The sequence below is a fragment of the Neoarius graeffei genome, chromosome 17, assembly GCF_027579695.1.
Source record: "Neoarius graeffei isolate fNeoGra1 chromosome 17, fNeoGra1.pri, whole genome shotgun sequence".
In the NCBI taxonomy this organism is placed as follows: Eukaryota; Metazoa; Chordata; class Actinopteri; order Siluriformes; family Ariidae; genus Neoarius; species Neoarius graeffei.
The window spans coordinates 11417400-11489488 of NC_083585.1; the positions used below are offsets into that span (position 1 = coordinate 11417400).

A 72089-nucleotide genomic window follows, 5' to 3' on the forward strand; every position below is an offset into this window, starting at 1 on the left:
CAAAAAACGTATCTGCGCCCCTGATCATAATGTTTCCTTTCCATAGTAAAACCGACAATAGGCTGGTTATATTCCAAAAATAGTGGATGGCATTGCTAATGTTGAAGTAGCAACCTGTTGGTACTGTAACATAACGGTAACTAGTCTGTTATTCGGTTGGCTAATCATGCAAGCAAGTTAGCTCGCCAACCTGACATGATCAGTCCTCCTACCATTCTACATCCAACAGGCCAGAAAGGAATACTAAGCAAAACAAATAATGTTTGAATTGAATTGTTCAATAACACACAGTGCACACAGGCAAGCTACGAGATTTCGGTGCAACATTTCACTTTCATATTCCGTGTACAATGCTTTGTGTGTGGTCAGGGCGATGTAAACGCCATGACTGTGTGTATTGACCTTTTTTGTTTGTCTCAGTTTTAATGCAGCATTATCCTAAGCATTCAATTTGATACACTTCCTTTAAATAAAACATCTGGGTTGAGATGTACATATATCCTTGTTTCCTCTTCTTTTTCATTTTTGCACAACACAATGGAGGCAGAAAACACCCATTGTTAAAAGTAACATTTTACTTTTACTCAAAGTACATTTTAAATGATCTACTTTTTACTTTTACTTGAGTAGATTTTTTGTCTGGTAACTTTACTTGTACTTAAGTAAAATTTCATCAGAGTAACAGTACTTGTACTTGAGTATAATATTTTAGTACTCTTTCCACCTCTGGAAACAGGAGGCAAAGTTGGAGGTGGCAGAGTTGAGGATGTTAAGGTTTGCGATGGGAGTGACAAGGTTGGACAGGATAAGGAATGAGCACATCAGAGGGACAGCACATGTGGGGAGCTTGGGAATTAAGTTAAGAGAGATGAGACTGAGATGGTATGGGCACGTTCTTAGAAGAGGTGCAGAGCATGTTGGAAGGAGAATGTTGAGGATGGAGCTGCCAGGCAAACGAAAATGAGGAAGGCCAAAGAGGAGATACATGGATTTGGTGAGAGAGGACATGAAGGTGTGGTAAAGAAAGATGCAGAAGACAGGGAGCAATGGAGATGAAAGAGCCACTGTGGCGACCCCTAATCGGGAGCAGCCAAAAGAAGAATAAGAAAGAAGACTGATAGCGATCAGTCAAATAAGAGCTGAGCCAGGAGAGGGATGTTCCTTTAACTCCCACAACATTTTCTAGTCTATCCAAAAGAATGGAATGATCAATGGTATCAAATGCTGCACTAAGGTCAAGCAACACAAGCAGCAAGACACAGCATTGATCAGACACCAACAGTAGGTTATTTATTACTTTAACCAGTGCTGTCTTAGTGCTATGATGAGGTCTAAATCCTGACTGATACATTTTATGGATGTTATTCCTGTGTAAATATGAGCATAACTGCTGTGCAGCAGCTTTTTCTAGGATCTTGAAGATAAAGGGGAGGTTTGATATTGGCCAATAATTGGACAGCTGACAGGGATCAAGGCCAGGTTTTTTAATCAGGGGTTTGATAGCTGCAAGTTTAAAGGATTTGAGTACATAGCCAATCCTAAGAGATAAATGTATTATTTTTAGAAGCGGTTCAATTACTTCAAGTATTATCTGTTTGAATAGACGTGTAGGTAAGGGATCTAGTACACATGTTGTGGATTTTGATGCAGAGATTAATGAAAGTAATTCAATTTCCCTAAGGGGAGTAGAATATTCTAATTGCTGATCTGATAGTTTTATTGTTAACTACAGGGTTACTTAAATTGTCACGTAAGTTGTCTGACCTTAAATGTTTTAATGTTTTGTCAGATATTTTCAATTTTGTCATTGAAAAAAATTCATGAAGTCGTTGCTACTACATACTGCAGGCGTGCATGTGTCAGGTGTGCATGCATGGTTTTTTCCCCCTGGTTAATTTTGCAACAGTATTAAATAGGAATCTAGGATTATTTTTGTTATCTTCTATTAGGGAGGACAGATATGTTGATCTAGCAGCACTAAAAGTTTTCCATACTTCAGGAAGCTCTCCTTCCAAGCTAATTTGAACGCTAACAAATTTTGTTTGATGCCATTTATGTTCCAATTTTCGAGTGGTCTGTTTTGAAGTGCAAGTGTCATCGTTATACAGGCCTAGAAATTCAGATATTTTTTCACCAGCCAGCTGGACTAGTTACCTTCCAAAGTAACTAGCCAAACAGAAAATCAACTAGCCAAAATTTGTTCATGTATGAATTTTACTTCTGTCAAAAATAATGTAAAAGAGAGTAGTTACCATTGTTCATGACTACTGTGCATTTATTTCAAGACCCGAGTATTTTGATACTGTTGTTAAATACATAAATGAGAACAACACAGAGCACCATAATACAATATCAACAAATAATAATATATTGGAAAACTTGGCAACTTGGTGTATGAATACTGAAAACAAATATACTTACTATCATGACTATAGCACCCAAAATATGTCCAACATGCTTTCTGTATTTAACCATTTATGAGAAAGAAAGCATTAGGAGCTTCATATTGACTAGGAATCAACTTGAAAAAAATTAATTATTCCATAAAAATCGTATCGCAGCCAAGGCCTACCCTGCTCCCACGTTTGCTTATAAGTCCTTTGACGTTTCTCCTTCTCATACGCTTTATCAGTGGCCTTTTTCTCCTCTTCAGATCGAGGTTGCTTTGTCCCCGTCTCTGGTGGTTTCTGTACACCTTTCAGAAAATTCCACATCGCAACATAGCTTTGGCAGATGTAGATGTAAACAACAAAAAAACACATGTGTTTAAATGGGCGATAATGTGGCCACATCTAATGAATTTGATAATATGATGTGGCAGCAGGGGCGTGGCCAAGCATCGGTCTGTGAATGGAGGGCGGAGTCAGGGAAGGTAAGTGGTGGAATCATTGCACCTGATGGGGATTAACCTGTGTTTGTGTGTCTTCCCCAGTGACCGTGCCCTTTAAAAGGAGAGGAGAGCAGAGAAAGGGAGCTCTCCCCAACCAGAACGTGTGTGTGTGTGTATACGCGCAGCTGGGAAGTGATAAAAGACTGAAAAGCTAGCAATAAATAGTTCATTGAGAACTCAGTTCTGGCCTGCCTGCTTTTGTGCTCCACCCACCTGGTCCAATACTACATGTGATTACCTCGATATTCAATGAGATGCGTTATATGCATGCACAGTAGTGAAAAAACCGACAGCCTGACTCGTACACAATATGATTCGGAATTCTTCGGTAGTTTCTGTCCTGCCGATAAACACATTGATTAACACAGACACGGCACTCGCTTAATATTAGTTGACAGTGTATCTGAATCTTCGCTTCATATATATTTTTTATTTTCAACTAGCCAGCCGGGCTGGCTAGTGACAGGAATTACCCGTCAAATGACAAATTAAGTCGCCTCGGGCGACCGGACCACCGCAAATTTCGAGCCCTGTTATACCAGGGTGCTAATTTTTTCTCTTTGCTGATTTTCCTTTTAAGTGCAGCTACATTATCTAAAGTATAGCGGAACATTAACTCTAAGCATTCAGTTGCCTGATTAAGTTCTGCAGGGCTGACAGTGACCCAATCAAAGTTGATAACTCTGGGAGATCATTTATAAAACTCTGTGCAGTAGTTGACGTGAATGTACGTTTGATACATAGCGTGGTGAGGTTCATATATTATTACTCAGACATATTTTGCATAAGAAGAGATAATGATCTGAGATAACTTCAGACTGTTGAAGTGTAACTACAACCCCGATTCCAAAAAAGTTGGGTCAAGTACAAATTGTAAATAAAAATGGAATGCAATAATTTACAAATCTCAAAAACTGATATTGTATTCACAATAGAACATAGACAACATATAAAATGTCAAAAGTGAGACATTTTGAAATTTCATGCCAAATATTGGCTCATTTGACATTTCATGACAGCAACACATCTCAAAAAAGTTGGGACAGGGGCAATAAGAGGCTGGAAAAGTTAAAGGTGCAAAAAAGGAACAGCTGGAGGACTAAATTGCAACTCATTAGGTCAATTGGCAATAGGTCATTAACATGACTGGGTATAAAAAGAGCATCTTGGAGTGGTAGCGGCTCTCAGAAATAAAGATGGGAAGAGGATCACCAATCCCCCTAATTCTGCACCGACAAATAGTGGAGCAATATCAGAAAGGAGTTTGACAGTGGGGCGGCATGGTGGTGTAGTGGTTAGCGCTGTCGCCTCACAGCAAGAAGGTCCGGGTTTGAGCCCCGTGGCCAGCGAGGGCCTTTCTGTGCGGAGTTTGCATGTTCTCCCCATGTCCGCGTGGGTTTCCTCCGGGTGCTCCGGTTTCCCCCACAGTCCAAAGACATGCAGGTTAGGTTAACTGGTGACTCTAAATTGACCGTAGGTGTGAATGTGAGTGTGAATGGTTGTCTGTGTCTGTGTCAGCCCTGTGATGACCTGGCGACTTGTCCAGGGTGTACCCCGCCTTTCGCCCGTAGTCAGCTGGGATAGGCTCCAGCTTGCCTGCGACCCTGTAGAAGGATAAAGCAGCTAGAGATAATGAGATGAGATGAGATGAGTTTGACAGTGTAAAATTGCAAAGAGTTTGAGCATATCATCATCTGCAGTGCATAATATCATCAAAAGATTCAGAGAATCTGGAAGAATCTCTGTGCGTAAGGGTCAAGGCCAGAAAACCATACTGGGTGCCCGTGATCTTCGGGCCCTTAGACGGCACTGCATCACACACAGGCATGCTTCTGTATTGGAAATCACAAAATGGGCTCAGGAATATTTCCAGAGAACATTATCTGTGAACACAATTCACCGTGCCATCCACCTTTGCCAGCTAAAACTCTATAGTTCAAAGAAGAAGCCGTATCTAAACATGATCCAGAAGCGCAGACGTCTTCTCTGGGCCAAGGCTCATTTAAAATGGACTGTGGCAAAGTGGAAAACTGTTCTGTGGTCAGACGAATCAAAATTTGAAGTTCTTTATGGAAATCAGGGATGCTGTGTCATTCGGACTAAAGAGGAGAAGGATGACCCAAGTTGTTATCAGCGCTCAGTTCAGAAGCCTGCATCTCTGATGGTATGGGGTTGCATTAGTGCATGTGGCATGGGCAGCTTACACATCTGGAAAGACACCATCAATGCTGAAAGGTATATCCAGGTTCTAGAGCAACATATGCTCCCATCCAGATGACATCTCTTTCAGGGAAGACCTTGCATTTTCCAACATGACAATGCCAAACCACATACTGCATCAATTACAGCATCATGGCTGCGTAGAAGAAGGGTCCGGGTACTGAACTGGCCAGCCTGCAGTCCAGATCTTTCACCCATAGAAAACATTTGGCGCATCATAAAACGGAAGATACGACAAAAAAGACCTAAGACAGTTGAGCAACTAGAATCCTACATTAGACAAGAATGGGTTAACATTCCTATCCCTAAACTTGAGCAACTTGTCTCCTCAGTCCCCAGACGTTTACAGACTGTTGTAAAGAGAAAAGGGGATGTCTCACAGTGGTAAACATGGCCTTGTCCCAACTTTTTTGAGATGTGTTGTTGTCATGAAATTTAAAATCACCTAATTTTTCCCTTTAAATGATATATTTTCTCAGTTTAAACATTTGATATGTCATCTATGTTCTATTCTGAATAAAATATGGAATTTTGAAACTTCCACATCATTGCATTCCATTTTTATTTACAATTTGTACTTTGTCCCAACTTTTTTGGAATCGGGGTTGTATATTTTCTATGTTTAACGTGAATGTTAATATTAGATCAAGAGTGTGACCACCATTATGGGTCAGTCCTATGACATTCTGGTTAACCCCTATTGAATCTAAAATGGACACGAACTCTGTTTTCAAAGGGTCTTCTGAAGTATTGAAGTGAATATTAAAATCTCCGACAACTAAAGTTTTGTCTAAGGAAATACCCAGGTCTGAGATAAAATTTGCAAATTCAGAAAAAAACTCAAAATATGGCCCAGGGGGCTTGCAAATAATAAGTAATGGAATTAACTGGGTAGACTTATTTTTCGAGGCTACATACATTATATTAGTATGAAGAACTTCAAATGTATTAAATTTATAACCAGGTTTTTGTGTTACACCTAGATAATCATTATAAATAACCGCGACACCTCCTCCTCTGCCAGTTAGATGCTGCTGGTGTATATAACTGTATCCAGGAGGATTAGCCTCATTTAATGCTATTTTTTCATTTGGCTTAATCCATGTTTCTGTTAAAGACAGTACATTAAACTCCTGATCAGTAATAAGTTCATTAACAATTCATGCTTTTGATGTAAGACATTTTTTAGTTTTTTTAGTTTAATTTAGTTTAATTTATTTGTCACATAAAATATAGATTACACATAAAGTATAAATTACAACAAAAAAATAAATATATACATATGTATAGCAAAAATAGGAAAAAAAAAAGAAATAGATACAAACATGACAGGAGAAGAAAACAGGGCGTAAGCCCCAATTGACATTCAACCCCCACAGATTACAAAAATATAAAAACTTATGATGCATTTAGAATAGTAAAAAAAAAAAAAAGGGGGGGGAAAGGGGGGAAATATACGTTACGGAGGATGGTACAAAGCGAGTTTCTCAAAGAAGTGAACAGATATTTGTCTTTTGAAGGAGATTGGCGTGGGGGAGAATTTTATAGCAGATGGAAGGCTGTTCCATAATTTAACAGTTCTTGGAAAGTAAGAGTTCCGATAGTAGTTTTGCTTGTGATTGAAGAAGAAGCGGAGATCAGCTGGATGGAAGTTTCTGGTGCAATATCTAGATGTAGTTGGAATGAGCAAACTAGCTAAACTATCACTAACAGTACTGTTTTTAATTTTGTAAAGCAAGACAGCGTCACTGATTTCTCGGCGATACTCTAAAGGGAGAAGACTGAGCGACTTAAGGCGATCGGTATAGGACACATCAGGGGGGTAGTTCAGGATAAACTTTGTGGCGCGGCGCTGAATGTTCTCTAAAAGAGCCTTGTGCTTAGCAGTTGAAGGTGACCATATGCTTGAGGCGTACTCCAGGCAAGGTCTAACTAAAGTGCAATAAAGCAATTTCCTTGTACTTTGGTCATAGATGTCGTGACAGACCCGCCTCACCAGCCCAAGCATCCTGTTAGCTTTTGCACACATGAGCTCTATATGTGGACCCCAGGACAGATCATTTGTTACAGTGACTCCGAGGTCTATTACTTGCGCTGCTGCATCCAGAGTGCGGCCACACAGCTGGTAACAATGTGGTGGACGCTTTGTCGAACGCTTCTTGGACATATGTATAACCCTACACTTAGATGCGCTGAACTCCATACCGTGCTCTATACTCCAATTGTACAGTGAGTCAAGGTCACCCTGCAAGGAGAGAGACGAACTTGCAGACTCTATAGAGCGGTAGAGCTTGGAATCATCAGCATAAAGGGCAATATCCGAACCATGCTGCACGTAGTTTGGCATGTCGTTTGCGTAAATCAAAAACAGCAGGGGCCCGAGGATAGATCCCTGCGGGACCCCTGATGTCACCGGCAGCCAAGAGGAGGTAACACCCTCAAGGACAACGCGTTGTCGTCTTCCACCCAGGTAGGACTCAAACCATTTCAACAAAGGACCTGCAATCCCATACCGCTGTAGTTTGAACAAGAGCAGATGGTGAGGGACCTTATCAAAAGCCTTTGAGAGATCTAGATGAATAACATCAATGTCATCCCCTGCTGCTAACCTGTTCACAATGTCATGATAGACTTCGACAAGTTGCGTTACAGTAGACTTTCCCTTAAGGAATCCGTGTTGTAGATGGTAGATGAAAAGTGAAATGTAGCTGAAGCAGTGATTGTAGACGCAGCGCTCAAGGACTTTTGATACAATACAATACATCTAATATTTAATAGCCCTACCTTTAGATCAAAGGTGTTGGCTATACAGGCTGTACAGTCAGTCTGATGTAATTTTATATTGATTAGGTTACTGGAACAAACTCTAAGTATTTCTACTTTTTTTCTTTAGCTCGGGGAACAGACACTGCCTCGATGTAGTGGACACTGAGTGATGACTCTGTGCAGCTAACAGACAGTTGGTTTAGCCTGTTCGTCTGCTCTCTGGCCTTGGCTCTGGATTGTCAGAAGTTAACTAGACCTGTTCTGAGACTATGAGCTGTGCTGCAAGAAATGAGAGCAGCACCTTCCCGAGTGGGATGGATACTGTCCCGCCCTAACAGGCCAGCAGTGCCCTCAAAGTTAGCCCAATTATCTATAAAGCCCACACTGTTTTCAGAGCACCACCTGGACAACCAGCAGTTCAGCGACCATAACCTGCTGTAAGCTATATTGCAAAGGCAACGTCCGATGCTTTTAGTATGCTCTGGCCCCATCCCAATGTGTGGTGATATTAAATTAGTGAAGGCTAATTTAAATACCTCTACGAAGTTACTCTTAGTAACCTCAGACTGACGAAGGTGTATATCATTATGTAAGGCCCTTTTCAAATAGCAATGATTTGGCCTTTACTATGTTAATAATTTTATGTAAATTAATTACACTATGTTTATGGAAAAGGACTGCAATTACTACTATGCATTGGTTTGTTTTATTTTGACATGATGCATGTTTCCTGCTGAAATGTCTAAAAAAAACCCTTGATGATGTAACCAATCCTGTGTTGGTTTAGAAGTAGTGATGTGTATTGGGCCAATTAGAATTTAGGGATGATTAATCTCGAATCTGCTGCTACCTACGACACAGAGGTGAAGGAGAGAATACGTTTGGGCTACGAAGTTCACGGATGTAAAGCTGGAGCAGTTAAGTTTGTAAAAAGAGGCTTATTTAACATTTTTGGAGACTGACTACAGCTAATGGGCTACTGGCCTAAAGGTTAATGAGTGTCTGTAGTGATAGGCTCCAATGTGTTTGCTTTCATCTGTTAAGTTTAAAAGTGTACTACCAAGCTAATCATTTTCTCGGTTCTTTTCCTGTATTCGCGGATATATTGAATGCTGTAGCGTATGTTGTAATGGCAAGAAAAGTGTCAAGTTTTGAACCTTCATTGCAACAAGACATCAAACTAAGTGAACACAAACTCTGATAAAGCTAGTGAAGCCACATTTGGAAGAAGAGCTTGCTCGTCAAAGGCTTATTGTTATTGGGACTGCCTGCTGCTACAGGGAGCTAGCCTCCATTGCCACCATCTTGTTTGCCACATATCCTGGACTGCTGAGTTTGTGAGTAGTTTGTTTGAACTGCCGTTTCATCCACCAAGCATGATAATCGCATGAGTGAACTTTATTTTGTGTCAGTCGGATTTCATCTGCCATTGGAACTTGCATTGTGGATTTTTTTTTTTTCTCATGTGCACCAATGTTTAATGGGCTCCTACTTTTTTTGCAAGCTTGCTATTATAATTTCATAGAGACATATTAAACTGATTATGGCTGAGTATTATTGACTGTTAGCATTGAAAACAGTGTTTAATTGTCACTTCACCACTTAACCTTTTGTTAAGGGTATTTTTCTTTTCTTCTTTTCCATTAGGGGGATTAATAGCGCCACTCAGCATAGTGGTTGAATAGGGGTACTGTCAGGATTTGTGATATGTTTCTGTTCCTTATACAGTTGTGTACAAAGGTGACCCAGATAGCAAATGATGTTATTTCAATGTTGATATTTGGTCAAGATGGTTGATTTACAGTTATAGTTGAACACTGATGGTGGATCAACCATTAATCAACCACTGATAAAATAAAAAGTTGAAAAAATGTGTTCGAATCAATGTAATGGTTGAAGGAAACATTTGATCAATGTTGAATATATGTTTTTGTTGTCATCATACACTGCACCACTGGACGGGAGCCTGGGGTGCACTCTGGGTGAGACCATTTTGTGGGAGGGGGGTTTCCTATATTTCATTGAATTTCATTTATTTAATTTAGAATTTTAATAGAGCACAAGGAACTATGAAGAATAGATTATTATTTATGGTTATGTGCAAATCTTGTGTGTGCAACATGTAAGGAAAAAACGAACAGAAAATTCTGCTGTACCGGCCGCTATTTGGAATGGTCCAAATAACCGTCTCTCAGAAGAACTTTCAGAAGAGCTCGAGCTCCGTTGACGACGAGACTTGCGACCATAGACTGTCTGTGCTTGCGACTGAAGAAATTTGCTTCAACAACACTGGCCAGTTCTCCTCTTTGTGGTAGTGTGGTTAAAAATAGTGGTTAAGTGAACATGTGCTTGTACACATGGTACTCTGATGGACAAGAACCCCATCCCACCTCACGCCCAGTGTTCCTGGCATAGGCTCCAGATTCACCACCATACTGAGTAGGATAAAACAGTGACTGAGGATTACTATACAGACTTATTATGACATGTATTCTCATCTCATTATCTCTAGCCACTTTATCCTTCTACAGGATTGCAGGCAAGCTGGAGCCTATCCCAGCTGACTATGGGCGAAAGGCGGGGTATCTACACCCTGGACAAGTCGCCAGGTCATCACAGGGCTGACACATAGACACAGACAACCATTCACACTCACATTCACACCTATGGTCAATTTAGAGTCACCAGTTAACCTAACCTGCATGTCTTTGGACTGTGGGGGAAACCGGAGCAAATATTCAAATATTTTGTTAGTCAGGCAGTTATTTGAATTGTACAGTAAGTTTAACTGCTAGTACTGTATTTAGGCAATATTTTATTGTCCAGGTAAAGACTGTGTAATCCTTTCTGGTTCATATCATATCTGGTTCATGTCCACAGACAGGCCTTTCCATCATTGTGTACGGTGAAACATCAACATCAACCCAATTTCTCATGGTGGTGCAGTGGTTAGCACAGTCGCCTCACAGCAAGAAGGTTCCAGGTTCGAACCCAGCAGCCGGCAAGGGCCTTTCTGTGTGGAGTTTGCACATTCTCCCCGTGTCTGTGTGGGTTTCCTCCACAGTCCAAAGATGTGCAGTTAGGTTGACGTGGGGCGGCCTTGGGCTGAGGTGCCCTTGAGCAATTCCCAGATAGCAAAAATCAATTGAATCAACATTGAAATAGCGTTTGGCAGAAAACATTGAAATAATGTTGAAATGATATTGAAAGTGTCCCCTTGAATTTGGGTTGAATCAACGTTGAATTTTCAACCCTATCAGCATTGAATCAATAGTGATTCAACCATCATCATTCCTGGTAATAAGAATGACTCTTTACATTTACTGGGTTTTTTTTAATTGTACATAAATTCTGAAGAGTTACATGGTTTCTGCCAGGGACCACTGGTAAAGTATTTCTTCAGTGGAGGCACTGCGCTAGTTACTTACTAAATTCATACAGTACTTACCTATTCTAATTTTGAGACTAAATCTTCAAACTTTAATGGTAGACAGGAAATCCAAGCAATTCACCATCACCAGCTGGAAACTCAGGATCCTATTTGTCTTAAATGAGTGTGACCTCAGTGTAGATTAAAACACTAGGGAAAAAGGGGTTACATTTAGCTCCTACATGGAGAACTATCTTTGAGAACCTGTGCTTGCCTAGGACCTGAAGATTACCTGCTATGTCTGGTGCCCTGGCTCCCGGTATACACCTGACTAAAGCTACTGGTGCCCCTAAAGACCTAGCTAATTTCACCTGCCAGAGCTGGCAACAAGGAGGAGGTGCGAGGAGTACAGCGTGAACTGACAGCAATGATCAGGGAGACCAAGGAAAATTACAGGAGGACGTTGGAGTGGAAACTCCAACAGAACAACATGAGAGAGGTGTGGAGTGGAATGAAGACCATCACTGGTTACAAGCCAACCAACAGTGAAGAAGTGGATGGCAATGTGGAAAGGGCGAATGAGCTGAATCTTTACTTCAACAGATTCGATGGCGCGACCCCAACCCACCACCACCACTCTTCTGCAGGATGGCTACAACCACACACTTCACATTCTCTCCCCTCCCCCACCGTTTCTTGCCCAACCTCATCCCCATTTCAGGATCTGGCTTGCACCTCCTCAACAGACGCCCTGGCTGAGCACACCCCCCCAAGAAACACCTTCATCCCTCCCCCACCCGTCACCTCCACACCGATCATCAGCGAGGAGCAAGTGAGAAGACAGCTGAAGAGACTCCATGCAGGAAAATCAGCAGGCCCAGATGGTGTTAGCCCCAGGGCCCTGAAGACCTGTGCCCTCCAGCTAAGTGGAGTACTTCAGCATGCCTTCAACATGAGCCTGGGTCTTCAGAGGATCCCAGTGCTGTGGAAGACGTCATGCTTCATCCCTGTACTGAAGAAACCACGTCCCAGTGACCTCAAAGACTGCAGGCCCGTGGCGTTGACGTCACACATCATGAAGACCCTTGAGAGACTCATCCTGGAGCAGATCCGGCCTATGGTCCAACCACTTCTTGACCCCCTTCAGTTTGCCTACCAGCCCCGTCTTGAAGTAGAGGACGCAATCATCTACCTGCTCAACAAAGTTTACGGCCACCTGGACAAGCCAGCCAGCACTGTGAGGATCATGTTTTTTGATTTCTCCAGTGCTTTTGACACCATCCGGCTGGCTCTGCTGGGTGAGAAGTTGACAGCGATGCAGGTGGATGCCCCACTGGTGTCCTGGATTGTGGATTATTTGACTGGCAGACCACAGTACGTGCGCTTGCATTGCTGTGTGTTTGACACAGTGATCAGCAACACCGGGGTTCTGCAAGGGACTGTCCTTTCTCCTTTCCTTTTCACTCTCTACACCACTGATTTCAACTACTGCACGGAGACCTATCACCTCCAGAAATTTTCTGATGACTCTGCAGTGGTTGGATGTATTACTGGTGGTGATGAGAGCAAGTACAGGACGGTGGTGGACAACTTTATCACGTGGAGCAGGAAGAACCACCTACAGCTCAATGTGTTGAAGACGAAAGAACTGGTGGTTGATCTGAAGAGAATCAGGGCTTTGGTGAACCCTGTTAACATCCAAGGGGTCAGTGTGGATGTGGTGGAGGGATATAAGTACCTGGGGGTGTACTTGGATAATAAACTGGACTAGTTCAAAAACGTGGACACTGTATACAAAAGGGGCCAGAGCCGTCTCTATTTTCTGAGATGGCTGAGGTCCTTCAACATCTGCCGAATGATGCTGTGGATGTTCTATGAGTCTGTGGTGTCCAGTGCCATCCTGTATGCTGTCATCTGCTGGGGCAGCGGCTTGAGGGTGAAGGACACTAACAGACTTAATAAGATCATCAGGAAGGCCAGCCATGTTGTAGGCATGGAACTGGACTCTCTGACAGTGGTGTTGGAGAAGAGGACACTGTTTTTATTTTGGACAATCTTGCACTGTCCTTCCCACCCTCTACATGAGGAGCTGATCAGCCACAGGAGCATGTTCAGTAAACGGCTGATTCTTCCACGCTGCACAACTGAGAGACACAGGAAATAATTTCTGTCTGTTGCAGTCAAGCTGTACAATGCCACTGTATAACTGTGGTACACTGTCTTACCATGTATATTGTATCCTTAACTCAGGTGCAATATATGTATATAGGAATCATTGCATATAAAATCAATTCATTTTGCTTTTACTTAAGTTATTGAACTTTGTAGCAGTTCGTAGGGGTGGAGCACAGAAAAGACAGCAGGCCAGAATTAAGTTCCACAAGGAAAAACTCTTTATTTAGTACTTTTCAGTAACTATATTCACTTTCTCAGCCACACACACACACACACACACACACACACACACACACACACACGAGTCATCAGGTCAGGGAGAGAGCTTCCCTCCTCTGCTCTCTCTCTCTCTCTCTCTCTCTCTCTCTCTCCTTATATAGGGCATGGTCACTGGGGAAGACACACAAACATAGATTAACCAACATCAGGTGCAGTGATTCTGCCACTTACCTTCCCTGACTCCGCCTTCCGGTCACAGACTGATGCTTGACCACGCCCCCGCTGCCACCTACCCCCACCACCTGACTCAGGCCGGGCAGCCATCTGGCCTGCAGCTGACACCCACCCCCTTGACGGGAGAGGAAGTCCGCCACGACTATCTGCTCCCCCGGCCTGTGGACCACCTTGAAATTAAAGGGCTGGAGTGCCAGATACCAATGGGTGATCCGCGCATTGGCATCCTTCATGCGGTGGAGCCACTGGAGGGGCGCATGGTCCAAACAGAGGGTGAAAGAGCGCCCCAGGAGGGAGTAGCAGAGGGTGAGGACCGCCCACTTGATCGCCAGGCACTCCTTTTCGATGGTGCTGTAGTGCCCCTCACGCACCGACAGCTTCCTGCTTATGTACAGGACAGGGCGGTCCTCCCCCTCCACTTCCTGAGACAGAACAGCCCCCAGCCCTCTGTCCGACGCGTCTGTCTGCAATGTAAAGGGGAGAGAAAAGTCAGGGGAGTGTAACAGTGGCCCCTCGCACAGTGCAGCCTTCACCTCAGAGAAAGCCCGCTGGCATTGCTCTGTCCACTGGACCGGATCTGGTGCCCCCTTTTTAGTCAGATCAGTCAGCGGGCTGGTGATGTCCAAATAATTAGGCATAAACCTACGATAGTAGCCAGCCAGCCCCAGGAACTATCTCACCCCCTTTTTGGTCTTGGGCCTCAGGCAGGCCGCAATTGCTGCTGTCTTGTTAATTTGGGGATGCACCTGCCCGTTGCCCAAGTGGAAGCCTAGATACCGTACTTCCACCCGCCCAATCACACACTTCTTCGGGTTGGCTGTGAGACCCGCCCGCCTCAGCGACCTAAGGACGGCCCTCAGGTGTTGTAGGTGCCGCTGCCAGTCATTACTATAAATAATGTCGTCTAGGTACACGGCATCATAGGTGGCGTGGGGACGGAGGACCCTATCCATCAGTCTCTGGAACGTAGCGGGCGCCCCAAACAGCCCAAAAGGAAGTGTGACAAACTGGTGTAAGCCGAACGGTGTGGAAAAGGCCGTTTTTTCTCAGGATAATGGAGTCAAGGGGATCTGCCAATAACCCTTTGTCAAATCCAGTGTCGAGTAAAAGTGAGCCATGCCTAGTCGATCAAGCAACTCATCAATACGAGGCATTGGGTACACGTCGAATTTAGACACCGCGTTGACTTTTCTATAGTCCACACAGAACCGGACCAACCCGTCAGTCTTGGGTACCAAGACCACCGGGCTGCTCCAGTCACTGTGGGACTCCTCGACGATGCCCATTTCGAGCATGGCCTCGAGTTCTTCCCGAACCACTTTTTTCTTGTGTTCGGGTAACCTGTAAGGGCGGCTGCGCACTACCACCCCTGGGGGCGTCTCAATGTGGTGCTCTATGAGGTCGGTGTGGCCGGGCAGGGCCGAAAACACGTCCGAAAACTCGGTCTGCAACTGGGCGACCTCCACGAGGTGGGTCGGGGAGAGGTGGTCTCCACAGGGGACCGGAGAGGTATGCGATGCCAATGTTCCCTTTTGAACCTCTGGCCCTAGCTAACCAACGACACCAATGCCATGGAGACCTCCTCGTTCCAGACTTTGAGGAGCTTGAGGTGGTAAATCTGTAGCGCCCCACCCCTGTCCGTTTGCCTCACCTTGTAGTCGACATCCCTGACTCACCGTGTGACCTCACTTGCCACTTGTCCTTGCTACTTGGCGATTAATTTGGAGCTCGATGTGGGCAACAGTACGAGAACTTTTATCTCCCGGTGCGAACTCCCTAAGCCGCGTACCCCTGTCGTACAGGCGGGTTTGCCATTCTTGGGCCTGCCGCAAATTCTCCTGGGTTAGGTGTGTGAGTGTGTAGAATTTTGTGCACAGGTCCATAACGTATTGAATTTGATTTTTACTGGGCGAAGGTCCCTCCTCCCAGTTTTCTCACAGCACATCTAGAATGCTGCGCGGCTTACGCCCATATAACAATTCGAGTGGGGAGAACACTGTGGAGGCTTGGGGGACCTCTCGCACTGCAAATAACAAGGGTTCGAGCCATTTATCCCAATTACGTGTGTCCACACTTACAAATTTTTTAATTATATTCTTGAGGGTGCGATTGAACCGTTCAACTAAACCGTCCATTTGTGGGTGATACACGCTGGTGTGGATCGGCTTAATACCTAATAACCCATACAGTTCGTTCAGTGTACGTGACATAAACGAGGTGCCTTGGTCAGTCAGAATCTCTTTCGGGATTCCAACTCAGGAGATGACGCGGAAGAGCGCTTCCACAATACTGCGTGCTGAGATATTGTGAAGAGGCACTGCTTCCAGGTATCACATTGCATAGTCCACCAGAACTAAAATAAAGCGGTACCCTTGTGTTGACTGATCTAATGGCCCAACGAGATCCATCCCAATTCTTTTGAATGGGGTCTCGATTAATGGGAGAGGGCACAAAGATGCTTTTGGAATAGCCGCTGGATTTACTAACTGGCATTCCCAGCACGCCATACACCACCTACGGACATCACCGCGAATCCCTGGCCAATAGAACCGGGCCATTAGTCAGGCTAGTGTCTTAGCCTGCCCTAAGTGTCCAGCCATGGGATTAAAGTGCACCGCCTGGAATACCAATTCCCGGCAGCTCTTTGGAATCAAAAGCTGCGTGACTTGCTGTTTAGTTTGAGTGTCCTGCGTCACTCAGTATAACCTATCCTTCATAATAGAAAAATAGGGGAAGTGGCATTTGGCTGGAGCATTTGACCATCAATTACTCTCACTTGGTCAAACGCATGTCGCAGAGACTCGTCTCGCGATTGCTTTAACAGAAAATCCGCAAGGAATTCCCCGAGAGAGGGAGGAGGAGCCTGCTGATCCTCACTCTGACGTGGAGATGACATAGATGGCTCTGTGACAGCTGCTCCCACCAAAGCAACACCAGGACCTCCCCCTGCTAAACTACGGCAGGACCCACTCTTCACTAGATGGCTCATTAACTCCCCGAATCCTGGCCAATCAGTCCCCAAAATTATCGAGTGGGTGAGGCGAGGATTAACCGCTGCCTTTACTCTCGATTTTTCCCCTCGAAAAAGAATGTGGACCCACACTAAAGGGTAGCTGTGAACATCCCCGTGCACACACACCTTCACCCCCTGTGCTCCCCCCAATGCCTCATCTTGCACCAGGCTTTGGTGAATTGAGGTCTGATTACAGCCAGAGTCCACCAAAGCCTGATATGTATCCCCTTGGATACTCACCGGTACGCGATATGCTCCGGCCCGATCGAGGGCGGCTCCTGGCGCATCGGGGATCCAAACCACTGCGCCCACTTCCATTGCTGAGCACTGCTGTTGGAGGTGGCCCATCTCCCTGCAGTGCCAGCAAACCGGCCCAGGCTTCCTCTCTGCACTGGCGCTCTGGGGCTCACTCACCTGGGGAGGGAAGAGACAGACACAGAAGGGAAAAACGGGAGGGCACCGCGGGTGCGACGGGCCAGCTGGGGTGGGGGAACGGGGCAAGGATGAGACACAGGAGGAGAGAGGGGGAGAGAGAAGAGGAGAGAAGAGGATGTCCGCTGTCCTGCTGTCGGAACAGCCACCAAATGGTCCTCCGCCAACTCGATGGTCTGATCCAGCGATGCCGGGCGGTGGCACTGGACCCACTCCGCAGTTTCCTCTGGTAGGTGGGCGATGAACTGCTCCAGTACCTGATCGATGATCCCCTCGGCGTTGCGGTTGTCGGCCCTCAACCACAGCCAGCAGGCATCCCGGAGCTGCTGGCCAAACGCGAACGGCCGGCCGACTTCCTCCAGATGCAGAGCGTGGAAGCGCTGTCGCTGTTGTTCAGGGGTGCACCCCACCCGCTGGAGGACAGCCCGGCAAAGGTCTGCGTAGACCAGTCGGCGGGGAGCTGTAGCGCAGCCAGCTTGACTCGCCGCGCGCTGTTCCACTGGCCAGCCCGAGGCCTCTGCTGCCTGCTCGAAGAGCGTGAGGAAGGCCTCGGGGTCGTCATGCGGGCCCATCTTAGTGAGGGTGAGGGGAGAAGGGCCTGCGGCGGTGGTGGACCCCGCCGACGCGAGGAGGTGCCGGAATGCCTGTTGGTCTTCCTGCTGCGCCAGCATCAGGGCCTCGAACTGGTGCTCCTGCTCCTTTTGGAGGGTGACTAGCACCTGGTGCTGGCTCTGCTGGGCTGTGGCAAGGGTGTGGACCAGGTCCACGAAGGGGGAGGACTCCATGGGGCTGTTCTTTTTCCTGTGCTCGAATCTGGGTTTCAGCACCACTGTAGCAGTTCGTAGGGGTGGAGCACAGAAAAGACGGCAGGCCAGAATTAAGTTCCACAAAAAAACTCTTTATTTAGTACAACCCCGATTCCAAAAAAGTTGGGACAAAGTACAAATTGTAAATAAAAACGGAATGCAATGATGTGGAAGTTTCAAAATTCCATGTTTTATTCAGAATAGAACATAGATGACATATCAAATGTTTAAACTGAGAAAATGTATCATTTAAAGAGAAAAATTTGGTGATTTTAAATTTCATGACAACAACACATCTCAAAGTTGGGACAAGGCCATGTTTACCACTGTGAGACATCCCCTTTTCTCTTTACGACAGTCTGTAAACATCTGGGGACTGAGGAGACAAGTTGCTCAAGTTTAGGGATAGGAATGTTAACCCATCCTTGTCTAATGTAGGATTCTAGTTGCTCAACTGTCTTAGGTCTTTTTTGTCATGCCTTCCGTTTTATGATGCACCAAATGTTTTCTATGGGTGAAAGATCTGGACTGCAGGCTGGCCAGTTCAGTACCCGGACCCTTCTTCTACACTGTAAAAAGTTTCTGAAGATTTACACCAAGATTCCAACATTAACCACAGGTTATTTTGAATAAACTGGGATTTCGTGTTATCGGTGAGATGAATGGGTTAAATGACAGTCCAGCGCTGTTAATTACCATGCCCATAATGTTTTTTCGAAATACACGTTCTTCCTGTTAATCCACGCTTGGGCGAGTCAGGGAGAGGTGGAGTGGAACAGAGTTTACCGCCAAAGAGAGTAACCCTACCAAGATCTTTGTTCCCGCCTCCTGGAAACCTGCCTGCAGTTGGAGTGTGTCAATTGGAGTGAGAAGGTGAATTTTCTGTCTGTTTTTCAGTCTCTCAAAGTTTGAAGCTATCATTTCGTACTCACAATTAATTCACAGTTAAGCCTGGTTCCGGCGAAAGGTCGCATTGTCCAGAACCTGTAGCTGCTAGCTAACTTTTACTTGTTAGTGAAGTAGGCTACTTGCTAGCAAGCACGGGCTGCCCCGTACTGGCTAGCTAGTGAAGGTTTTGATTTATCTCATCTCATCTCATTATCTCTAGCCGCTCATTTCTAATATTTGTTATACGGTAATCTTTTAAAATCAGTTCTGTGAATGTTGATGTGTATGTATGAAATCGATTCAATTTGTGTTATTTGGTGGTGTTATTCAGAGCAGTGGTGTTATTTAGAGCAGTTCACTTCGTAGGTCAGGACACTTGACTTCAATGCTTCCTTGAGCTCATACGAGCTTGCTGGATGGTACAGCATGTTTTCTTGTAAAATATGTGGGCATCAGTCCACCACAGCCATTCGTTATGTCAACCATACAAAAATCCATGCCAACATACCCAACATACAGCTTCCATGCTGTGCTCCAGACTGTCAACTCAATTTCAAAAGACACTCTGGTCTCAAGACGCATGTCTACACACACTATAAAGAGTGTGGCTTTGATAACAGATTGGGTTTAGTGGATCTGTCATGCCATATTGATTTGTGCACTGATAAATGCGACTCCCTCAGTGCATTTTATGCTCATCTTAAGGGTCACATCAAAGAGGGACGCAGTATTGTATGCCCTTTTATAGGTTGTGATAGTACTTTTACTGTAGTATCCACATTCACATCGCATCTATCCCGAAAGCATGCAAACTGTGCACAGAAAAACTTTTTGGAATCCATTTCTAGACCTGCAAGTGAATCCATCTCAAATGATGACATTGAATCATGCCATGATCATGATCATCATGACCAAGATATTCCTGATGCTGCAGAGCATCCTGATGTTTCTCCGGACAACATAAATGACTCTATGTTTTTCAGGAATCTAGCTTTATTTTACTTAAAGCTACAGGCTAAATTGCTCCTCCCAGCTTCCACCATCCAAACAATTGTTGAGGATTTTCAAGCAATTTATGATTTAAGCCAATCCCATTTACTGTTTAAATTAGATGAAATGTTGCGTGCAAAAGGAATGCCAGATGACCACATTAAGACAATTACAGATGACCTGAAAGCAGATGATATTTTTCGGAGGCACAACACCACATTGAAAATAGATGCGCGGCGAAAGAGCGTTTTCAAAGCAGAGTTCAATTATGTTGATCCAGTAGCAATTTGTCTGGGAAACAATGAAGCAGGGAAAGAGAGTTTCGCTCGTTATGTCCCCATTATACAAACAGTGGAGACTTTACTCCAGTCACCATCTGTTTTTGAACAATATAAACTTGTTCATGCACGGACACAAACTCCAGGCATTTTTAAAGATGTCTGGGATGGAGAGAATGTGACTGAGAGCTCTGATGATAAATCTTCTTTGGGCTTAATCATTTATCAGGATGCATTTGAGGTGGCAAATCCTCTTGGCTCAGGAAAGAAAAAGCACAAAATCCTCTCCTTCTACCTGACCTTGGCAGACCTTTTGCCCCACCATAGATCTAGTGTAGATCAAATGCAGCTTGTCCTTCTGTGTAGCGAGCAGGATTTCAAGTATTTCGGGCAGGATTTAATCCTAGGTCGCCTTATAAATGACTTGAAACATCTTGAGAGCAATGGCATAATGTTACCAGATGGGCAAGTGTGTAAGGCAGTTCTGCAGGCCATTTGTGGTGATAACCTAGGATCACACAACATTGGAGGCTTTGTCGAAAACTTTAGTTCAAGTAATTATCTCTGTAGATATTGTGAACTAGAGAGAAACAGCTTTCTTGCCGACCCTCTCAGCAGTTCTGATAGTCGCACTGTGTCATCATACAGAGGCCACATTCAGCAGCTTGACGGGGGTTTAGCCCAAAGTGGAGGGGTGAAATTTGACTCTGTTTTTAATGGATTGTCATCATTTCATGTAGCACAGCCTGGATTGCCGCCATGCTTGGGGCACGATTTATTTGAAGGTGTTGTTGCCTATGATCTGGCCTTGTACATCCAACATCTGGTGAAAGTGGACCAACAGTTTACTTACCAGGAAATGAACAGAAAGATAAATCAGTTCAAATATTTAGGAAATGATGCAAAGGACACACCTTGCGAAATCAATTTGAGCAGTGAGAAACTGAGCGGCCATGCAGTTCAAAATTGGTGCCTGTTGAGGCTATTGCCAGTGCTAATGGGTGAAAAAATTCAGAGACCCAGTGAGAATGCAACTTGGCAGCTGATCCTACAGCTTCGTGAACTGGTGTCTCTTATCTGTGCTCCAGCTATTTCGGAAGAACAGGTAGCTTATCTGAAAGTCATCATCGACGACTATCTGCACTTTTGAAAAGTACAGTACCCAAATAAGCACCTCAGGCCAAAACACCACTTCCTGAGGCACTATCCTGAGCTGATTTTTTGCTTCGGCCCACTCATTCGGTTGTGGACACTAATGCCGCTTTTCCACTACAAACGCGGCTGAGCCGTGCCGTGCTGAGTCGAGCTGAGTCGAGCTGAGCGGGGCTGTTGGAGTTGCATTTCGACTACAACCGCGCTGAACCGTGCTGGCTGGAAGTGGGTGGACACATTGGGTGGAGTTAGCGAAAGTGGGTGGACGTCACGTGATGTCGTTAAGCAGCGCAAACAGTGACATCAGTGACAGTGGCGGAACAAGTCAGAGCCGGGCCGGGGGCGGGGCAAATGACCGGGCCCTTTATTAAAGCTTATCATAACATCATTTTAGGCTACAAAATGTCCGCAACTGCGGTGTTTACCAATTTCAACACTACCGGGTGCAACTATGTTATTTAGTACATCAAGTCCTTCAAACGAACATGTAACTCAGAAACAAAAAACATTAGGATACTGTACATGGCTCATAATAAAACATCAATAGCCTATACTGCGCACATTATTTGAAGGGCATACGAATGAGCGCTCAGAGGTTGCAACGGTGACAGGAAGAGTCAGAAATAAAAGGAGGGCGGTGCAAACCTCACTGAATGCACTGTGTTTACCAGTTTCAACACTACGGGGTGCAACTATGTTATTTTGTACATTAAGTTCTTCAAACGAACATGTAACTCAGAAACAAAAAAACATTAGGCGACATACTGTACATGGCTCATAATAAAACATCAATAGCCTACTGCGCGCATTATTTGAAGGGCATACGACGAGCCTTGCGCTCCGCGAACTCGTCCACGATGCTCTGTATGTCACTGATTCAGTGAGCTTTTAAGTGGTAGTCTCACGACCCGAATAGTAAACAATAAACATGGAGTCGTTAGTGTTGCTGGTCTTGGTGCTGTGGCTTGTTGTCACCGACAACGCCAACAGATACTGGCAAGAGCGTATAGATGAGGCGAGGCGCATAAGGCTTCAGAAATTCTCGTAATTCATAATTATTCTTCTTCCGGGTTTGCGGTGTTTACAGATCCCAGCGCGCTCGCGGGGCGTGTGTGGGCATGTGAGGACACTCCTCCTCACCAATCAGTGCACAGGGGAGTGTCTGCTCACGCCCCCAACCTCACTCGGCACGGTTTGGCTCGCTTCAGCCCCACTCCAAAACCGTGCGAGTTTTAGGGGCTAAGCAGGGCTGAAACGAGCTGAGTTGTGCTGGTTTTTGGTAGTCGAAACGCGAGCCGTGTCGGGCTGAAGTGAGCTGAAGCAAGCTGAAGTGAGCTGAAAAAGGGTAGTGGAAAAGGGCCATAAGATTTGAGAGTAAGCACTCATATTTTAAGCAATGCGCCAGGAAGCTCCACAACTTCAAAAACTTGCCCATGACACTCTCTGAAAGGCACCAGCTTCTTCAAGCGTACTTGCATGCTGGTAGTGTCTTTCCATCAGACATCCATGTAGAGAAGGCTGTTGAGTATTTGCCTACAGAGCTTGATGACCGAGTCAGGGGTTGTGTTGCAGACAAGGGGTTTTCCCCTGGCAACACCATGATTGCACCACAGGCCACGGTGAAGGGCACACAATATAAAAAAATATGCTTGTAGTGATGGGAGAGAATGCAGATGGATACACAATGGGTAAAATTGTGGCGCTTGTCATCCACCAAAGCAATTCAGTCTATTTTGTATGTGAAAAATGCATGGCTGTGCCTCTCCATGACATGGGTATCTATGCTTTCAGGTCACTTGGTAGCTACAACTGTGTAAACCAGGAAGACCTCCTGGATTATTATCCATTGCAGCAGTACAAGTTCTCTGGCATGCCTGTAACCGTTTTACACCATGCTTGTCTTCCAGATGTCAGCTGTGGACGAGGTGAGGGAGGTGGTGAGCAGGGCTTTGCCCGATGCAGCGGAAGTGGAGGCCATCATGGTGCGCCTTTTGGAGATGGGGCTGCGGACAAAGCATGATCTTAAATATGTGACTCAGGTGGACCTTGAAGGTCTAATTCCTGTTTTGCAAGTCCGGAGACTCCTGGCTGTTTTCAAAATGGGTATGCATTGTCTTTTACACAATTTAAGTGTACAGTGAAGCTTATGTATAAAGCAGAACACAAATACACCAACAATATCTCTTAAATAATCTGCAAAATCATTTTTGCATAATGGAATTAGCCCTACTGTACAATAGTGTGAAAGCGTTTTAGCACTTATGATATCAACTTAAAGGGGCACAATGGAGGATTACGTAGTTTGTGCGGTGCCCGTGGCATGCCTGTCTCAAAATCTACACCGTAATGAAAAAATGCTGTTTAAATAAGCTCGCTGTGAGAATGTTTTTCATCCGACATTGCCAGCAGTTGATACAAATGTAAATATGTCTGTGGCGGTACGTAAAGTGAATTTTTCGTATGGTACGTTTTTCCCGCGAAGCTCATTAGGGCATACCAAAAATTACATTCGGGGTTTAATGACAGCGGACCCTGTTTTTTTAGCAGAAAATACACAGTCAGGAGGCTGTAAAAGATTTTTACATTGTTCATTAAATAAAGAATTAATTGAGTGTGAGTGCTGGCAAAGTTGAGTGAAGCATGGTGGTTGATGTACATAGATGTACATAGTGTATATATATACATACAATTATTTTGTGTTTCTTTTTAATGTTATTGCTGTTGACCACAGATTATGTGGATGTGTTCAATCATTTTTGTATTTGTAATATAAAGACAAAGAAAAAAGTACACAAAAAAGTAGGCCCAATCTGTTCTATTCAACTGTATAATTCATATGTTCTACTTTGTAATTATTACATCTTTCGTTCATATAGTGAAGAAAAGAAAATATGTAGTCCTCCATTGTGTGTGTTGATATTTTAAGTAGGCCCAGTATTTCCATACAACTGTATCATTTATATTTGTGTTTATTACATTGTTCCATCATACAGTTAACATATAATCTCATATTTCTCATTTTCAGAATCAGAGGTAGTAACTTTAGACCTCACTGTCCTGCCAGACTTCCCTGTGATGCCACCACTGGTTGCACCGGCAGACTTCTCCCCTACCCACAACAGCCAGGCTTCTCCACAGCCTACAAAAAAACCCTGGGCAGAGGGTTTCCAAGTCCCATGGTCCCATATGCCAGCTGAGATAACCTTCGCTGTTACTTCAGAAAGAAGACCATCACCAGCTGCCCGTCGCCAGTTCATTCAGATACTGTCCGATGAAATAAGGAAACATCAGCCAAACCCAACTCGTGCTGAATGTCTTACCGTTTGCCGAGGCATAGTGCAGCAATATCCTAAAAGCTTCACCGATGTCCGTGAAAATGGGCACGTGATTGACGGAGGCTACCTGTCCTTGCTAGTGCAAGTGAAGAACCGGATTGACAATCTGAACAGGAACAGCTCCATCCGTCAATACCGTGAAGCCAAGTCTCCAGCAGAAAAACGTGGCCCAAAAGACACATATGGCTGTACACAGTTTCAACCAAGCCTCCCTGAAGGCCAGACTGAGCAGTCAATGGAGGCCAGTCGTCAACACCTGGAAGACATTTACAGCCAAAGTGGTGCACAAGGTGCTGATAGAGCAGAGGTGAACCAACTGATGGCCACCACATTTTATTTGCAGCGCCGCCATGTAAATGCTATGCCTTCACCAACGATAGCCCATCTGAAAGCAAAATGGCCCTATTTGTTTTCTCAAAGTGGGCTTATCGCTCACTTCCAACGACTCACTGATGTGCAAGTTCTCCGTGCCCTTGAAGTAGCCATAGACGATTGTGGGAGCATCATAGTGGACATGTTCAAAGCCAAGCCAACGAATGCAGGTGTGAAGGAGGTCCTAAATACTTATGGTCTCAGTGCCGACCTTCCCTACAAGATCATCAAACTTCTGTTGGCCCATTTCTGTGAAGATGTCTCGGGACTTATTCTTCAAGGAAATGTAAGTCCCTATGCTTTTCCTCTTTAACTCACACACACCTCACTTTTCATCCCTGTTTCACTTGTTCAGACACATACTGGACACATGCTTAAGCCACAAAACCACCCTTTTTTTAAACATTCATTCATTGAAAAACTAGCATTTTGCACAGACTCATGAAATACAGCCCATTCTGTCCTTGTGTACACACCTTTGCACACCCATCTCATTGTTTAGGCTCTTTCCGTACTTCATTTACTGTACACACACACACACACACACACACACACACACACACACACACACACACCTTGTAGACATCCTTTCATATTCATGATGAGTTACTACAGGGTTAAAGTTAGTAAGGTTACAGTCCCGGGAGCTGTGGGGTTAGATGCCTTCCTAAAGGACACTTTTAAGCCATGGAAGAAGGCTTAGATGCAACATCATGATTCATTTTCTAATGCAGTGGTTCTCAACCATTTTTGAACAAACGCCCCCTTGACCTCATCCTAAGCCTGCCATTGCTCCCGTAACATCATAACATCATCAAAGCCCCCCTCCCCCTTTGTATTACAAAAATTAATTAACTGTGCGTTCCCCCTCTCTGTCGTCTCCTTCTCAAGGCCCCCCTAGGGCTCCTTAAAGCCCTCGTTGAGAAATACTATTCTAATGGAAGAAAAGGAAAAATAAGTGTGTGTATATATATATATATATATATATATATATATATATATATATATATATATATATATATATATATATATATATATATATATAACAAAAAACAAAACAAAACTAATCCTAATGAGCTGACACCTTGCCGTGGTGGATTAGCTTGCGTGTCTCTTTCCATGCCAGTTGAACTTTTTGTTTCACCATTTGTGAATTTCTTTGGCAGAGACCAGACAAAGATCAGCTCTTTATCATTTTCATGGTGATTGCATTTTCCATGATTTGGAATGATGCATGACATGCGGGGGGGCTGTAGAGCCCCCGTTGAGATAAAAACATTATGCAATTAAGAGTCTAAATAACATCTTATGGTTGCGCAGACATATTGGAAGAATGTTTACTTTTGTAGACATTTTTCAGAGAATATGAATGATAACAAATCCTTTTCTATCACTTATTGTTTTAATGACGCCATTTATACATACCCTGGTGAGTTAGCCTCAGAAAATATAAAATGAAGGTCCTGGAGTGACCATCTCAGTCTCCTGGCTTCAACATCATTGAGCCACTCAGGGGAGACCTCAGACATGAGGTACCGGACAGACATAACATATAACAACAGACATAGACTTGCAAATGTTCAAAGTCATTGTCTCCATTCATTACACACACAGACTGAGACCACTCACTGAGAAAACACACACACACACACACACACACACAAACCAACCATGAAGACTTAATTGTGTTTTTTTTTGTTTTGTTAAGGGATGTGCAACTGTAGCAGATGTCGAATCGTCCAGCCTGTCCGTGACTCCTCGCGTGATATTGCTAGGTAATTTTTTTTTTTTAGACATTTTTTCTAGGGGGTGCTACATTTCTCAACAAATGCATTTAGGCTCATCTCTTGGTGTTTTGGCCATTCTGATTCCACCATAAATCCTTGCAAACATGATCAATCCTTGCACAATTCCTATAGAAAGTAATGAAGTTTTGTTCCATTAAAGTTTATTAGGAGGTTTGGTGACAATGAAGAGAAATGAACCTGCATTGCTGTTTACAACTATGTTTTAAATGTATTTTTTTTTTTAACAAATCCGCAAAAGAAATCCACCAATCATCGGTGACATGCATCTACAGGTATACACTAAATTGAATAAGATGAACTCTTTTTTTTTTTTTTTTTTTTTTTTTTTTAGGTGAACTACAAGGCAACCACCAAAGGTGGATGGTAAGCGCCGAGTGCTGTGTGGTCTGTGAGGGGACAAGTATGGGGACATTCCTCACTGGCCTGGGGACGTTGTTTGCAGTTTTCTACAATATGAACCTGCAGTATCAGGAAGAGGCAGCTTGCACCCTGGAGTTCATCCAACGGTAATTTCATTTCACATGTTCAACTTGAATTCTATGTTATGTCATTTACCTTGTCCATCAAAACGGGGTTGTGTCAAACCAGTGGATGGCATTTTTTAACCATACTGGACCTCACTTGCTGAAGCTTCAAAAGCCTGCTGTGAGCTTATTGCCTGTAAATGTATAAAAGTCTGTATTAGGTGATGCAAATGCAAAGCAGCATCACTGCATTGCACTGCTTTATGTTTATGTGAGGGAGGTTGCCACAGACTGGAAGGTTTTTGTGCTTCTGGACTGAGATTGGTCGTTGGATTGGAATGGTGGTTGAATTCAATGTGACGTCTTGATGTACTGTACATAGGCTTATGTCATGTTGGGAGTTGAATCTAGTATGAATGTTCAAAGCTCAACTGCTGAAGGGTTGAGCCACTGGTTCTGTGTTCTGTCTGCAGTCCTACATCAACCTCTGAAAAACACCCATGGGACAGTTTGCAGCATTTTCAATGTTTACCTCCGCCAAGGAGGTAATGTTTTTGGGAGGGTCTGTCTGTCTGTCTGTTAGTTAGCAACATAACTCAAAAAGTTATCGACGAATTTTGATGAAATTCTCAGGGTTTGTTGGAAATGGGAAAAGGAAGAAATGATTAACTTTTGGGGGTGATCCAGAAGAAATCCTGGATTCTAGATCACTTTAAAATTTTCTTTAACATTGTGGTAAATGGGGCCCAAATTTTTGTTCCTCAATATCTCGCTTAATTATTGGCCAAAACTCATGACATTTCTCTCAGTGCCTGACAATGGGGTCCTCTGTCAGCCAAAGGCTGATCCACAATATGGAAGGAAATGTTGTGCTTGGCGGAGGTCTGCGCTCTCCGAGTGCTTTTCTAGTTCTTATTGTGAAGTAGACATATGGCTGAGTCTTTAAAAAAAAAAGGTTTTGGCAACACGGGGTGTTTGAGAACCCCCTCTGGTAACTAGACTATATGGCTGATCAAGGTTAAGTAATCTCTAGCTGAACTCCATTGTGCTTAACAGATTCATATCAGATGGTTATCTTCTCAGGTGTCTTGTGGGCATCAATCCCGAAAGGGGGACGAAGGCCAGTGGGAAGAGGAGGAGAAACTCCCCCTCCAAGGTTTCATCCTTGCTGAGGAAGGTGATGGATTACCGCTACGCCCTGGTGTGAAAATGGTAAGTGAAACGTCTTCAGAAGTACAGTTACTACAGTTACAAGTAATCAGTTTTGACTAACATAGCATTATCAGCGAATGTGCTTTTTAGCCTGTATTACTTAGGTGCATAGGTGCATGAACTTTCCATCCACGTTAAATGGAAAGAAGATTACTTCTGTGTGCTTTGTAAAATTTGTACCCTCTGGTGTGAATGTACAGTAAATCATTGGTAATTGATAATGTGTGGCACACAACACATGGATAATTTTGGCACCATTTTCCTGTTAATCAGGCTGTAATTCTCTCCCGATCCCTGCTTGTTTCTCTTTTCTACAGGCTGAATTGACCCATCAACTATCCAACAGGCTGAATTGTCCTGACCAATAGAAGAAAAAAATTGTTAATTTCAGAGTGTAATTGTTAATTTCAGAGTGTAAGTGTAAAATTTTAAGTTGAAAATACACTGCAAAAGTTGATTTTACTGTAGGAGTGTAAACAAATAACAAATATGTAAGGGAAGAGTGTTGGTCTGATGTAATATTTATTTTGGTTTCCACTGCTTTATAGTTTCTGTAATCACAATTAGGCTTTCAATAATTCGTTTTGTATGTAAGGAATCAATATAACATGAGGTTTTTTTTATTATTATTGAATCGATGAAATATGAAAATTATAATTTTCTAATTATAATTTTATTTGAAATGTAAAGGAGGATGATCCTCCCTTTCCTCAATGGAAGAGCCTCCATGAATTGGTAGTTGTTGAAAATGACTTGAGTAATTGTGATTTTAATGACATATGTATGAATTGATATCTTAATATATGAAATAAAATTATTTTGTGTTTACATAATACTGTTTTGTACTATTATTGTCATGCTTAGTATTTAAACAAAGCACTGTTAAAAAAAACAGGAATCTCCTTGAAACTCTGCTGCAGGTCATTCCTGTTGTTTAACAGTATTATTGTTTTTACACCGTTTAATAACAGGAAGATACTGAAAATCATAACGGGTGATTCCTGTTAGTTTACAGTGAGTTCATGTTGTTATTTTACATGAACTTAGTGTTAAACTAGAGCACCGTTAAATAACAGGAATCTCCTGGAAACTCTGCTGCAGGTCATTCCTGTTTAACAGTATTATTGTTTTTACATCGTTTAATAACAGGAAGATACTGAAAATCATAACGGGTGATTCTTGTTAGTTTACAGTGAGTTCATGTTGTTATTTTACATGAACTTAGTGTTAAACTAGAGCACCGTTAAATAACAGGAATCTCCTGGAAACTCTGCTGCCAGGTCATTCCTGTTTTTTAACAGGGTATTTTTTTTACAGTGTACACAGCCATGATGCTGTAATTGATGCAGTATGTGGTTTGGCATTGTCATGTTGGAAAATGCAAGATCTTCCCTGAAAGAGACGTCGTCTGGATGGGAGCATATGTTGCTCTAGAACCTGGATATACCTTTCAGCATTGATGGTGTCTTTCCAGATGTGTAAGCTGCCCATGCCACACGCACTAATGCAACCCCATACCATCAGAGATGCAGGCTTCTGAACTGAGCGCTGATAACAACTCGGGTCGCCTTCTCCTCTTTAGTCCGAATGACACGGCGTCCCTGATTTCCATAAAGAACTTCAAATTTTGATTCGTCTGATCACAGAACAGTTTTCCACTTTGCCACAGTTTAAATGAGCCTTGGCCCAGAGAAGACGTCTGCGCTTCTGGATCATGTTTAGATACGGCTTCTTCTTTGAACTGTAGAGTTTTAGCTGGCAACAGCAGATGGCACGATGAATTGTGTTCACCGATAATGTTCTCTGGAAATATTCCTGAGCCCATTTTGTGATTTCCAATACAGAAGCATGCCTGTATGTGATGCAGTGCCGTCTAAGGGCCCAAAGATCACGGGCACCCAGCATGGTTTTCTGGCCTTGACCCTTACGCACAGAGATTCTTCCAGATTCTCTGAATCTTTTGATGATATTATGCACTGTAGATGATGATATGTTCAAACTCTGCAATTTTACACTGTCTAACTCCTTTCTGATATTGCTCCACTATTTGTCGGCGCAGAATTAGGGGGATTTGGTAATCCTCTTCCCATCTTTACTTCTGAGAGCCACTGCCACTCCAAGATGCTCTTTTTATACCCAGTCATGTTAATGACCTATTGCCAATTGACCTAATGAGTTGCAATTTGGTCCTCCAGCTGTTCCTTTTTTGTACCTTTAACTTTTCCAGCCTCTTATTGCCCCTGTCCCAACTTTTTTGAGATGCGTTGCTGTCATGAAATGTCAAATGAGCCAATATTTGGCATGAAATTTCAAAATGTCTCACTTTCGACATTTGATATGTTGTCTATGTTCTATTGTGAATACAATATCAGTTTTTGAGATTTGTAAATTATTGCATTCCGTTTTTATTTACAATTTGTACTTTGTCCCAACTTTTTTGGAATCGGGGTTGTACTTTTCAGTAACTATATTCACTCTCTCAGCCACACACACACACACACACACACACACACACACACACACACACGAGTCGTCAGGTCAGGGAGAGAGCTTCCCTCCTCTTCTCTCTCTCTCTCCTTATATAGGGCGCGGTCACTGGGGAAGACACACAAACATAGATTAACCAACATCAGGTGCAGTGATTCTGACTCCGCCCTCTGGTCACAGACCAACACTTGACCACGCCCCTGCTGCCACAAACTTATTTAAATTTATTTCATTTCATTTTATTTTATTTATTCTTTTTCAGACGATTTTATCTTCTATTTTTAGACATGTTTACTTCTCTGATTCAGGAGCTTGGTAGCAAATTTGAATTTCCCTCTGGGGATTAATAAAGTAATTCTGATTCTGATATGATAGAGTCCCCTATAACCAGAGCTCTTTCAGGTTTCTCAGCTGGTGCATCACTGAGGAGGGCAAACTTGTTCGACACGTGAAGCGGAGAGGAGTGGTGCTCCCATGGGTGAGCCTCAGTGGTAACTTTGGTTCTATGCATATGCTGCCGAGTTGTCACCCTGTGAGAGCTCTAATGCCAGATTTGAGGGATTATTAACTTCATCTAGAGCATCCAGACTTTCCCCTGCAGAAACTACACTGTTCTCATTCTCATTAGCCCTCTCTAAAGTCTGGATATGCACATCCAAAGCTGCAATCTTCTCCATCAGAGAGCTAACTAATCTGTACTTGTCACAAATTAAGCTATCACTAGTGACAGAGGAAGAATGACTAAACACCTTGTACACAGCACACTGAAGAAGCTGACGGTGTGCCATTATTCACGTACCTTAATCGAGGATCTGTTGATATTAAAGCAGAGCCGATGTGGATGGCCTCCGCTTATGGTCTTTATGCAAGAGGAGAAAAAAGAAAGCTTCCAGTCTTAGTGTTCTTCTGAAATAATTTAAAATGCAGAAAAAGGAAAGTGAAAGTACAATAAAAATTGAAAAGGATACTGGAAAATTATTTGCAGAAAAAATAAAAAAAAAGATTAGTGATTGACATTTACCATGGCCCTTAGAGTATCATTCAGGCTTGTTCTTGTGGGTTTACATGCAAAAGGCTGAGCCGATGTATGGGGGATCAGGGTGCACACTACACACAGTTCTGTAAAGTTTAGACTCTTCACTGTGTAGTTTGCATATTTCCAAAACTCATTGTGGACCACAGGTGCAAAATGATTTGGGTCTGTTTCACTTTGTCTTTGTTGTAGTATTTTTGGGAGCAAACAGGATAAGATCACTGCAACCCCAAGCACAATTAGTGCAGCCCATACAGCTTTTATGTGGTGCTGGAATGGATTCTTCATGATGTCAGACACGTAAGGAGAGGCTCCATACAATAAAACCTTGCCTATAGCTGGCACTGACTGGTGCTCTGAGTGCAGGCATGCCTGTTTATGCACTCTTCCCACAGTCAGTGAGGCGCAGTAATACTCTACGCAGCCACTAACGTACTGCCTGTGTCTTGTCCTCTCCTTCTAGGTGTGGTGCTTTCTTGCAGTGACTAGCATGTATCCATGTTGCTCTTTCCTTTACCTTTACAGCTGTCTGAGTTGTAAGCACCACCTAATACAGTCCTAGTGACCTTCCATCTCTCCAGCATTTTCACCTGAAATCTTTCACCACTATCCAATCCCCAGGCTTCCCCATGTAGCATAGTTTCAGCTGTACTTGGTAGTGCCTCCTTTTACCTGCTCATGGATGAGACATAATACAGAAGTGAGTTCTGCACAATAACACATCATTTCATCTTTGCATAGGCCTGTAGTCAGCTGTGGAATTGGCTGAGGGCCTATCCCAGTATTTGGTGGTCTGCCAAAGAGTGTTTCAAATGGGCTCAAGTTTGTTCTTGCTCTGACTCTCGTGTGCATATACAAAAGTACAATGGGCGGGGTTAGGATAGGGCAATGGGCAGGGATTGGGGCAGTGCCCCATCTGGGAATGATATCAGTTAACAGAGCTTTCGCTACAGCTCCTGCTTGTTTGGAAGCGGGGAATGCCTCTGCCCATTTAGAGAACATATCTACTATTACCAGACAGTATTTTTCCCTTCTGCAGGTGTCAATTCAATAAAATCCATCTGCAAATATTCAAATGGTGTCTGTGGTTGTGGGTGTGCAGCCTTGTGTTACCTGTTGCCCCCAACCTATATTGTGTTTAGCACAAGTGACACACTTCTTGCAAAATTTTTGGGCAAAATTCATGAATCCTTTTGTAAACCAGAAGCGTGCAGTGGTGCTGCTCATTCCTCCCTTTGAGACATGGTCATGACCATGTGTCAATTTTGCAAAATAAGGGAAATTAACACTTGGGCATACATGGCTTGAATCCATCTGGACCATACCAAATACGTTGTATATGAATACAACCTGCTCTTCTCCAAATGTGGTATTCTTCTGATGTAGCTTTTGCCTGTCGATCATATAAGTCAGCAATAGGTGTCACAATAAGGTTAGTATTTGTTAGTATTTGTGTTAGTACTCAGCATGAGTTTGGAAGGCCCTTGGGACACGGCTTGCTTGGACGCTGCATCTGCTGCTGCATTTCCTGTGGAGATAGGATCTGAATCAGTGTGAGCATCATACTTACAAATGGCAAGTTGCTGAGGTAACAATATGGCTTCCAGGAGTGAAGGGTAATTGTTTTTCCTGTAGAAGTAAGGTACCTCCTGAAGTCAAGTCAAGTTATTTTTATAGCGCTTTTAACAATAAACATTGTTGCAAAGCAGCTTTACAGAATTTGAACGACTTAAAACATGAGCTAATTTTATTCCTAATCTATCCCCAATGAGCAAGCCTGTGGTGATGGTGGCAAGGAAAAACTCCCTCAGACAACCTGAGGAATAAACCTCGAGAGGAACCAGACTCAAAAGGGAACCCATCCTCATCTGGGCAACAACAGACAACATGACTATAACATTAACAGTTTTAACATGAAGTGAGTTTTGTTGATGTTATAAACTCTTCACTGATGGAAACTTGAGTGCAAAACTGCTCATGACAACTGCAATCCTAAAGTTAGCAAGTCAACTGTAGTCCTCAGCCATAAAAGCATTACTGTAAGTGTCCAGAACGTCCTCCAAGTGTGACTTTCAACTGTCCACATGGGGCTGTCCTCTACAGAAGTGATGCAATGAAACTCCAACCAGACACAGGGCACCAGGATGGATCAGGCAGGTCCGAGGAGCAGAAGAGGTCAGCATCTCGATCCAGGACCTACATCTAACTCAGAGGGACAGATTGGGGGGGAAGAGAGAGAAAACACAGGTTGTTAGGTATGCCTAGTGTCACCTGAATAAGTAGGAACAGTATACATATTGCACTGAGTACAAGCAGGGACTCCGGCAAAACTAACTATGACAGCATAACTAAAAGGGGAGAGCCAGAAGGTAACACAGGCATGAGGGAGCCCCAGGACATAAAGCAGCCAGCCACTACACTGTCAACAAACTCAAGTGAGCAAGCAAGTGGGGGATTGACAGCATCCATACATCCCAATTTACCAAAACACTATTTCTGAGGACCCTCCAGATCTACTCCTTTACCTCATAAACACCATTAATAAAAGGCTTGACTAAACAGATATGTTTTCAGCCTAGACTTAAATGCTGAGACTGTGTCTGATTCCCAAACATTACTTGGAAGGCTGTTCCATAACTGTGGGGCTTTGTAAGAAAAGGCTCTGCCCCCTGGTGTAGCCTTCACTATATGAGGTACCAGCAGATAGCCTGCACCTTTTGATCTAAGTAGACATAGCGGGTCATAGAGGACCAGAAGTTCACTCAGGTACTGTGGAGCAAGACCATTCAGTGCTTTAAAGGTCAATAGTAGTACTTTATAATCAATATGAAATTTGATTGGGAGCCAGTGCAGTGTGGATAAGACAGGGGTGATGTGGTCATATTTTCTAGTTCTAGCAAGGACTCTTGCTGCTGCATTTTGAACTAACTGGAGCTTGTTTATGCACTTATTGAAACATCCAGACAGTAAGGCATTACAATAATCCAACCTGGAGGTAACAAAAGCATGAACTAGTTTTTCCATGTCATGTAGTGACATTACATTTCTTATCTTAGCAATATTTCTGAAATGAAAGAAAGCTATCCAGGTGATGTTTTCAATGTGAGTTTCAATTGAAAGACTGGGGTCAATAATCACTCCGAGGACTTTTACTGCTGCACATGAAGAAACAGAAGGGCCATCCGGAGTTACTGTGTAATCAGAAAACTTACTTCTAGCTGCATGTGGTCTGAGTACAAGTATTTCAGTCTTGTCAGAGTTAAGCAGAAGGAAGTTGATAAGCATCCGGTGTCTAATGTCCTTTACACATTCCTCAATTCTATTAAGCTGGTGTCTCTCATCAGGTTTTGCAGAAACATACAACTGTGTGCCATCAGCCTAACAATGGAAACTAATACAATGTTTACGAATAATATCACCCAGAGGTAACATAAAGAAAAAAGCAGTGGACCCTAGACAGAACCTTGTGGAACACCAAACTTTACCTCAGTATGTCTAGAAAAATTACCATTTACATCAACATACTGATAGCGATCACTTAAATAAGACCTGAGCCAGGAGAGGGCTGTTCTCTTAACTCCCACAACATTTTCTAGTCTATCTAGAAGAATGGAATGATCAGTGGTATCAAATGCTGCACTAGGGTCAAGCAACACAATCAGCGACACACAGCCCTGATCAGCACAGACCTCCTGTGCTTCCACAGTGTGCCAAAATCATGTGCTACCCCAAAAGCATACCTACTGTCAATAAATATCATGGCTGTCTTCCCTTGTGCTAATTTGCATGCTTCAGTGAGGGCAACCAACTCCACAGCTTGAGATGGAAGTGAAGCAGAAAGCAGGGTTTCATGATGTGTAATGACAGCATACCCTACCTTATTCAGGCCTGTTGCCATATCCCTCGAGGCTGAGCAATCTATAAAAAGGACAAGGTCAGGGTTGTGAAGAGGAATCTCTTGTAAGTCAGGATGAGGAGAACAGACCTGATTAACCATTGCTATGCAACAGTGGGTTTCCCCATTTCCTTTGACAAGAAGCAGAATAGCTGGGTTCAAAACAGTACAGCATTTCACTGTGACGTTGGGCATTTCCAGGAGGACAACATTGTATCTCAACCACCTAGCAGCAGATAGGTGAGATGTTTTCTGTTCAAGCAAGAGGATAGAGACAGTATGTGAAACCAAAGTGTTAATTCAGAATAACCCACGATATCACGTGATGCTACAATAGCCTTTTCAGGAGCTGCGACTGCCCGTCGACAAACTGGCAACCCTGCTGCTACCAGATCAAGTTTTGCAGAGTAACAGGGCTACCGGCCGTAACTTACCTCCATGTTCTTATAAGAGAACAGACATCGTACAACACTTTTTCTCATCTACTGTCTGAATGAATGGACAAGACGGAACAGGAATGCCCAAGGTGGGTGTGGCTTGGAGTGCCAATTTGAGATTGACAAAGGCTTCTTCAGCTTTGTCTATCCACATGACAGCATTGTGTGCCTGCAGTCCTTTCCCATGAATCAGACTGCTGAGGGGAGACTCAAGAACAGCATAATTAGGTATGAAAGTTCTGCAATATGAGCACATGCATAAGAATGACACTATCTGTTTCTTTGTGACAGGTTTTGGGAAATTCTAGATCGCGACCACCCTATCTTCTCCCAGCACCTTACCTTGTGCAGAGATACCGTGACCCAAAAACTTAATCTCAGTTTGAACAAATTGCAATTTGTGTAGACTAGCCTTAGCATCACGGTGGTGTAGTGGTTAGCGCTGTCGCCTCACAGCAAGAAGGTCCTGGGTTCGAGCCCCGGGGCCGGCGAGGGCCTTTCTGTGTGGAGTTTGCATGTTCTCCCCGTGTCCGCGTGGGTTTCCTCCGGGTGCTCCGGTTTCCCCCACAGTCCAAAGACATGCAGGTTAGGTTAACTGGTGACTCTAAATTGACCGTAGGTGTGAATGTGAGTGTGAATGGTTGTCTGTGTCTATGTGTCAGCCCTGTGATGACCTGGCGACTTGTCCAGGGTGTACCCCGCCTTTCGCCCGTAGTCAGCTGGGATAGGCTCCAGCTTGCCTGCGACCCTGTAGAAGGATAAAGCGGCTAGAGATAATGAGATGAGATGAGATGAGCCTTAGCATTTCATTGCAAATGATGGGTGACTCACAGTAGCCCTGACACAAATGCATGAATGTGTATGACTTGCCCTCAAAGTGAAATGCAAACCAGAAGTGACTATCTGGATGCACAGGAATGTGTTTACCAGGTCTACCACAGAGAAGTGTGTGCTTCCTTGTGGTATTTGTGACAAAATAGTGCATGGATTTGGTACATTAGGGGCTCTAGGCTGGACCGCAACATTTACTGCTTGCAAGTCTTGCACAAAATGCCACTCTTCAGGTTCACCTGGCTTTGTGTGCTTTTACTGGGAAAATCAGTGATAGGTAAATTCATAGAAAGTGTAGCAAGTATTTCTTCATTGCAAGAGGGCAGAGAGAGAGAGAAAGAAAGAAGAGGAAAGAGTGTCTTCCAGTCAGTCACTGCTGTTGTATGCCTGCCAATTTGCACTTGCTTTAGAGCAATCCTTTGCCCAGTGCCCCATTTTACCACAGTTGTAACCTCCTCGTTGGCCACCCACATTTTGTCCTCTTCCCCTGCCTCTGCCCCGACCCCGTCCTCTCCCACATCCAATGTGTGGACGCTCAAGGTGGGTTAGGACCATGGTGAGCATGGCTTTGTGCAGAGTGTCTTCCTTCTTTCTGTTGGCCTTTTCAGTCCATTCTTTCACCTCTTCTCTGCATGAACTGCGTGGCTAATTAGTTCTGTCAGTCTGCACATTTCCCAGGTGACACAGCTGTCTTTACATCCTCAAGCAAGCTCTGGTTTCATGTCATTCAGCCAGGCATTCTTCACGTGCACATGTCCAGGCCCAGCTGCAATGTATAGATGCACCAGAGCTCAAAGGACGTGGGCTTAAATTCAGCGCAGAAGACTCGCAGTTGTTCTCCAGCCTTCTCTCCTCCCACAACCTTAGGATCTGCCAGATGACTACTAGTCAGCTGCCTGATGTCTTCATTCATCCAGGGTCAGTGGACAAGCACTGGGCCTCCTTCCGATCCTGCCACTTCAACCATTGGCATGGTCATGTCGACATCTCCCTCCATGGCTCCAAGTCCCTTTTTGCTGTGGGTGTGGCTTGCCATAGGAGAAAAAGCTGTCTCAGCCTCTGCTGGATATGGTGGCAGGTCCTGTTCTGGTCGCACGTCAATATTTTCCTGCTGAGGAGGTGTCTGAGGCAGGCATGAATCTAATGAGTCTAAGTCCGGATACAGTCTGGAGGTTGAAACCTGCTTAACACACAGCATAGAAGAAAAAAAGGGAGAAGACAGAACAAGAGCAGAAGTAGCAGTAGCATCAGTGACCCCTTTCTCTAGTGGTTATGAGCATCTATTTCTTGTCTGTGCTTCTGCCATCCACATGTCAAAGGTGGGCCAATCTATACATACTTTATCCTAATTTTTTTCTTTTTTACTTTTTTCGTTATCTTATTCAACTTGCTTTAATCCATCTCTGAGTGCATTTAATTACTTCAAACTAAAAACTTCCCCCTTCAGGGAACCCACACTTCTCTACCCAAAATCTGAACTGGGAATATGACTCCCGGCCATAATTGGTGGTCATAAAAATAATATTGGGTGACCATGGTAGCGGAACCAAACCTTTCTCCTGCTTGGACCCCTTTTTGTGTCATTTTATATTATGCCAATTCAATAATACCCTAGTATTTGTTGTCTGCTATCTGGAATGTGAAAGTTTATTCTCTGTACTGTGTCCCAGACACATGTATGTCCACACCAATACTGTATCTTCATCAAAATACAGGCAACATTTCCACAAACCTTAAAGAACAGCGGACCTTTTATCTCTTTATTTATATGTACACATTCACATAGCACTGTCGCCTCACAGCAAGAAGGTCCGGGTTCGAGCCCCGTGGCCGGTGAGGGCCTTTCTGTGCAGAGTTTGCATGTTCTCCCCGTGTCCGCGTGGGTTTCCTCCGGGTGCTCCGGTTTCCCCCACAGTCCAAAGACATGCAGGTTAGGTTAACTAGTGACTCTAAATTGACCGTAGGTGTGAATGTGAGTGTGAATGGTTGTCTGTGTCTATGTGTCAGCCCTGTGATGACCTGGCAACTAAGGGTGTACCCCGCGTTTCACCCGTAGTCAGCTGGGATAGGCTCCAGCTTGCCTGCGACCCTGTAGAACAGGATAAAGCGGCTAGAGATGATGAGATGAGATAATGAGCTGTGGCTTGTTCAGATTCTTCATTAGGAAAGGTCAGATGATGCAGATTTCAAAGCTGTATAAATTCTCTGAATCCTCAAACTTGTCCCTAAAATCAACAGCCATGGGCTCCTCGAAGCAACTCCCTCACATTCTGAATAATAAAATAATTGATGCTCACAAAGCAGGAGAAGGTGACAAGTGTTAAGGGTGGCGAGATGTGGTGAGTTAGGATCCAATAGCAGAACACAAACCAGAAAATCCAATGAATAAAAAATGATTTAATTAAAGTCCAAAAAAAAGAGTCAACAAGCAAAATAGCAAAAATAACCCAGACAACAACGAGGTAGACAAAGACAAAGTGCTAATATGAAAAAAACATGAAAAATAGTTCAGACGACAACTATCATGCAAAAAAACAAGAAAAAAAGACAAAACGTGAGTACAAAAAACTGTGGCTAAGACAAGGCAAAACAGAAAGCAAAAATCAGGAAGCAAAAAATGGCACAGAGATGACATGAGAAACAGACAAGACATTCTGGCAAAGTCCCCTTCTGAGAACGGCCTATTTATATACAGCAGAGCAGACCAGGAAGTGAATGCCGGCAAGATGGAAGTCCCATCCTGGATCCAGATTGCGCTGAACTGGGAGATAGTAAATCTCCAGAGTGGAAGTCTGGGGTGGATCATGACAACAAGAACATAGCAAAGTGTTTTCAGGTAGCTGTTTCCTCATATCGTAATGTTATTAAGAAATGGCAGTTAACAGAAACAGTGGAGATCGGTGAGGTTGTGACGAAATACATTTCTGCCCCTGAGACATAACGTTTTCCCCCTGTGACTGTCACCTTCAAAAGCACACTAACATGACACAGCACTCACCTCATTAACATTGTTTCATCACACAACACGCAACACCTGCGAACGCTGATTGGGAGAGTGGCCATGCGTGGTTGACGAAGAGCTTGCTTTCAATGTCACTATGCTGCATCCGTAGCTAGGAGAGCAGTGCAGAGCTCCGTTTGGTTCCTGGGCAAGCAAAGCGTGAAGGTGCAATTCTGGAGTAGAAGCTAAACCTTGTGGAACACTTGTACACTGTTGCCGATGACGGAATTTGCAGCGGAGATTGCAAGCCAACCCAAGCAAGATTTCCGTGATGGAGGAACATCGCAAGCCACAGGTGAGAGGGGCTAACAGCTACTTCAAGCCCAATGCGGGAAGCGGATGGCTAAGGTCTGTTGAAGCTTCGGATCCAGGACAGTCCAGTTTACACAGCCAGCTCCAGAACTGTGAGTTAAACCATAATCCACACGCACCTTGCTGCTCGTTTACTAAGTGCTACAACTCACTGGAACTACAAACACTCTCTCCCTCTACACACGCTAACATTCACAAACATACAAGCCCAAACACACACACACACACACACACACACACATGAACACTGGGTTTACACGACATTTTTGATTATTTTTCATGCCCCTTTCGCCGTATTGGGTGCATAAGTGTGTTGAACATTAAGTTTGAACTTTGAAAAACGTGCATACATTGAAAGAGACTGAAGTATCCTATTTTTGTTTGAGAGTGCTACGTGCCCGGCTTGTTATGGAGTTGTATTGATGCCATTATTTTTTTTGTGAATAAGTAAACAGAATATGCACGTTTAAAACCTACTTTTTGTTATTGCTTTATTATTGCTGGCGGTGGTTACTTTTAGTTAAGTGGCAGGATTTTGGGCCTGCCTGGCACCCGAACTAAACTTATACTTAAACCTTGGGTAGCACCGTTACAGAACTAACTCTTAGCGGTGGATCACTTGGCTCATGCGTCGATGAAGAACGCATCCAGCTGCGAGAACTAATGTGAATTGCAGGACACATTGATAATCGACACTTCGAACGCACATTGCGGCCCCGGGTCCCTCCCGGGGCTACGCCTATCTGAGGGTCCAGGGTTCAAGTCCCTGTTCGGGTGCCAGTTCTGTAACGGTGCTACCCAAGGTTTAAGTATAAGTTTAGTTCGGGTGCCAGGCAGGCCCAAAATCCTGCCTGGCACTGGACTGTCCTAGATCCGAAGCTTCAACAGACCTTAGCCATCCGCTTCCCGCATCGGGCTTGAAGTAGCTGTTAGCCCCTCTCCGGGTCATGGCACCAGAGAGGGGCTAACAGTTACTTCAAGCCCGATGTGGGAAGCGGATGGCTAAGGTCTGTTGAAGCTTCGGATCCAGGACAGTCCAGTTTACACAGCCAGCTCCAGAACTGTGAGTTAAACCGTAATCCACATGCACCTTGCTGCTAGTTTACCAAGCGCTGCAACTCACTGGAACTACAAATGCTCTCTCCCTCTACACACGCTAACATTTACAAACATACAAGCCCAAACACACACACGAACACACACACGAACACTGGATTTACACGACATTTTTGTTTATTTTTCATGCCCCTTTCGCCGTATTGGGTGCATAAGTGTGTTGAACATTAAGTTTGAACTTTGAAAAATGTGCATACATTGAAAGAGACTGAAGTATCCTATTTTTGTTTGAGAGTGCTACGTGCCCGGCTTGTTATGGATTTGCATTGATTCCATTTTTTTTTGTGAATAAGTAAACAGAATATGCACGTTTAAAACCTACTTTTTGTTATTGCTTTATTATTGCTGGCGGTGGTTACTTTTAGTTAAGTGGCAGGATTTTGGGCCTGCCTGGCACCTGAACTAAACTTATACTTAAACCTTGGGTAGCACCGTTACAAGGTCTGGAAGATGAAGAAAACTTTCTGAAAGAACTCCTTGTTGGATTGCTAGAAAGGCAAATAAAAACCCCTGTTTGACTGCAAAAGACTTTTAGAAATATTTAGCAGACCCTGGAGTGGTGGTGCACTGTTCTACTATGCAGCGACACCTGAACAAATATGACCTTCATGGAAGAGTCATCAGAAGAAAACCTTTCCTGCGTCCTAGCCACAAAATTCAGCATCTGAATTTTGCAAATGAACATCTAAATAAGCCTGGTGCATTTTGGAAACAAGTCCTGTGGACTGATGAAATCAAAATAGAACTTTTTGGCCACAATGTGCAAAGGTATGTTCGGAGAAAAAAAGGTGCCAAATTCCTAGCCTGGGCCTGGGCCTGGGCGTGATGCAACACGAGGGCCTGTTGCAAGCTTAGTCTGGCCAGGCAAGCTATCTACAGCTCTTCCAAGCTCCCAAAAAATTGGGAACCAATCAACTTTGAGCATCTCCAACGGCCCTGGGTAGAGGCGTGTTCAAGGCACTGACATAGTAGAACTGCGACCAGAAGCCATAGATTGTTTACAGAATCTATGCCGGAAGCGCTTCATTCACACTTCCGCATCTATTACGCATAGATGCTGTATTGAAAGCATTCAACGGGAAGTTCTCATTGAAAACGGAGCAAAGAGCAGCCCTGGAGGTATTTATTGAAAGGAAGGACGCTTTCACCTTGCTCCCGACCGGCTTCGGTAAGAGTTTAATCTACCAGTTAGCCCTGTCGCGTCGCATACGTCAGAGGAAAGAGTGATGTGATTGGTTTAAGCTTCGTCACAGCCTTTTCTGGCTTCGACCAGTAGCAAACTGAGGCATTTCAGGGAGGCGGGTCAACCACGGGCTCTGGGAAATGGTTGGGCTTAATATCTTGGCCAGACCAATAGCTCGTAGAGCTTTGTCGCATTAGCCAGACTACCAAATTCCAGGAAAAGAACACCTCTCCAACTCTGAAGCATGTGTGAATCAGGGGCGATTCCTCAGAGACAACAAGGGAAGCCGAGCTTCCCCTAAAATTCTCTCCCCAAACTGCGGCATCTATGACATTGAATTCTCATTAAAACAATAACTTGCATAACATAATATATGCCCAAGATTGTATTTACGTTCATAACTATCCTGTAACTTATTTGAGTGATGTCTGACGAACTTGCAGTTCGCTACGAGAATCACCTTTGCTGCCAGGCTGTAACCAGCGTTGCCAGATACTGCTGACGTTTTCCAGCCAAAATATGTTCAAAACCCGCAAAAATGCACTTAAAACAGCCCAATCTGGCAACACGCTGTAACCTTTCTTATTTCAATGGGCTCTATGCGCTGGCAGCCGGGTATCCGTTGCAGTCTATGAGAGGGCTCTGAACAGCCAATTTCGGCTAGTTGTTATTGGTTAAAATCGACAAAATCGTCACTTCTAGGGAAGCCGGGCTTCTCTGGGACTAAACGAGACAGTGGGAGGGACAAGAAGCCGGGCTGATGAAGGATTATTGGAGGTAATGAGGAGGGCAGGCTCTGTACTTCGGCGTCGGCGAGGAACACGGAAGTATGATCAGTGAGTCCCTAGCGGATGTTGAGAAAGTGTAGTCGTGTGCCAAAGTGCTGTTCGAATTTATTTTCATATAAACGGTTCTTCTCATTGATGTCTCTGTACATTACTCTGTAAATAAATGTAAATATTACTCATTGTGCTCTGTTAACTTTCATCCATTCTATCAGTTTGATCATTCGTGAATTCACTCGTTTATTTCATTTGTAGTTCAATCTGGTTGAAAAAAAAAAAGAGGCTTGAGCCTCATCGGCGTCGCCAGGGGTATTTTACTGGGGCACGTGCCCCAGTATAGATCTGTAGTGCCCCAGTAAAAAAAATCCAGTGACGAAACGCTCTGAATTTTAAACTTGGGAATAGCTGCAATTTAATTAATTCATAACGTGGGGTAGGCTAACCGATGCGCGAAGAAGACCATCTACAATGCTTTTACATTGGTAGTTTTGGCTGGCCTCGCGCACACTAAGCAATGTGAAAAAAGTGTGCGCGTGACATGAGTAACATCTTGGTTGCTATGGGGACCGCAGACTCCAGCAGCCCTCAGATGCAATGAAATTCAGAGCAGGGGAAACCATCTCTCCGTGTTTTTCAACTGTTTACAGGTTAGTAGACAGTAATTCCACTGTCATTTTTGTAACACACACACACACACACACACACACACACACACACACACACACACAGTGGTGCTTTTAGAGGCTTTTGGATTGTGTTTAGAGATGTTCAATGCTGAAAATGCGTGTGCTTACAAAGATATGTTTGGTGATTTAAAAGGTATCAAGTGTGAATACTGTTGGCCATTAAGTACTCTTGGTTGAGTTTAAAAACTCGGCGGTGTTGTATTGTATGTTAATATGTTCTTTTACAATATTACCAACAGTATAAGTATTACATTGCTATTATCACAAATGTTGCAAATATTCATACTGTTATTATTAAATGATTGACCTGGATTCAGTGTCCTCGTAATCATTTTGAGTTTTACAGCTCTAGTGACTAGTTTTAAGCAGGCCGTTTCTAAATATAAATATCAATATATAAATATATATTACATAAAATATAATATATATTACATAAAATGTAATATATATTATATAAAAAATATAAATATAAATATAAATATAGTGCAAAATTTTTAGCTCGCGCGCTTCGCGCGCTCGCATACATTTCCTGTGCCCCTTTTGTGCCCCAGTATGGTCTTGGGTCTAGTGACGCCCCTGTTGAGCCTTATTGGGATCTGCAGTGCTAGCTGCTAGCAGAAATTGGTGAAGTCTCTGGAAAGCACAACTAGCTAGTATGAGAGGGTCACAGACCATTTTCTGGAAAAGGAGCGGAGGGCAGAATTTGTGCATAAATAGTGTGCATCATATAATGTTCATGAATCTGAAGTGTGTATATTGTTCAGTAATACACTGTAAACCCGAATAAGTTGAGTTTACTTAAAAAAATTGAGGAAAGTGGTTGCCTTAAAAAAAATAAGTAATTATTAATGATTGAATTGAGTACCTTAAACTTACAATCTTCTGGTAAGTTTAAGGTACTCAATTCAATCATTAATAATTACTTATTTTTTTTAAGGCAACCACTTTCCTCAATTTTTTTAAGTAAACTCAACTTATTCGGGTTTACAGTGTATTAAGAGAATGGTGCACTACAAAAAGTAAAATCTAACCAAGATTAAATATCTTAAATCAAGACAAAATATGCTTGTTATTTGTCTGCCAAGGTAATTCTCCTTTCCAGGCAGGTTTTGTGTAAGAGTATTTCACTTACTTTAAGCATTTTTTCCCTCAATTATCTTAATTAGGTATTATAACTTGTTATTGAGATTTTATTACTGGTTATGAGTAAGTTCTGTCTTAAAATGAGAATTACCATAATTTCATCGGTGTTATATTAACCATGACAAGTTTGTCAAAGTCAGAATTTCTTATTTCAAGCATCTTATCCTTTCTTTTAATCTCTTAATACAAAACAGATAACTAAATTAAATGATTTGTTGTATTGTCAATCTGGCAACAAAAATAGGCTACAAAATGGATTGGTTTGTTGTTTTGATTTTGACTTATTTGGCGGTCTCAGTTGGTATAAACACTTACTTAAACAGAGCACACCAATATGCCCAGATGAAATAGTCAAACTGTTGGTTGGGGGACAAAGTATCTAGCATGTTAAAATGAGTAGTACAACTTTACTTGTTTTTAGTATAAATACACTAGTTTTAAGACATCTGTGGGGTTTCTAAAGCTAGATACATTTACTTGTTTTTTAAAAATCTTGCCAAGTCAAATTTTCTTGTTCTGTTGGCAGATAATTTTGCTTATTTTAAGTAAAATATTCCTAATTTTATTACTTTTTTTTTCTTGTTTTTGTAAGCCAGGTTTTTGCAGTGTGGGCTCTGTGTTATAGGTTATACCTGGGTATAATATTCAAGGTTCTGTGTGTTGCATAGCCTACCTGGTTATGAATTTCCAGACTGTGTTGCAGAAGATGTTCAAGGATGTGTTGCACAGCTGGGTGTTGTGTTAAAGACTCTGTGTTGCATATCAGGGTATGATTGTTCAAGGCTCTTCGTTGAATAGCCAGTAATTTTTGGATGTTTGATATTTTTGATTAAGGATATGAGGCACTAGCCTGGCAAGCCAGACTATAACATGAAATGTACAAGCAAAAATACTTTCTGCCACTAGGTAGGGTTGTCTAGTTCACTATGCTAATGGGGCACACCTTTCTATGCTTTGATATCCAGCCTACAGGTTTTACGATGAATACGTAAAATGGGCTTCCCCTGTTTTAAAAACCAGCAGCCGCCACTGGTGTGGATCAATCATGCTTTGGGGTTGTATTGCAGCCAGTGGAACAGGGCACATTTCATTGGTCAAGAGAAGCATGGATTCAAATAAATACCAGCAAATTCTGGAAGCAAACATCACACCATCTGTAAAAAAGTTTAAGTTAAAAAGAGGATGGGTCCTACAATAAGACGATGATCCAAAACACACCTCAAAATCTACAATGGAATACAATACCTCAAGAGGCACAAGCTGAAGGTTTTGCCCTGGCCCTCACAGTCCCCTGACCTAAGCATCATTGAAAATCTGTGGACAGATCTCAAAAGAGCAGTGCATGCAAGACAGCCCAAGAAACTTGTAGAACTGGAAGCCTTTAGCAAGGACGAATGCACAAAAATCCCCCAGGTAAGAACTGAAAGATTATTAGCTGGCTACAAAAAGTGTTTACAAGCTGTGATACTTGCCAAAGGGGGTGTTACTAGGTACTAACCATGCAGGATGCCCAAACTTTTGCTTTGGGCCCTTTTCCTTTTTTGTCATTTAGAAAATGTAAAAGATGAAAATAAAAAAAAATGTTTTTGCTTAAAATATTAAGGGAATGAGTCATCTTTAACTTTATGCCTTTTGGAGATCATTTCATCTTCAACTTGCTTAACTGTTCACAGTAACAGCAATTTTGACCAGGGGTGCCCAAACTTTTGCATACCACTGTATAATCTTCATGCATTGCTACACAATTCAAGATTCCGCACTACAATCTTTCCCCATTCCAGATCAGCAGATTAATAAATTAGTAATTTTAGTCAAATAATAGCACACAATAATTTTTCTCTCACCAAATCGTTCACTCCCAGCGGCAGTGGTGAACTTCCCTTTTTTCCACTTTTTTCTTTTTTCCATCGCCTCATTTGGCGTGTGGACTGCAAATGCAGATCGCCTCTAAAACAGGGGAAAAAAATTCCCCGCCACACGTGGGATTGTGATTTATTGTTGGTTTCTCAACACAAACGAAACACAGAAAAAGAAATGGTTCTGGGCATGTGGCATTTTATATCCTTGTGAAACATTCTTTTAAAAACCATAACCCAATCAGAAGCAAGGATTTAAACTCGTACCATATAAGGAATTGTACTTTCTCATCATACATGTTTCCTTTAGGTACCCTTTCCTGATTTTTACTGGACCCAGGGGACAGATGCCATTATCACCATCCTCTTCCTTCATGCTACACACGTATGCACACAGCACTGGATTCATGAATGGGTCATGAACCCCTACCACACATACATGCGCGCGCGCACACACACACACACACACACACACACACACACACACACACACACACACAGCACTGAGTTCATGAAAGGGTCATGAACTCCTAACACACACAGGGCTATATTAAAAATTCCATTACACTGGTAACACGATTGGGTATAAAAGGAGCATGTATCAAAAGCACAGACTTTGCAAGCAAGGACGGGTCATGGCTCACTCCCTTGTGCCAAAATTTGTGAGAGAATTTTTAGTCAATTCAAAAAGAACATTTCTCAGTGCAAGATTTTAGGTCTTTCAAAATCTCCAGTCCATATTATTGTGAAAATCCATCCATTATCTGTAGCCACTTATTCTGTTCTACAGGGTCGCAGGCAAGCTGGAGCCTATCCCAGCTGACTATGGGTGAGAAGTGGGGTATACTCTGGACAAGTTGCCAGGTTATCTCAGGGCTGACACAGAGACAAACAACCATTCACACTCACATTCACACCTATGGTCAATTTAGAGCCACCAAGATTCAGGGAATTCTGAGACATCTCAGCAAGTAAAAGGCAAGTTTGGAAGCGATTGTTGAATGTGCATGACCTTCGAGCCCTTGGGAGGCACTGCCTGAGAAGCCGTCATGCTAATGTGACAAATTTAGTCACATGGGCTTGGGAGTACTTTAGAAAACTGCTGTCACTGACCACAGTCAACTGCTGCATCCAGAAATGCAACCTGAAACTGTATTACATAAGGAGGAAGCCATTCATCAATTGTATGCAGAGACACTGCCGATTTCTCTGGGCCTAAACAAATCTCAGATGGGGCGGGAGACAGTGGAAATGTGTGCTGTCGTTGGAAGAGTCCACATTTCCGTTTCTTTTTAGGAAAACCGGACATCAGGTTCTCAGTGTCAAAGGTGAACATGACCATCCAGTTTGTTATCAGAGGAAGGTGTAAAAGCCAGCATCTGTGATAGTATGGGGGTGCATCAGTGCCCATGGCATGGGTGAGTCGAATGTGTGTAAAGGTCCCTGTAGTACACCCTGATGTGGGTGGAGTACTGAAGCACAACCTGACGCTTGGCCACGCCCCCACTGCCACAGTCCCATTGATATATTGGGGCATATATTGGGATTTTAGAAAGAGATATTCATCAAGGCAACATGTCTTCCTGAGAAGTTCATGCTTATTTCAGCAGGGCAATGCCAGGCCTCATTCTGCATGGACTACAACAGCATGACTTCATTGACACCAAGTGTGTGTACTTGACTGGCCTGCTGCCAGTCCAGATCTGTCTTCTATTGAGAATGCATGGCACATTGTGAAGAGGAGAATCAGACAACAGCAGCCACAGACTATTGAGCAGCTGAAGTCTTTTATCAAACAAGAATGGACAAAAATTCCAATTGCAAAACTGCAACAATTAGTATCCTCAGAGCCCGTATGATTAAAAAGTGTTAGTAAAAGGAAAGATGATGTAATACAATGGTAATAATGCCTCTGTCCCAACTTTTTTTTTTGAGTGTGTTGCAAGCATCAAATTCTAACTTTATCTTTACAAAATACAGTTAAATTGGTCAGTAAAACTACTGAAAATCTTTTCTTTGTACTTTTGTAAGTGAAATAAAGCTTCATGTGAATTAACAAATCACAGATTTTTTGTTTTTATTGCATTTTGGAAAATATCCCAACTTTTCTGGAAATGGGGTTAGTCACGTGGATGTTTACAGTGATGTCTTCACCTTGAGTTGGATTGAAAAGAAAATGCATAAGCATAACTCTCAGTGTACAGACAACATCATTTTGTGACCAAGTATGGGATTGTTCCTGTGTCCTATATGATAATTTAGTATAATTTTATGGTAATATATGCTAAGCTAATGTTTATTTTACAAATGGGCATGGAGTCATTTGTCCCTTTGTAATCAATCACCTGAAAGTTATTTTTATCATATATAAACTTAGGCTGTTCAGAGAATGCATCCCAGCTGTACTTGGAAATCAACCTACTGCATGTTGGAGTCAAATTGTTTCAGTGTGAATTCCTCTGATTATCTATAAAGGAATTTTCTTCCACAATCCATCCTGATGCCCTATTTCTGGCCAGAGTTCTCATTGCTGCACTCGTGTTGAGGATGGCCCCATATGTACAACCGAAAGATACACTTTGAGGATTGTTATGGACAATTAATGTAAACAGTTTTGCTACAATGGCTTAGGATTACAATTGCCATGATAAACTGTTCATGACAACTGCAGTTGTCATGAACAGTTTTGCACTCAAATCTTGATCAATGAACAGTTGATAATTCAACAAAATAGACTTCATATCAAAACTATAATGAATAGTCATCCATCCATCCATCCATCCATCCATCCATCCATCCATTATCTGTAGCTGCTTATCCAGCACAGGGTCGCGGGCCAGCTGGACTATGGGCAAGAGGTGGGGTACACCCTGGACAAGTCACCAGATAATTGCAAGGCTGACTTATGCCACTTTTCCACTACAAACGCGGCTGAGTCGGGCTGAGCCGTGCCATGCTGAGTCGAGCTGAGCGGGGCTGTTGGAGTTGCATTTCGACTACAATCGCGCTGAACTGTGCTGGCTGGAAGTGGGTGGACACATTGGGTGGAGTTAGCGAAAGTGGGTGGACGTCAGGTGATGTCGTTAAGCAGCGCAAACAGTGACATCAGTGACCTTTTAAGCAGTAGTCTCACGACCCGAATAGTAAACAATAAACATGGAGGACATGGAGTCGTTAGTGTTGCTGGTCTTGGTGCTGTGGCTTGTTGTCACCGACAACGCCAACAGATACTGGCAAGAGCGTATAGATGAGGCGAGGCGCATAAGGCTTCAGAAATTCTTGTAATTCGTAATTCTTCTCCTTCCGGGTTTGCGGTGTTTACAGATCCCAGCGTGCTCGCGGGGCATGTGTGGGCATGTGAGGACACTCCTCCTCACCAATCAGTGCACAGGGGAGTGTCTGCTCACGCCCCCAGCCTCACTTGGCTCGGTTTGGCTCGCTTCAGCCCCACTCCAAAACGGTGCGAGTTTTAGGGGCTAAGCAGAGCTGAAGCGAGCTGAGTCGTGCTGGTTTTTGGTAGTCGAAACGCGAGCCGTTTCGGGCTGAAGTGAGCTGAAGCGAGCTGAAGTGAGCTGAAAAAGGGTAGTGGAAAAGGGCCAATAGAGAGACAAACAACCATTCACACTCACACCTACAGTCAATTTAGAGCTACCAATTAGCCTAACCTTCATGTCTTTGGACTGTGGGGTGGAGCACCCAGAGGAAACCCACGCAGACATGGGGAAAACATGCAAACTCCACACAGACAGGCCCCCGTTGGCCACTGGGCTTGAACCCAGAACTTTCTTGTTGTGAGGCAACAGTGCTAACCACTACAGGACCATGCCACCCCTCAATTATGTATAATTACCCAAATTAGGATGGGTTCCCTTTTGAGTCTGGTTCCTCTCAAGGTTTCTACCTCTTGTCATCTCAGGGAGATTTTCCTTGCCATCATCACCTCAGGCTTAGGGATAAATTTATATGTTTAAAATATATATTTTTCTATAAAGCTGCTTTGTGAAAATGTCTACTTTAAAAACAACTATAAAAATAAAACTGACTTGACTTTATGTCCAGGTACTCCACCATGTTTGAGACAAGAACATGCTGGACCTCAAGCTGGGCTTCCTTTGACAGTAGCAGCAGCAAGCAGCCTACCCACTGAGAGTCTGGCCAACCCCAGGCTTCCGTGGCACACTTGATGAGGTTGATAAATGTCAAGTCAAGTCAAGTTTATTTGTATAGCTCTTTTAACAACAGACATTGTAGCAAAGCAGCTTTACAGAAAATAAAAGACTTTAAACATGAGTTAATTTTATCCTGAATTTATCCATAATTTATCTTTTCTTGTTTATCCCTTCTTGAAGGGCATTCTTGCATGCTTCAGGATCCCTTAATATTATCCCTTAAGCATCTCTTAAATTTATCCCTTACTTTCACACATCGAGAGTTTGCATAGCAATGGTCCTGGTTCCCAATGCTGATGGGTCGGTCCAGTTCTGTGTGGACTACAGAAAAGTCAACATGGTGTCTAAGTTTGATACATACCCAATGTCTCGCATTGATGAGTTGTTTGATCAGTTAGGTGTGGCTCAATTTTTTTGACACTGGATTTGACAAAGGGATATTGGCAGATCCCCTTTACTCCTCGGTCCCGAGAGAAAATTGCCTTTTCCACACCGTTCGGATTACACCATTTTTTCATGCTTCCTTTTTGGTTATTTGGGGCTCCTGCCACCTTCCAGTGGCTCATGGACAAGATCCTCCGCCCCCATGCTGCCTATGCAGCAGCCTACCTTGACGCCATCATCATATACAGCAATAATTGGCCATGGCACCTAGAACACCTTAGGGTCATCTTGGAGTTACTGAGGCGTGCGGATCTCACAGCCAACCCCAAAAAATGTGCGATTGGGTGGGTGGAAGTATGGTATCTGGGTTTCCACTTGGGTCATGGGCAGGTGCGTTCTTAAATTGACAAGACAGCAGCGACTGCTGCCTGCCCAAGGCCCAAGACCAAAAAGGGACAGTTCCTGGGGCTGGCTGGCTACTATTGCAGGTTCATACCTAATTATTTGGATGTCACGGTGACTGATCTCACTAAAAAGAGAGCACCAGATCTGGTCCAGTGGACCGAGCAGTGCCAACAAGCCTTCACTAAGGTAAAAGCTGCACTGTGGGAGGGGCCACTCTTACACTCACCTGACTTCTCTCTCCCTTTTATTTTACAGATGGATGCATTGGACAGAGGGCTGGGGGCCATTCTGTCCCAGAAGGTGGAGGGTGAGGAATGTCTGGTGCTGTACATCTGATACAAGCTCTTGATGTGTGAAAGTAAGTACAGCACCATCAAGAAGGAGTGCCTGGCCATCAAGTCAGTACACCTGTTGTCAATTAATGTTGTGTCTGTGTGTTTTGCAGTGAAGATGGAAGGTAGAAAAGGAGGGAGAGAGCGATGAGAGGGGAGCTCTCCCAATCAGAATGTGTGTGTGTGTGTGTGTGTGTGTGTGTGTCTGTGTGTGTGTGCAAACATGCAAAGTGAAGCTGGAAAGCAAAAAAAATCATTAAAATAAAGTTGTGTGTGAACATCATCTTCTGACTATCATGCTTCAGTATTCCACTCACATCAGGGAAATACCACAAGCATATATATGCTTTTGTCCAGAGTCTCTATTAATAATATCCATCACAACTGCAGGTGATGCATTAAAAAATAAGCTGCATTAGCATTTTATCACATGCATCGATAGATATTTATGGTACCATCTGTTGTATTTATTTAAATGTATAATTTGTACTTGGTGTCTACATCCCAGTGCTATCATCATAATAACTATTTGTATTCAACTGAAGGTTAGTTTATATTATAAATTAAAGGATATTTCAAAGGCTTCAAGTGGTTAACATGAAACATATGTATGTATGTGCAATTAATCTGTTTAACTGTTTATAATCAAGTCAATTGAGTAAAATTATGTTTCAGCTCAAAATATGAAACAACTTATTGAGGTGAGTCCGACAAAGCCATTGCACAGGACCTGTCTTCCTTCCAAATAAATGATCATCATCTCTATACAATGGTTTGTTTTAGTATTGCTTTGATAATATTCACCACTCCATTTTAATAATTTAACTAACACACAAATTAAGTATCTGGATAGGATATTTAGACATGCCTTTATACTGTAGCATTGGCAAGGAAGACACTTGCAAAAGAAGTACTGACATCTTACCTTTACAGCAAAGTAATAGGCTTTTTAGGTGTTTAACCAGAAGTAATTGTTTATGTTGTGCTTGTTGTACAATGCCTGAGCAATAGTTCTGGATTTTGTGGGGACATTCCTCGGACCTGCTTGATCCATCCTGGTGCCCTGTGTCTGGTTGGAGTCTCATCGCATCGCTCCTGTGGAGGATGGCCCCATGAGGACAGTTGAAAGTCACACCTGGAGGATGCTCTGGACTCTTACAGTAATGCTTTTATGGCTGAGGACTACAGTTGACTTGCTAACTTTAGGACTGCAGTTGTCATGAACAGTTTTGCACTCAAGTTTCCATCAATGAAGAGTTACAACATCAACAAAACTGTCTTCATGTTAAAACTGTTAATATTGTCATGCTGTCTGTTGTTGCCCAAATGAGGATGGGTTCCCTTTTGAGTCTGGTTACTCTCGAGATTTCTTCCTCATGTCGTCTGAGGGAGTTTTTCCTTGCCACCGTTGCCACAGGCTTGCTCATTGGGGATAGATTAGGGATAAAATTAGCTCATGTTTTAAGTCGTTCAAATTCTGTAAAGCTGCTTTGTGACAATGTTTATTGTTAAAAGTGTTACACAAATAAACTTGACTTGACATCTTACCTGGGGGCTTTGTGCAACTGATTAGATAGATATAGCATATAATCTTGCTTCAAAGGCCCTACCTTCAGAGCTTTTCTACATATTCTTTACTGTTGTAAAAAACTGCTTTCCATGATCCTGAATAAAGATGGCTCATTTTCTCTCTCCTCCTAGAACTGCCACCTTATTGTGGTGGAGGGGTTTGTGTGCTTGAATGATCCTAGGAGCTATGTTGTCGGGGGCATTATGCCCCTGTCAAGGTTTCCCAAGGCAGACAGGTCCTAGGTGACAGGCCAGACCAAGAGCAGTTCACCAAAACCCCTATGGAGAAAAAACCGAGCACCGTGACGTCGCCTGGTATGATGCAGCCGGGGCCCCACCTTGGAGCCAGGCCCGGGGTTGGGGCTCATATGCGAGTGCTTGGTGGCCGGGCCTTTGCCCATGGGACCCGGCCGGGCTCAGCCTGAAGAGGTGACGTGGGCCCGACCTCCTGTGGGTTCACCACCCACAGAGGTAGCAGTAGGGGACTGGTGCAGTGTAGATTGGGTGGCAGTCGAAGGCAGGGGCCTCGACGACCTGATCCCCGGACACAGCGGCTGGCTGTTGGGACATGGAATGTCACTTTGCTGGGGGGGAAAGTGCCTGAGCTTGTGCGGGAGGTTGAGAGGTACCGGCTAGAGATAGTTGGGCTCACCTCCACGCACAGCTTGGGCTCTGGAACCCAGCTCCTCGAGAGGGGCTGGACTCTCCACTTCTCTGGAGTCGCCCGTAGTGAGCGGCGGTGGGCTGGTGTGGGCTTGCTTATAGCTCCCTAGCTCAGCCGCCATGTGTTGGAGTTTCCCCATTGTGCTACTGGGGGACTTCAATGCTCACGTGGGCGAAGACAGTGACACCTAGAGGGGCGTGGTTGGGAGGAACGGCCTCCCCGATCTGAACCAGAGTGGTGTTTTGTTATTGGACTTCTGTGCTAGTCACGGTTTGTCCATAATGAACACCATGTTCGAGCATAGAGGTGTCCATAAGTGCACGTGGCACCAGGACACCTTAGGTCGGAGGTCGATGATAGACTTTGTAGTCGTTTCATCTGATCTCCGGCCCTATGTCTTGGACACTCGGGTGAAGAGAGGGGCTGAGCTGTCAACTGATCACCACCTGGTGGTGAGTTGGATCCGCTGGCGGAGGAGGAAGCTGGACAGACCTGGCAGGCCCAAACGTATGGTGAGGGTCTGCTGGGAACGTCTGGCCGAGCACTCTGTCGGGGAGGTCTTTAACTCCCACCTCCGGAAGAGCTTTTCCCAGCTTCTGAGGGAGGCGGGGGACATTGAGTCTGAGTGGACCGTGTTCTCTACCTCCATTGTGGACGCAGCTGTTCGGAGCTGTGGCCACAAGGTCTCCGGTGCCTGTCGTGGCGGCAATCCCCAAACCCGGTGGTGGACACCAGAAGTAAGGGATGCCGTCAAGCTGAAGAAGGAGTCCTATCGGGCCATGTTGACCTCCAGGACTCCTGAGGCAGCTGATGGGTATCGGCAGGCCAGGCGTGCTGCAGCTCGGGCAGTTGCGGAGGCAAAAACTCGGAACTGGGAGGAGTTTGGGGAGGCCATGGAGAAGGACTATCGGTCGGCCTCAAAGAAATTCTGGCAAACCGTCCAGCGCCTCAGGAGGGGGAAGCAGTACTCTGCCAACACTGTTTACAGTGCAGGTGGGGAGCTGTTGACCTCGACTGGGGACATTGTCGGGCGGTGGAAGGAATACTTTGAGGATCTCCTCAATCCCACCATCATGTCTTCCACTGAGGAGACTGAGGCTGATGACTCAGAGGTGGACTCGTCCATTACACAAGCCGAAGTCACTGAGGTGGTTTGCAAGCTCCTTGGTGGCAAGGCACTGGGGGTGGATGAGATCTGCCCTGAGTATCTCAAGTCTCTGGATGTGGTGGGGACATTGGTTGACACGCCTCTGCAACATCACGTGGCGGTCGGGGACAGTGCCTCTGGAGTGGCAGACTGGGGTGGTGGTCCCTCTTTTTAAGAAAGGGGACCAGAGAGTGTGCTCCAATTATAGGGGAATCACACTTCTCAGCCTCCCAGGGAAGGTTTACTCCAGGGTACTGGAGAGGAGAATTCGACCAATAGTCGAACCTCGGATCCAGGAGGAACAATGTGGTTTTTGTCCTGGTCATGGAACACTGGACCAGCTCTATACCCTTCATGGGGTGCTCAAGGGTTCATGGGAGTTTGACCAACCAGTCTACATGTGCTTTGTGGATCTGGAGAAGGCATTCGACCGTGTCCCCCGTGGTATTCTGTGGGGGGTGCTTCTTGAGTATGGGGTTCAGGGCTCTTTGCTAAGGGCTGTCCGGTCCCTGTACGAACAGAGCAGGAGTCTGGTTCGCATTGCCGGCAGTAAGTCAGACCTGTTCCCAGTGCATGTTGGACTCCGGGAGGGCTGCCCTTTGTCACCAGTTCTGTTCATAATTTTTATGGACAGAATTTCTAGGCGCAGCCAGGGGCCGGAAGGAATCCTGTTTGGGAACCACAGGATTTCATCTCTGCTTTTTGCAGATGATGTTGTCCTGTTGGCTTCTTCAAACCAGGACCTTCAGCATGCACTGGGGCAGTTTGCAGTCGAGTGTGAAGCGGCTGGGATGAGAATCAGCACCTCCAAGTCCGAGGCCATGGTTCTCGACCAGAAAAGGGTGGCTTGTCCTCTCCAGGTTGGTGGAGAAGTCCTGCCTCAAGTGGAGGAGTTTAAGTATCTCGGGATCTTGTTCACGAGTGAGGGAAGGATGGAGCTTGAGATCGACAGGCGGATCGGTGCAGCCTCCGCAGTGATGCGGTCGCTTTACCGGTCCGTCGTGGTGAAGAAGGAGCTGAGCCAAAAGGCGAAGCTCTCAATTTACCGGTCGATCTATGTTCCGACTCTCACCTATGGTCATGAGCTTTGGGTAATGACCGAAAGAACAAGATACAAGCGGCCAAAATGAGTTTCCTTCGCAGGTGGCTGGGCGCTCCCTTAGAGATAGGGTGAGAAGCACAGTCACTCGGGAAGAGCTCGGAGTAGAGACGCTGCTCCTCCACATCGAGAGGAATCAGCTGAGGTGGCTCGGGCATGTTTTACGGATGCCTCCTGGACGCCTCCCTGGGGAGGTGTTCCAGGCATGTCCCCCCAGGAGGAGGCCCCAGGGAAGACCCAGGACATGCTGGAGGGACTGTCTCTCGGCTGGCCTGGGAACGCCTCGGTGTTCTTCCCAAGGATCTGGCCAAGGTGTCTGGGGAAAGGGAAGTTTGGGCTTCCCTGCTTAGACTGCTGCCTCCACGACCCGGTCCCGGATAAAGCGGAAGAAGACGAGAACGAGAACATTTTCTCTCTCTCAAAGAGTGAGCTTTTTTTTTCTCACCTTGGTTTCTGCCATGACATGTTTGTCTTTGCAAAGCTGTGGCCTCAACTTTATCAATATTTGTGATTAAGTAAATCATCATTTGTGAGCAGGATCTTATCTCTTCATAGTAGTAGATGATTTCACTAAAACCAGGGATTAAAGCAAAAAAAAATCCTGAGCCTGAACTTTTTAGACTCATGCAAGCGACTCTATTCACCATATGGACCGGTCAGTGGGAAGAGTTGGCACACAATATAGGCCTATATATATATATGCAATCGACCCAAGTGTTTGAGGTTGGTGAAATGATGGGTATTGACATCATGGGCCCATTTCCTCACAGCCGCAAGGGTAACTGCTACTTGGTGGGCCTTGTGGATTATTACTCCAAATGGACAGAGCTGTTCCCTGTGCGTGATAGCCGGACCCTAAAGCTAGTGAGGATTCTCACAGAAGAGATATTCACCAGGTGGGGTACGCCAAAATATCTTCTGTCCGACAGGAGGAGCCAGTTTACCAGTCACCTCTTGAAAGCTGCCTGCAAATCATGGGGAGCGATAAATAAGTTCACCACAAGCTATCATCCACAAACGAACCAGACTGAGCAGGTCAACTGAACACTCAAGACCATGATAGCCTCCTTTGTGGGGGAAAAACATAACAACTGGGACCAGTGGGTACATGAGTTCCGGTTCGCCATCAACTCCTCATGGCAAGAGTCCACTGGTTTTGCACCAGCCATGCTGCATCCAAGACGTGGTCTCAAAGGTCCTCTTGACCAACTTTTGTCAAAGGCTCCGCCTCCAACCTCCTCGCAACACTCTCTCCTGGAAAGACAGCTGGAACTGTCGAAACAAGTGGCTGCCAATGTAAAAAGAGCACAGGACAAACAAGCTAAATATTACAACTTAAAAAGGAGAAACATGGAACTGTCTGAAGGGGACATGGTGTGGGTCAAAGCCCATCCACTATCTGATGCTGTAAAGGGATTCTCAGCCAAACTGGCACCAAAGTGGATGGGACCATGCATTGTAAAGAAGAAATTGGGAGCCCTAAATTACAAGGTTCAGTTCCCTGACAAGTCCACTGACAATGTGAACGTGGTGAATCTTAAGCCCTACTTTGGTCCTTCTCTCGACATATCCAGTCTGGGGGGGGGGGAGACTATGTAGCATCAGCCACATAAAGTTTTATTAATCAGTAGCGTAAAATAGTATCTATGTCTAAGGCACTTATTTATATTTCGTATTAAAATGTCTATGTAAATTAATACATAGAAAGCCTTCACTTTAAGAGAAATTCAGGGCGAGCATGAGCCTAGGAGTCTATAGGGTTCTTCCCTGTCACTCACCTTGTCACTGTCACATGCACACACCTTCTCGCTCCCTGTCCTATAGATATAGACTCTTTAAATCATGTGCTTGTTTTTTGAATGGGGAAGCGGAAAGAGGAATGAATGGAGGTAGATGGAAGCCGGCGCGTGAACATTCTGACATCCTTCAGAATTCTTCAAAGACCCGAAATAGATTGACTGCTACACGCTTATGGATTACTTTTGTTCTTCTTCGCCCTTTTTTGAGGAATGTACAATCGGACTTAAACCCACATCTGAAGAGGTGAGATCTCTCCTTTTTTTCCTATTTTTGCTGGTGGGATTTTGTTTTTGGAAAGCGCACGGGCGGTGCGCGGTTTTTGTTATACTGCTTACGCAGTGGTTGGACTAAAGACTCTGCCCTAAAGGCTATTCTCTCACTCTACACCAGGGGTCTTCAATCCTATCCGCAAAGGGCCGGTGTAGCTGCAGGCTTTCATTACAGCCAAATTGGAGGCTCACTTGATTGTTGACTGGAGACGAGGGTGAAATGATTAAACAAGTGAAATCAGGTGTAGCTCCTGCTTGGTTGGAATGAAAGCCTGCAGCCACACTGGCCCTTTGTGGATAGGATTGAAGACCCCTGCTCTACACCATCATACAATAAAATATTCACATTGAAAATATGTTGTAAGCATGTTTTCATGCACTAAGTTATAAGATTTGTTGACAACTCGTATCGAGTTCGTTACAGTGGAGGCTCCAGTGAGAAATTACGCGCTTTCTTTCTAACTTTAATTTTCACCTTTCGCCTACTAATAGTCTTCCTTTTCTGTCCTTCATCATATATGGCAGAGCAGCTTGCTGAGGTGGCTTTAGAGCCTTTACGTGAGCCATCTGAACAGAGAGGGTTAGACAGGCCGCCAATATCCATTGATGCTGAAATGGCGCATCTAGTGCACCCTCACATTACCTTTAGAGAACGGGTAGATCGCCTCACTGAATCCCTTGGTAGCCTGTATCTTGGTGAGGATGAGAGCAGAACTACAAGCTCTAATATTGAAGGTGGGGAGGGTGATGATTATAATGAGGAGGAAGAAATTAACGATGACGGTGAAGATGAAACGAATGTTACCGTGTCTCATGCGTCTGTCCACCAAGTGGAAATACACGAACTCAGAAGAGCACTTGATGAAATGAAAATTCATTTGACTGATCTAGAACACAAGTGTCTGAATCAAACACCAGTATCATTAACAGGGAAGGTTTAATGAGACAAATGGTTGACAATAAAATTGAGACAGTGAAAACTTTTGCTGTTAATATTGTCGCGAAACTGGAGGATGCAGTTGTGCGCTGCTTACACAGATGTGACCATCAGTGGGAAGCTCAGCTGAGGCACTTAAAACTCACCAGCATGCCCAAACTGTCTCCTGTGAATCAGACAGAAGGACAATCAGCTGTGAGGTTTCAATATGACGCTCAGAGCCCCTCTAGCTTTACTGGTGTAAGAACATCTAAGCTCCCCATTAAATTGAATTTTCCTGAATTTGGTGGTGACAGTGAAATAAAAGACCCCATGACTTACATAGAGCTATGTAAGGAATTTCTGGATTTAAGACCCACACCAGACAATGAAATATTAGCCACACTGTCTTCTGTGCTGAAAGGTCCAGTCAAAAGCTGGTGGATAGCAGAGCGGAAGAACATCCATACATGGGAGGAATTTAAAACTGCATTCCTATCAGCATTTTTGTCCATTGATTTTGTTCAGGAAATTGAAGAACGGTTGCGTACTCGTATCCAAAGTCTAAATGAGCCCATTAGGGACTTTGCTTACGATTATAGAGCTCTCTGTCTGCAATGGAAGCCCGACATTGATGAGGCTACATTGGTCCACCGCATTCTCAGTAATGCCAATCCAAAAATCGCTTCAGGCCTATGTGGAACAGTAAACACAGTGGCTGAATTAGTGAAAGTAGGCAGCATGATCGAGAATGATCTAGCGTTAATGAAAAATTATTGGGCACAAGTTAATAATGAGAAAGCAGCTAAACAGCAACCAAAGACAAAAAAAAGCTGAAGTAATTGTTGTGAAATCTGAAACACACTTCCACACTCCTCCCAAACATCTACCGTCTCTCCTGGCCGTCAATCTCTCTATCAGAGGCTTTCAAGGAGCCGCCCTGCTGGACACAGGGAATACTTTCTCTCTGATGCGCGATAAACTGTGGCAGCAGATTAAGAAGCCACAGGAAAACCTGTCACCTTGTGGTGATCAGGAGTTTGCCCTGGCCAATGGGACAGCCAAAAAGGCCTTAGGGATAGTTAACTGTACCCTTGACCTCCATAACACGTACTGGACACACTCTGTGTATGTCTTATCTGATGAAGGTCTGGCTTTCCCTCTTATTTTAGGCCTAGACTTCTTACAAAAGAGTGGCGTGCACCTGGATTTTAAGCAGGGAACCTATGGAGTAAAAAATGGAGGGAAAATAACATACTATCCGCACACTGACCAGAATGAGTGGGGAGATGAATGGCGTACAGTGAAACCAGCAAGAGTTCATATCTATTATGCTCTGCCTCATAGAAAGCCAGCACCTAACACATCTGTCCATCTTAGCATCCTGTCTGACTTACCCCAGCAGCCTAGGCCTGAGCTGCTACAGCTGATGAATGAGTGGCCGTCCGTCTGCTCTGGAAGACTTGGGAGGATGACTGTTGTAGAACACACCAACTGGCTGACCGATGATGTCCCTTTGCGCTGTCCAGCTTATCAAGTGTCTCCACTAAAGAGGAAGATTATCCAGCAGCAGCTGAAGGAGATGTTAGCTGATGGGATTATTGAGCCTTCCTCCTCCCCATGGGCCTCTCCAGTTGTCCTGGTGCCCAAGCCTGAGGGGAAATGGCGATTTTGTGTCGACTACAGGCGCCTGAACAAAAAGACTCTGTTTGATGCCTATCCAATGCCGAAGATCCATGACATCCTTGAGTCTTTTTCTGGTGCATCTGTATTTAGCTCTCTGGATCTATGCTCAGGATACTGGCAAGTCACAATGGACAAGACCAGTGTTGAAAAAACAGCATTCATCACGCCTTATGGTCTCTTCCATTTCCTTTCTATGCCTTTCGGTCTCAAGAACTCGGGAGCCACATTTCAGAGGCTTATGGAGACAGTCCTGGGTGAATTGAAGGGGGTATGCTGTTTTGTTTACATAGAGAATATTATTGTCTTTTCAAAGTCTGAAGCTGCCCACCTGGCTGATCTGAGGAAGGTGCTTGAGAAGCTCCATCTAGCCTCACTGACCCTCAACCTGAAGAAATGTCATTTCTTCAAGACCTCCTTGACGTTCTTAGGCCATCAAGTGTCCAGCCAGGGTATTGCAGCTGACTCTGAGAAGCTCAAGGCCATAAGTGACTATCCTAGGCCTCAAAACATCAAAGAGCTCCAGAGGTTTCTGGGTCTTGCCGGCTGGTATCATAAATTCATTAAAAACTTTGCAGATCTGGCCTCCCCTCTTCACAATCTCAAGAAGAAGGATGTTGATTGGAAGTGGACGAAGGACTGTGAGAGGAGCTGGGAAAGACTGAAAGAGGCACTACAATCTCCCCCGGTGCTTGCTCATCCAGACCTGTTGAAGTCCTTCAAGGTTGCCACGGATGCTAGTGATTTTGGGCTAGGTGCAGTGTTGACACAGGATGATGATGACGGCGAACATGCTATTGCCTTTGCTTCCCACCTACTGAATGGTGCCAAGAGAAACTACTCTACATCTGAAAAAGAGTGTTTGGCTGTTGTGTGGGCCATGGAGAAATGGCAACACTTCCTTGAAGGAGTCCAATTTGAAGTGGTGACAGACCATGCAGCCCTGTCATGGGTCTTTAACACCCCCAAGACTTCTTCACGCCTCATACGCTGGGCACTGAGACTCCAGCCCTTCACCTTTACTGTGTGGTACAGAAAGGGTACATTAAATGTTGTTCCTGATGCCTTGTCACGGAGTCCAATGTCCGCTGATAATACCACCATGACGACACCACACCTTGCTGTATGTGCTGCCTCCACAAAAGTGGTTGTTGATCTGTCCAACTCCCTGGATGAAATTTCTGCTGCTCAAGGAAGAGACACTTACATCGCAGGGGTCCATGGGCAGATGTCTTCCTTTGACTCTGTTTCTCCTAGCCGCATCACCTTTGTTGACCAGCAGGGGCTGCTTTACAGGCAAGTGCCAATTGCACGGGATGGGCACAAATTCTAGCTAGTTGTCCCAAAGGAGCTGCAGTCCTTCTTACAGTATTACCATGATAATCCTTTAGGCGGACACTTTGGGCGCCTGAAGACCCTCCTGCACATCCTAGAGGTTGCTTGGTGGCCCGATATCCGCAAAGACACCTGGGCCCACATCAGAGAGTGCACTGTCTGCCAGCAACATAAGCCTTCCAATTCTAAACCCAGTGGTCTGTTGCAATCGACCCAAGTGTTTGAGGTTGGTGAAATGATGGGTATTGACATCATGGGCCCATTTCCTCGCAGCCGCAAGGGTAACTGCTACTTGGTGATCCTTGTGGATTATTACTCCAAATGGACAGAGCTGTTCCCTGTGCGTGATAGCCGGACCCTAAAGCTAGTGAGGATTCTCACAGAAGAGATATTCACCAGGTGGGGTATGCCAAAATATTTTCTGTCCAACAGGGGGAGCCAGTTTACCAGTCACCTCTTGAAAGCTGCCTGCAAATCATGGGGAGCAATAAATAAGTTCACCACAAGCTATCATCCACAAACGAACCAGACTGAGCGGGTCAACCGAACACTCAAGACCATGATAGCCTCCTATGTGGGGGAAAAAACATAACAACTGGGACCAGTGGGTACATGAGTTCCGGTTCGCCATCAACTCCTCATGGCAAGAGTCCACTGGTTTTGCACCAGCCATGCTGCATCTGGGACGTGGTCTCAAAGGTCCTCTTGACCAACTTTTGTCAAAGGCTCTGCCTCCAACCTCCTCGCAACACTCTCTCCTGGAAAGACAGCTGGAACTGTCGAAACAAGTGGCTGCCAATGTAAAAAGAGCACAGGACAAACAAGCTAAATATTACAACTTAAAAAGGAGAAACATGGAACTGTCTGAAGGGGACATGGTGTGGGTCAAAGCCCATCCACTATCTGATGCTGTAAAGGGATTCTCAGCCAAACTGGCACCAAAGTGGATGGGACCATGCATTGTAAAGAAGAAATTGGGAGCCCTAAATTACAAGGTTCAGTTCCCTGACAAGTCCACTGACAATGTGAACGTGGTGAATCTTAAGCCCTACTTTGGTCCTTCTCTCGACATATCCAGTCTGGGGGGGGGGGGGGGACTATGTAGCATCAGCCACATAAAGTTTTATTAATCAGTAGCGTAAAATAGTATCTATGTCTAAGGCACTTATTTATATTTCGTATTAAAATGTCTATGTAAATTAATACATAGAAAGCCTTCACTTTAAGAGAAATTCAGGGTGAGCATGAGCCTAGGACTCTATAGGGTTCTTCCCTGTCACTCACCCTGTCACTGTCACATGCACACACCTTCTCGCTCCCTGTCCTATGGATATAGACTCTTTAAATCACGTGCTTGTTTTTTGAATGGGGAAGCGGAAAGAGGAATGAATGGAGGTAGATGGAAGCCAGCGCGCGAACATTCTGACATCCTTCAGAATTCTTCAAAGACCCGAAATAGATTGACTGCTACATGCTTATGGATTACTTTTGTTCTTCTTCGCCCTTTTTCGAGGAATGTACAATTGGACTTAAACCCACATCTGAAGAGGTGAGATCGCTCCTTTTTTTTTCCTATTTTTGCTGGCGGGATTGTTTTGTTTTTGGAAAACGCACGGGCGGTGCGTGGTTTTTGTTATACTGCTTACGCAGTGGTTGGACTAAAGAATCTGCCCTAAAGGCTATTCTCTCACTCTACACCATCATACAATAAAATATTCACATTGAAAATATGTTGTAAGCGCGTTTTCATGCACTAAGTTATAAGATTTGTTGACAACTCGTAGCGAGTTCGTTACTATATATATATATATATATATATATATATATATATATATATATATATATATAATGTTTTATGTGGTTGCAGGGGTCGTAATATGCGACATGAACACATTTACAGGGTCAAAAAGATTGCATGAATGATTGCAGACTAAGTTTGACTTTTGAAAATGCAATACCAAAAACGGCCAGTAGATGGCAAAAGTGCACCTCACCAAAATATGCTACATGTAGCATTTAGGATTTCTTTTGATATCAAGTTTTGTTGCTAAGCTTTGTCCTTAACGGGTTACAAATTGACCTACAATCACAAGGTGAACTGTTACAAGGGTATGTGAAATTCTGTCTAGCATTGGAAAAATAAAATCTTTGTAACCATTTAATTTAGGGTACATTAAAAGGACAATGGTTTACTTTTTAAACAGTTTTAATAATTCAAATAATTCAACAATTTCAACATTTCAATAACTTTTAACTTTGTTCACCAGAAATAATGGCAAATTAAATACACAGATATTAATAGAAAATAGAAAGTTAAGTGTATAAATAACATAAAAAACATCAACTTCTACATGAAGTGATAACTTAAATCAGATAGTTAGATTAATTAGATTCCCAAAAAGAAATACACAAACAAAGTGCTCCATTTGCATCTCCAAAGTGCTTTTTAGTGGGGTTTGAGTCATCAGAACTAGATTCAAAAAGGAAATACACAAACAAAGTGCTCTATTTCTTCCTCTTTTTAGTGGGTTTTGAGTCATCAGAACTCTTCCTTTTTCCAGAGGTAGTTGAGGCTGATGCAGAGGAGGTCTTGGCTGGACCATAAAAGAGAGGAAATAACCTGGGTTGTCCAGAGGAGGAGGTGGATGGCCCAGAGGATGAAGGCTGTTTAGCTGGCCCAGAGGAGGAGGTGGATGGCCCAGTGGGTCGACAAGGTCTAGCTTTTCCAGTGGAGGTGGTCTTTGGTGGAGGTCTGGTTGGTCGAGATGAGGCAGATGGCCTAGTGGAGGCAGAGGATGGTCCACTAGAACAGGCCTTAGCTGGCCCTTTTGTTTTCCTGGCCTGGCTCACTATTCGGTTCGCCACCGCTATTGAATGCATCCTTATGGCCTCACTCATCCTTTTCTCTTTCAATGCCTGTTCTCTTGTCTTCTTTTTCTCCAGGTGGAGTTGGTACGTTTTATAAGAAGAAAGGCAAGAATACCTCAAAGGCTGGTCAATCAACATTGTTGAGGCTGTCCAGTTCCTGGCTTTCATGGTTGACTTTATAATGGCGAGGCTCTCATAGGTTTCAACATTCATCCTGCACCTGTCTGCCTCTAGGATGTCATCCATGAGGTTAAAGGATCCCTCCACCAGCGGACCTGTGAAAATTGAAAGAAGGGCTTTCACAAGTTTAATCAGGGTTGGGTACCTCACACCTCTTTCTGAATTTTTCAGAAGTGCCACCTGACTCCACCAGTCCACATCCACCCTGCTGTTGTCTTCGACATAGGTCTTGGCCAGATGTACCAGGTCAGCATCTATTTGGTAAGCTCGAACCTCCTCCTGTAGTAGGCCGAGTGCTTCAGGCTGAACAACATTAGGCAAGGCCTTTCCTAAGGCCATGAAAGCTGAACATAGAGTCACACTGAATGAGAAATGGGGTCAGAGCAGAAAGTGAGGTGATCATGTGGTTGTCAAGGGGAAGATTTTTGAGGAGAAACTCTGCTGCCTTTATGTAGCCTTCTCTAAAAGAGTTGTACAAGTTTCCAACCCATAATTTCTTCTCCACATGGGCCTTGGGCAGAGTACCCAAACCTTCCAACACAAAGGTTTTTGTTTGAGAGCTGTAACTCTGCATCCCATACATTGATCTTGAGGATCTCTTTAACGCTCAGGGGGATAGCTCCTGGCTTCATGAATTTGCTCAGTAGCTCTCTCACAAGTGCCACCATTTCAACATGCAACAAGTGCACCATGGGTTTCTCATGTTGCAGTTTTTTGAGAAACACCTGGAATGTTGGAAGGACACCTGTAAACATACAAAAAACATTTAGGCATGTTTTCCATTAGTTGTAATTAAAACTCAGAACAAGACATCAGTTACTACTAAGTTACTACAGTACAGTTACTAACTACAAGTATACAATGCTATAGGGAATTCTCTTAAAGTGGATTACTGTTGTTGAAAAAGAGACCTGACTGTTCCATTTGTACCTTGTCTTAACTACAAAGCCGTGTCATCCGGGAGAGCTGGACCATAACCACTAAGTAAAAAATAAATTACATTTATGTAAACTAGCCATGGATTTTCCTACTCATTCAAGATACCTCTGAACAAGTCAATCATGACTGTGAGCCTTTCAAAATCTGTGAATAGCACAGAGATCCGTTCCTTCCTATTCTGATTTGTCTGGGTCCTGGATGCTGTGGCCTGTTCTTCTTGTAGAACCTCTATTCTGGCCTTTTCCTGAGGCGAGACCTCGTGTCTTTCAAGGACTTGTTTAAGTAACTTTCTGGAGTGCACACACACACACACACACACACACACACACACACACACACACACACATAATTTGCCCGATATCCCTCACAACAGTGCCACACCACTGAATAACGGAGACGTCAGATTATCTTGTGCACATCAAATCCAGATTCTACCCTCGTTAAGTTACGAATGCCAATCGGATATCTATCAGCTGTCAATGCCAATGTGGTGCGGAATGACAGTGCAAGGGAAAAGGCTTTCAAATGCATCTCATCACTCTGATTTTAGTAGCTTTCAGTTTTGACAGTCCTACAGAAAATTTCTGTTGAAACTCAAGTGCAGAAAATGAACAGAGAGACAGCTGCAGGTTTCGGATGTTGTCAACAAGCCATTTAAAAGCAATCTGCGCATGTGGTCTGTCAGGTAACCACACGAGTGACCAAATAAGGAAGAAGACCTCTACTGTGTAGCTATCTCTGTGCTCTTTTATGAAGAGTGCTCGTGGAAACGATATACTGTGAAATGCGTTCTATTTAAATGTCAAAAAAAGAATGAACCCGGAGGGACGTCGTTTTATATTCGGGCCAATACGATTTAAAATAATTCACACACATTTTTGAATACTTTGTATCACTGTACCTGTATTTATGTTCTTCGCCCTGATCCAGTAGGTGGTAGTAGTGTACGATTAGGACATCCAGGAGTTCGCTCACCCTATTGCACACCTCCAACATCTGCAGAAACCTGCTACTGATGGGCCTGATCAAGCTCTTCGGTGTAAGATGGAGTAATCTCTGAAATTCTGAAAATATTTCTCTCTGTTTCAGAGACTTCTCTATGTCATAATACACATCACAGCAGAAATCTTCCACCTCTGCCTTGAACGGGCTCATCAGGGCCTTTGCGGCGTTAAGGCCAATTTATGCTGACAACGCAGTCCTCGCAGATGGCGTTGCAGATAGCATCTGCGTAGCCCCCCCACCTTCGCAGAAGCTCTGCGCGCACCTCCCAAAAATTGTGACCACCGCAGAAGCCTCGCAGACAGCGTCGCAGACAAGAGGACTCTGATTGGTCCACTCTACATCCGCTGTACACGCACTTCCCCTTCCCTACTTTCCCGGTTTGGTTTGTTTTCACGACCGCCATTTTTAAAAACATGAGCGAAGATGGAGCAGCACTAAGAGTGGTTGATCGAGGAAGTGAGGAAGTACGTACATCTATACGACTCCAGTTCTAGTCATTATAAGTAACCGGAGGATAAACACTGCAGTCCTTATGCAGTTGTAATTTATCATTGAGTGGGGAGTAATAGGCGTGCGCGATGTTATTCACTGCCACAACGCAAGGGGGCGCAAAGTCGCGAAATCGCTAGGAGTAGTTGGTGGGTGTGGTTAGTGGTAACCACACCCACCAACTACTCCTAGCGATTTCGCGACTTCGCGCCCCCTTGCGTTGTGGCAGTGAATAACATCACGCACGCCTATTACTCCCCGCTCAATGATAAATTACAACTGTCTGCGAAAAGCTATCTGCGAAAGCCTCGTCACAAGAGCATGCAGAGGCCCTTAGACATCATATGGACTGTGTCCCCAGATGTATCCAGCAGGTGCGGGTTCTCCCTGCGCAATTGTGTTTCGAGGCCTGCCTTCTTTCCCCACATAACCGCACAATTGTCCAGTAAAATACTGGTCACCTGCTGCAGCCCTAAACCATAGGACTGCAGCACATCCTTTAATTCCTGGGCAAGTGCTGCAGCATTGGCTATGTTCATTTTTCGACTGGCAAGGTGTTGCATTTTAATGGCATTTTCCTCCTCATCAAAAAAACGAACAAGGACATTGAGGACTTTGTCCATGTTGTTATTGGTGGCTTCATCGACGTTCAGGGAGAACATGCTGTTTTTTAGTTTAGTGGAAATTTGCCATTTGAACTCAGGTGTTATCCTGTGAGTGTTAAAATAGCTGGCGAGCTGATTTGAAATGGACATTTTACTTAATGCAATTTTGTCTTCCGCTATTTTTTTTACACAGATCGACCAGGGGTTGCGCGACCGTGAAGAAGAGGTCGTGTTCTGCGAGAAATGCGCACACCCGTATTTTCAAGTCACACACACGGTCAGTTATGGATGCCGGTACATCAGATGTTGTTGTTGCTCCTGGTAAGCGCATCATGTGTGGGACAGCGCGAACAGCTGCTCTGTGAGCAGGGTCTGACTCGTGTCTAGGAAGGACCTTTTTGCCACTGGATGCATATATGAGCTTCTTGGAGCACAGCATGCAGAAGCAAGCGCCTGGCTCCCTCAACTTCCTACACCAACTGCTAAATGGCTTGCCATCTCGTCCAATCTCCTCCAGCCATGCCCAGCGCCATTTATTCTTCAGACCTTTATCTATGGCGAGGGTATTTTCCCCTGGCTTCATATACTGCATCGTCCCCACTCCATGAAATGCCGCTATCTCTACTCTGAAGTTGCTCGAGGCACGTTGTGTTAAGACCTGCCCCATTTTACTTCTGATTGGCTAATACTGTTAGTTTCAGAACCGGAGAGTTGCGCTTCTTTCCTATCATTGGCAGAGAACGAACACACTCGAAAGCCATGGGGTTATTGCATGGGGTTATTGAACGTTTTTTTCCTCCTAATAATATATATATATATATATATATATATATATATATATATATATATATATATATATGTATGTATGTATATATATTGCCCACACTCAAGCGCTGCAAGCTGGAAATCCGGCAGGGGTCTGGAATACTTTAATCCATATAAAACTCTTTAATTCTTGCATCACTGTTCCAACCAACCTGAAACCAGTACCCAAATCAATGGTTGATTAGCATGTGTCCATATATTTTGGTATGTATAGTGCACGTGTAGACCACTTACCATTTGCTATCACACCTTGATTATTTTATCATACCTTCCGTTGCACAAAAGCTTACAATCACAACCTAATGAAGACTACAATATGCTGAAATCCTGTGATCAGAATCAGATTTATTGGCCAAGTATATTGACACATGGTGGCACAGTGGTGTAGTGCTTAGCACTGTCACCTCACAGCAAGAAGGTCCTGGGTTTGAGCCTAGCCGCCAACAAGGACCTTTCTGTGTGGAGTTTGCATGATCTCCCCGTGTCTGCATGGGTTTCCTCTGGGTGCTCTGGTTTTCCCCCACAGTCCAAAGACATGCAGGTTAGGCTAATTGGTGGCTCTAAATTGACCATAGGTGTGAATGTGAGTGTGAATGGTTGTTTGTCTCTATCACAGGGCTCTCTATGTATTAGCTCTGTGATGACCTGGTGGCTTGTTCAGGATGTACCCTGCCTTTTGCCCATAGTCAGCTGGGATAGACTCCAGCTTGCCTGCGACCATGTACAGGATAAACGGCTACAGATAATGGGTGGATGGATGGATGTTGACACACACAAGGAATTTGGTTCTGACAGTTGGTGTTTCTCTTGCAATACAAAAAAGAAGAAGAAGAAAATATATATGTAAATGTAATGTACAATATAGACAACATCAGCATTACACAAATTATAAATTTTGATCTGTCTGCACTGAAGGAGGTTGACTTGACAGAGTATGGTATAGATAGTTTTCACTGACGTCACGGCATTCCTGGGAACGCCCCCCAGCTGCCATCTTGGTGGGCAAACAAAACGGACCATCGCCACTACTGGCTACATTATCTCGGACGAATTTATGAAGTTATATAGTCAGTTTTCTAAAATAAAGATCAATGTCGGCAAAATCAAGCAAACAGAAGTATATAGATACACATCTTACGGTATGCAGCCAAACTGGCCTTGATTGGGGGAATTGACCCCTACGAAGTGGACAAAGATGCATTTTCAAGTGACTATGCAGGGCTGCCAAAGCCTGAAACTGCCAAAGCCTGCTCCAAAGCCTGAAACTGATTTCATCAAACTTTAAAGGCTGTCTGATATATACAACTTTATATATTCACAGCGCGCCTTTTGGCGGATGCCGCCTGAATCGCGCAGATCCGATTATTTTTTTTTTTAGGGGGGGCGTTGGAGTGTCTGATTATAATTTCAAAGTAAATTCTGTAATAAAATTACTAAATAAGCAAATCAGTTACAGTACATGAAACAGGAAGTATAAGGATGAGAAAAAAACAGTTTAAATTGGAAAGCTGCACACATATGTGCAGTTCTGCACACCGCTCAGGCTGCACAAATGTGCGCAGCTTCCCGATTTAAACTGTTTTTTTCTCATCCTTATACTTCCTGTTTCATGGACTGTAACGGATTTGCTTATTTAGTAATTTTAATACAGAATTTACTTTGAAATTATAATCAGACACTCCAACGCCCCCCCTAAAAAAAATCGGATCTGCGTGATTCAGGCGACATCCGCCAAAAGGCGCGCTGTTTGCATCCCAAACACAAATCAAATCATACAGAATAGACCTAAAATGTTTTTCAAAAATGACCCTTGCGTGAGTGAAGTGACAAGTTTCAAATAGAAACGTGACAAATGAGCGATATTAAGTGTACATTACAATGTAAACGTACACTCAGCGGTTCCAGTTAGGCAGTCTCCAGAGATTGTTCACATGATGTTTTGGTTTCCAAAAACAAACTTAAACACAATTGATTGTTTATTTAAACAACTTACCACTTATAAAATGATCGGAGCAGA

General features: G+C 44.0%; 1 non-coding gene across 1 annotated transcript; it reads left to right on the forward strand.

Moving 5' to 3' along the window:
- Positions 1-41219: 41219 nt before the first annotated feature.
- Positions 41220-41373, forward strand: LOC132865109 (5.8S ribosomal RNA). Its single transcript, XR_009650286.1, has one exon. It is a non-coding gene; the product is annotated as a 5.8S ribosomal RNA (ribosomal RNA).
- The last annotated feature ends 30716 nt before the right edge of the window (positions 41374-72089 follow it).